Raw genomic sequence first — 61,114 nt, forward strand, 5'->3', positions numbered from 1 at the left:
TTTTTCCCAAAAAAAATTTGTTTCGTCTTTACTGAATTTATTCCATACTTTAGGCGCGTACTGTATATTTAACTATATTTTCAAGTCTAACAAATGAATTTTTAAATTTATAAAGCGACTTTCTATATCGAATAAAGTTTCAAATACAGTAGTTTATCTAATTTAGACTGAATTTTGATTGTCCACAAAGAGATTTTCTTTATTTTAGATGCAAATTCATATTTTTTACTGATCTTTCGAATCTACTAAATACGAAACAGGATTAAATATCACCCCATAAACATTTCCTTCAGAGTGATGAATGACGGTTGGCAGAACTGCTTATACGAAATAGATTATCGGTGTAACTGCAGAGCTGTCTTAATCCAGATTTATTTCGCAGATCACATAATCCGGTCTTGAATATGACGCGATTACAGGCACGATCTTAAAGCATCTATCATGTAGCAAATTGCAACGTTCTGCGATATTTCGAGAAACAAAAACTTTATCTGGGATTATTAATTGCCGCTCAAGTGTCTGTCTGCGAAGTTCCAACTGCAATCCATCTACATCTAGGTGTAAGGGGGATAATCCGTCTCTATTCTCTGCCGATTTAAATATATAAATACTTTTATCCTGCTTCTCTTGGAAAAAGGAAAATTAGATCAACAGTGCCGTTCCAACACTTAGTCTTCATCACTGCCTTTTCGATCTATTCAGCATTTGAAAATTCTCCCACTTCTCTTCTTGAATAAATATTTCCACGTCAGTTTTAAATAGTACTTCAGTTTATTTTTACTATTTAATATAACTGTGGAAGTTCAACGTAAGGCATCATCAAGCGACCCACTGACTTTTGACAATATTTCTTATGCACTTAACATACTTCCACAAACAAAATATTTTTACCTGGGTTGCTACTCGGGTTGTACTCGGGTTGCCGGTTATGACAGTATTTTTTTTGCAGCTACCAACCTAATTTGTTTAACAATCGGCCGCAAATTTGACAGCCTATAACTCCCTTGTTTTTCAACGAATCTTGACGATTTTTTTTTAACTTAAAGCTCTTTTCATAAGCTTTCCGAATATGTAATAATATACAGGGTGTTAAAAAAAGAGTGTAAAATAGTTAAGGAGGTAATAGTATGAACCAAAATAAGCAGAAAAGTATCAATAAACATGGGTCCGCAAAGTAACGGTTGCGGAGATATGGAATGTTTTATGTTTTTTAGCCCCTTTTTTTATTTTGCAAAAACGTTGTGTATTTTCTTATAATAGTTGGTTGACGTTTAGTGAAATAAACAGCACGTATTTGACAGTTGTTCTCAGTGCACAAGTTTTCTTTCGCTATGGCTGGTTACTCTAACGCAGAATTAACAGACATGCATTTCATGTATGGTCATGCTAATGGGAACACCACCGAAGCGCGACGTCTTTATGTTGACGCTTATCCAAATCGCCAGATTCCTTCACAACGCATGTTTGGAAGAATTCACCAAAGATTGCGTGGTACCGGTTCCTTGAGCAAACACTGCCATTTATCCGGAAGACCAAGGTCGGTATCCACTCCTAGAGCAGAAGAAATTCTAGCACTGGTAGAGCAGAATCCAGGTACGAGTGCGCGGAGAATATCAGCCGAGGTAGGAATTAGTGGTCCTCTTGTTTGGAGAATCCTTCACGAGCAACTGCTTTAATCCATACCATGTGCAACGAGTACAGGCCTTCCAATAAATAAATAAATCATCAAGCACGTTTGGTTTTTTGCCGCTGGTTTCAACGTCATGATGCTGAAAACCCTCGTTTTCTTGCAAACATTCTTTTTACTGATGAGGCCGGGTTCACAAGAAATGGAGTGTTTAATTTTCACAATACGCATATTTGGGCCGACGAAAATCCTCATGCTCTAATAGAATCTGGACATCAGGCACGTTTTTCATTAAACATTTGGATGGGTATTGTAGGTGACAGGTTTCTAGGTCCTGTTGTTTTACCAAACCGATTAATAGGCGCTGCTTACCTCAACTTTCTGCAGAACACACTGTATGAGTTTTTGGAAGACATTCCTTTGAATCAGAGGCAACAAATGTGGTTCCAGCATGATGATGCTCCAGCTCATTTTTCCATGGCCATTAGAGAGCATGTACACCAAACTTTTCCACATAGATGGGTAGGAAGGGCCGGACCTGTGTTATGGCCTCCAAGATAGCCTGATCTGAACCCTCTAGATTTCTTTGTTTGGAGATATTTGAAGACATGGTATGGTAGGCCTGCTCTGATATTAATCGATTGTTGTCGACCAGAAAACCCAAGGTAATTTGGACAATAAATATGATTTTTATAGTTGGTATGATTTACAAAGTTAAACTTGGATAGTATTTACTTGTGACACAAAATTCAGTACTTAAATTTAGCCATGTGCACTGAAGAGATTTATGTTAAACAAAACGTGGCTTTAATAGCGATGTGATATATTTTTCATTAAAATCATTGTTTCAATAACGTAATCTCCCGAATTTGATGATACATTTATATTTAAAACGAATCAAACCATATTTTTATTACTGTTACTAATAACAAATGTAATTTCCTTCAGCATTACTTTGGGTTCGGTAATACCAAAGCCGAGCGCAGGAAGAAGGCGAATATACTTAATATTTTTATGTACTTTCCATAAATGGAATTGGAAATGTAATTTCATCTTTCCTCTTTATTGAAAAGTTACGATCGGCGGAATTGGATTTTGTCAATCTTACATTCTTATTGCACGCTTCCCGAATAGGTCGGCTCAACTAACTAATGCTCATATTTTTAAGCTCATTCTAGAGAATCCGCTACCGCCAAAACGTTGTTTGTGCTCCGTATGCTTTTATTCTCAATGTGGGACGTGAGAATTTTATTTACTAGTCCGTATGTGGGGAATTATAGTTACTCGTATTTTATAAGAAAACTTTGTGTAGAATAGATAAAAAGGCTCGTTTATATTAATAAATTCATTTGAAATAATATACAGGTCAACCAAATCCTTTGAGTCCTGAGGGTAGAATGCGCAATGGCAAAGAAGTCAAGGTCACTAGAGAATAAGGTTAATAATAATAATAATAATAATAATAATAATAATAATAATAATAATAATAATACACACCACAGGTAAACAATTAAATATTTTAGGCCCTACAAAGTTTGGAGAACGAGTAGTTAAATTTATTCGTGCAAATGGTACATGAAAATTATGTTTTTGTCTGGTATTAACATTGTGATACCCGTTATTTATCAAAAATTTGCTTCTGTGTTGTGAATATGTATACACATATTTCAAAAATATAAATGCCTACAACGTGAGAATTCTATATTGTTTAAATATATTTCTACAAGAATGACTACTTGAAACACCAAACATACATCTTAAAATACGTTTCTGCGCAATAAAAACATGGGACGAGATAGTTGAATTACCCCAGAAACAAACACCATTTCTCAATTGGGATTCAACTTGGGCATAGTATAAACAAAGGAGTTGATCGGTACTTAGGACTGTTCTAATATTTCGAAATAAATAAGTTATTGAAGACAATTTTGATATTATCAAATACATGATACATTTCCAGTTAAGGTTTGTGTCCAAATTTAGACCTAAAAATTTTACTGTCACCGAATCAGTAGGTAGAGAACTACTATTAATATTCAAATTTAATGTTTCACAATTTCTATTTTGAGTAGTACAAAATCGAAGTGCTTGAGTTTTTTCAATATTAAAGTGTAATGAATTTTGGGCAAACCAGTTACTTAAGTTGTTCAATAAAATATCACATTCAAGTTTTAAGATTCGATTTGACTTATTAGATATTACCAAAGACGTATCATCAACGTACATGGTAAAATGAGTATTAGATGAGAGAGTATCGATATCATTTGTATATAGTAAAAATAACACAAGGCCTGAAACGGATCCCTGTGGTACACCCAACGTTGCCAAAGAGCATTCTGAGTTATATTTACCACAAACATTTTGATTATTATAATTTATGCTTACAAATTGCTTCCTATTTTCAACAGAAGTAATGATCTAATTTAGTGCGGGGTCCTCGAATACCGTAGTTATTTTAGATATTAAAATTTCATGATTAACACAATCGAATGCCCTGCTGAGATCTAAAAAGATCCCAACAGGGCACTGGCCGTTTTCCAAAAAGTTTAAAATTTTCTCATATAATGAGTGTACAGCTGTAGTTGTAGATTTGTCTGTACGAAATCCATGCTAATAATTGTCGGTGAGAATACGGAATTTTTTGATAAAAGTAAATATTCGCTCAAGAAAGCAATATTCAAATATTTTAGAAAATCCCTGAGGCACAGGGATCTATAGTTATCCAAAGACATCGGATTATTCTTTTTGAAAACTGGAACAATTTTTCCTAGTTTTAGAATTTCTGGAAATGCACCCGTTTCAAATAATAAATTTACAAGATTTTTAAGGGGAGAAATAATAAATCGAGTGACTCTCTTAATAAGAAACATGGGAATGTCATCAGCTCCTGACAAATTCTTACTTTTTAACTTATCTGCCAATAAGAGCAACAATCTGTCTGTTGCAAAGGGAGTTAAAAATAAGGAGTTTATTTGTGATGCCGATTTGCCCATGGAAGGTAAATTACTGACTGTTTGTATCTGATTAACTATACTTAAAGAAATTTAACAAAATAATCGTTAAATAAAGATGCTACAGTATGAGGATTCTCATGTAAAATACCGTCTTTGTTGATTAAAATATATTATTATTTTTGGTTTCCTACAAACTACTGATTCCCTTCACGCCACTTCCGCCACGAAATAATGAGTGACGTCATTGGTATTATAAATCGAATAGCGTCAACGTCAGTCATTATTATTGATAGCTAATAAATTTACTATATTTATATTTCCTGGGTCATAGGAGTTATTGTTCTTCGGTTTTTTATTGTTGGATTGATCTTTAGATCCTATCAAATACTTTTATCTAAAACTATGTCGGGTTATAATTCTGTAAGTACAATTTGTAATACAGATACTTGTAAAGTGTGAAAAAAAAACTGGTAAATCCATTAGTATCCACAGGATTTCAAAAGGTCCTCAGTTAAGAAAGAGAGCATTGGAAGGTGCTATTGAAAATATGTTTTTACTCCTGGCAACAAAAGCAATTTGCAGTAAGCATTTTTATAAAAAGATGTCGAAAATGTATGCTGTGCGAGGATAATGAACTAGTTGCAAGTGAATTAAAATCAACAGGTATAACATTTTTGTTATGATCTATACAGGGTTTTAAATTTATTCAAATATCGTTTAAAAGTAACACAAAAATTAAACGAATAAACGAATTACTTACCAATAGACGATATGTTCTACAAAATTTACTCAAAGTTGTTTCTATGTGCTAATAAACACGCTTCCAAACAACGGCCAAAATTAGTCCGCATACGTGCAAATATTCCCGGCATTTGTAGAATTTAATTAGCTGCAACAAAAATACGCTGTTGAAGATCTGCAGCATCGACAATAGGCGTTCGGCTATTCTCCTCCTAGACTCCAAACAAAAAAGTCCACAGGGTTCATATCCGGACTTCGTGCTGGCCAACGTACAGGACCATTTTGTTGTATCCACCTTTCCGGTATGTAAAAATAAATAAAAATAAAAAATGTATGCCGTCTCAGATTTGCTTGATTGTAAAATTCACGTGGAACATCAGCCAATTAGAGATGCGCTTCACGCATGTAGCGAGTCCGAAGCATTCTGGTCGTGCACGTGCACAAGATGCTCAGGGTTGGCTTGCATTTATGGATAATTTTCTTAATTAATTTTCTCAAAAACAGAATTAATAAAAGTTGCTCAATTTCATGCCCTCGCCCTGTATACACTTATTAAACCAGGGCAACGAAGAGCAGAATTATTAACAGTGGCTTCATGAATAAAATTCAATAATAGTCGTTATCTTTTATTCAATTAAATTAATTCAAAATACAGACTAGTTAAAATATTACAAACGTTATTAATATTTAATAGGTAATTTCGTCCCACATCTTGCATACCATAACTGACAACCAAATCATGTGGTTAAGGGTGACAGCAGATAATGCTGTCAGAAGGATTTTAGATACACTAATTTTTATTAACCTCAACCTGGTAACTATGATAATGTATGTTGTAATCACTTAAATAATGTTTCGATACTAGAAAATTTAAACGGGTCTAATGCTTAACAATACGGATTTTTCATTTTATGGTATACAAAATATATTTACAAATCGTTATTGCTATTCTTATTCAAATAATCCGTAAGATGTAAATATAAAGGACTGTCATTTTTGCTAATTTTGAAACAAAAGGGAAGAAATAACTAATTTGACGTGTTTTGTAATATTATTGCCAAATTTTGGTAACAGATCCAACAGCAAACTTATAATTATTGACTTCTTGTCATGAAAACCATAGAGTGGATATTGGATATTGCAAACAAAGGCTGAATTTATGATGAACAATCGTGTATAAATTAGATATCAAAGACCTTTTGTAAATGGTTGAAGTATTTCACAATAGACCTTACCTGAAGCCAATAGAAATATCTTCACCGTCAGCAATTAATTGACAATTATTTATATTCACCTTTTATTACTGTGAGTCATACAATACTTCTGCAGAATTTTTTTGATTCATTCAAAATTATAGAATAAAATCATTTGATGTAGAGATGTATGATGGCACTAGAAGAATAAGCAATTATAACAAGAAGAAAAGAAATCCAAGAATACAAATTTTGATAAAATCTTTCCTACTTAGATATGTTGCCTTGCATTATGTGTTTAAGTTGTCTTTTAAATGGTGTAAGATCAACTTAGGTCGATTTTTGAAGGAAGGTAATGACGTCGTGATCTTGCTAACCTTTTTTTTGCCACCGTGTATGTCAACCTTTCTGCAGAAGCGTCTGAGACTCAGACCTAACAGTGATGTCAAACTAACAGGAATGTGCAAGGTGGCAACGTGTTATAAGGTAATAAATAACTAACGAAGCTTAGATAGAGTCGTAAAAGGACGCGTCCAAGTAGAGAAACTTAAAATATACAGCTGGATTTGAAGCATTTGACACCACTATGCATCTCGTTAAATTAATGGCCTTTTAGTTAATGTAAGCTGGCATTATTTTATTATAGTTTTATTAGTTTCTATTTGCAGTAGGTCGTCTTTTTGGCTTTACATAAATTTCGTGCTATTTACATCTTCACTGCCTTCAACAGCACCAAATTTAGGCAAGTAGAGGAGAGTTGGTATTACATAATCGGTGATTTCCTAAATATCAGTGATGCAAATTTTATTCGGAGCAAATATCCTTTAGGTTACGTCAGAATTTGTAATTCAATATGTAAGAGAAATATTTGCTCTGAAGTTTGATACAAGGATATCAAGGAATAATTAACTTCGATATTTTTGTTGGAATACTGCCTGGAGCATACCAAAAATTCACCAATCCATGCAATACCCGGTTGAGGAAGAATTTACAGAAAGGGATTGTGCAGAACCACCTAAAGAATTATATGACATCGACTTTTTGTAATGTATCGTAAATCTTATTATCACAGACGTATTTACAGTATTATTCGTAGTATAAAATTAAAAAATTTTGAGCCTGCACACAATGTAGCCTAACTATTTACAAAAATAAATTGATTACAGTTAACAGAACCGTAAATCCTACAATACATGTTGTCGAGGAACTCTCGGCGGCAAAGATTGACGTGTATTGTTTCTCTTCGGTCAGTTCGAGAACCTCCTTTGGGCGGTCAGTCCTATAGAACGTTTTATCTGCAAATAAAATGAAATACATCTAAATTCAATAGAAATAATAGAAACAGGCATTCAATTATTACACAGCCACACACAAAAAAAGAAAAGTAGTCTGTACTTTTCATGCGACATATGTTATCTGCAGTATTTTTACCTCCTGATCACGAATCCGGTGTTAGAATTGAGCTATCACATCACAACAATTTCCTAACCTCAAAAAACAGGTCAAAAATAGCAAAAATTCATGAAAAATTACTAGGAAACATACACAATTATTTTTTCTATATTCAAATGTTTATTTATATAGTTAAGACGTCGCCCAATGTGAATCCGGGGTCAGCATTAATGGTTCTTTTTCTAACCTCAAAAAAACGGGTCAATTAAAATCAGGTATCACGAATGTTCATACAATAACAGATTCGCGCCAAATTTGGTACACGAGGGTTTTTTGAGTCGCTGATTACGGATCTGAGGTCAATTTTGCAAAATTCAAGATGGCGGATCCAAGATGGCCGATCAAATTTTCAAAAAATAACAGAATCGCAGCAAATTTGGTATACGGGGGTATTCGAGGTCGTTGACTACGGATCCGAGATCAATTTTGCAAAATTCAAAATGGCGGATCCAAAATGGCCGACCAAATTTTCAAATAATAACAAAATCGCAGCAAATTTGGTATACGGGGCTTTTAGGGGTCGCTGATTACGTATTCGAGGTCAGAATTGCGAAACTCATTTTGTAATATTTTACTTTATAACCTGAGTACCCTATCATGTGTTAATCTACTTTTTTTCGGCTATATCTTGTTATTTTTTTTGTAAAAGATCTATTCACGGGTTGAATTTTGCAAATCTGATCTCGGATTTGTGATCACTGACCTCGAAAACCCTCGTAGACCAAATTTGGCGCGAATGTGTTAGTTTTTTAAAATTTTGTAGGCCGCCATCTTAAATTTTGCAAAATTGACCTCGAATTCGTGATCAGCGACCCCGAAACCCCCCTTATACCAAATTTGATGCGAATCTGTTATTTTTTGAAAATTTGGTCGGCCATCTTGGATCCGCCATCTTGAATTTTGCAAAATTGACCTCGGATCCGTGATCAGCGACCACGAAAACCCCCGTATACCAAATTTGGCGCGAATTTGTTATTTTTTGAAAATTCGTGATCTCTGACCTTAATTGACCCGTTTTTGAAATCGTGATCAGAAGGCAAAAATACTACTGATAACATATGTCGCATGAAAAGTACTACTAAGTACTACTTTTTTTTGTGTAACTGTGTTATTATTACACTGTAAAAAAAATCGGTTTGAGTGAAAGCAATAAAGGTTCGAAGTGAATCTATTGAGTGAAATAGTACATTTTCACACAATATTGGGCACTTTAATCATTTTACTCATTTGTGATTACATTTAAGTTAAAACTGAGTATTTTCACTCAAATATAGGTACTCCTTGAATAAATTCTTCATGTAAGCAGTAACTTGTATTTGAGTAGAACTCATTCATTTCTGGTGGAATAGTTTCACTAAATTGTACTCATACTAATATAGTGAAAATTTGACTCAATCGGGTGTGGACAGAAATTAATACATTATAGAGTAAAATTAAGTGAAATTTAAGAGAAATTTTTTGTTGTTGGTACCCGTTAAATAACTTCTCCAGATAAACTCATATTTGGTACACTTGTCCTAAATCGGAGTAAATGTCCTCGTTATTGAGTGACCCCATCCCAATATATGGTTGTTGTGCGTTGTCTTTGTATATTATCGTCGTCCCCATTAGGTGGTGTACTCGTATGGCGTGTAGTGCTGGATGTTTATCCGGTTATTTTGGTGACAATTGTGTGCAGTGGTTTGATTATAATAATAAAAAACAATAATATATTGAGTCTCGATTAACATTTGGTTAAATAAACGGATAGTTAAATTCTTACCTATACTTACTTACGTATCTGTAACGTACAGTATAGGTTAGGGTAATCTATTCTTCCGATCAGTTAATCAATTCATTTAACCGGGTCCTAAAATATATAATAATTTAAAGAGAATACAGGAAAAAATTAGGCAATAATAGTTCAATTTAGAGAAAAAGTCAACTCTTAATTGATTTTAAATACTCAGAATACAGTTAGTCACTTGATTGTTAGCAGAAACTCGGATGTGAGTAAAATTCACTCACTTCCTATGCAATAGTTTCACTCATAAAATTTTAGTTGTCCTCATACTAATAAGAGTGGAAATTTCATTCATTCGGGCGAGGACAGAAATTGATACATTATTGAGTCAAAATGTGTGAAATTGAGTGAATTGTTTTTACAGTGTAAGTAACATTTAAAACTGACATTATGGAAACAGTCAAAAACGTCGTGCATCTCTCTCACCTTTAAGATCGGTCATCTGGTTTCCAACTATCAACTTATTGTCGTAAATTTTTTCCTCCTCCTTGAATACTTCTTCAGTGCCGTCAGCGCCAACTTTGATGAAAGACGTGATTGTTATTTCGAATATCCTGTTGGGATCCGCAGGGAGAGTGGGGATGGAACGCCTTCGTCGTCCGTATCCGATTTGTCCGTCGCTGCACTCCACCTGCAATTTTTTTTTGTTTATAAACTCATCATCGATATTTCTACGACAAGAAATCTTAGATTTTAAGCCTTCTGGCTTAAGAAAAATTACACAGGGTTGTCAAAATATAGAAGTATAGTGTTAAACATGTTTACTCTTTAATAAATTAATATTAAAACAAATACAGGGTGTTTCTGAATAAGTGCATTCCTTGAAAAGGAACTAAATGCTTCTGTTTTCGAGAAAATTAATTAAGAAAATTAACCATAAATGTAATCCGACCCTGTGCATCTTGTGCACGTGCGTTGTGTGTTGCAGTATTACTTAGTCGGCGTATAAAATGTTTTCTGATCAAGAACAAGCAGATATAGCGTTAATGTACAATTTGTATGTAGTATGTAAGTCGGGAGCCATTCCAGAGGTTCTCAATAAGTTTTAACTGTGTTTTGATTATATTAATTTTTAGTACTGTTTTGCAGTTCCATCAGTTATGATTATTGAAAATATGTATTATTAATGCATTCTCAGTATTAAAAACCGCCTTAAATAAGTTTTTAAACGCTCTGTTGAACAAAATTCAAATTTGTTGGTAAATCTTTCTGAATAATACGGTTCTATGAATTTAAATATTTACAATATAGTATTATTGAAACAAATATCACGCAATTAAAAAAAAAATCCGTATCTCTTGTTTTTACAGATACCTACAGCAGTTGTAAAGTTATGTTTTGTGTATAAATGCGGTTAACTTGATTTTTTTCATTTACTTATCAAGGACTTCCTATTTATTCATGGTTCAGCAATCAAATTATATCAGGTTATTTGCGTTCCTATTTATAAAGTAAATAAATCATCCGTATAGTGCTACAAATATAAAAAAATTGAAAATCTTTTCAGCTGACGTAACTTGGCATCATTATATGTATGTTGGTCTCGGCCAATACATGTTTATTTCTAGATTTATATCATAACATCAGGATGTTGTTTTTGGATTACACAGGGCCACAAAATAAAATTGAAACTTACCTTCTCTCAAACCAGTTGACCTTTATGTTTTTGAGGTCGCTGATCACGATCCCGGAATTCGTATAACCCCAGCACGTCTGGATCAAGGTTAAATGAAAGTCAAATTTCGCTTTTTGAATGATATAACTTTTTTGATCTCGAAATCCGAAACAACGAGAAATTTTACATCCAAATATGCGTAGACCTATTCGTGAAAGTCACTTCTGGAGATTGTCTGGAGGTCATCAGGATTATCAGGTTGAATCTGAGATTTGAATCTACCGGCTGAAATTTCTGCTTCGAAACGAGACGTCGGATCTCGGGCCAGTTGACCTGCGTTTTTTGGGATGCTGATCACGAATCCAATGTCCACGTGACCCCAGCACGTCTAGATCAAGGTCAAATAAACGTCAAATTCCGTTTTTCAAATGATATAACTTCTTTGATCTGGAATGCGAAACAGCGAGAAATTTTACGTCCAAATACGTGTTGACCTGTTAGTAAAAGTGACCTCTGGTGGCCATTTGAAGGTCAACCACAATTTATACGGTTATACGGATACCGGTATCGTGATCAGTGATCTCAAAAACATAGATCTCAACTGGTCGGATAGAAGGTAAGTCTCAATTTCGTTTTGTGGTCCTGTTATTATAGAAAAAAAAATTGAAATTGAAGGAAAAAATATCACATTTATTGAAATGAAAATGAAAATAAAATATTATAAAGAAACCGTATTGCAGCTGCTTTTTATACCAGCGTGTTTATAATTGAGTTATCTTATTAGTGTAGTACTTTATATACAGGGTGTTTGGAAAAGTTGGTACAAAATTTAAGGAGGTGAAAGTAGAGCCAAAAGTAGTAAAAAAAGTTCCTTCCCATAGACATTGGTCCTCCGGAGCACCGTTACCGAGATATGACCCTCCAAAGGAGTCTTATCATCTGGATATTTTTTAAAATAACTTTCTTTTTTATTAAAATAATGGAATGAAAATTGTAGGTAATAATCATACCATAAGGGTCTTTAACTATCATAAATTTCATCAAAATCGGTTATAAATAAGGATAGGTTTCTAACTTTTAACAGAACCTTAACAGAAATTTTTCGAATATTTTTTATTCCTTTGAATTATGAATCAAATCATATTATTTTTTAATGAATTAGACTTTTTTGAAGAAAAAGTGTCCCTACTTTTTTTTAATTCTGCGTAATTCAGTCAGAAATAATTATTTTTTAAATAATGTATGGCTCAGAACAGTAACTTATTTTAAACAGTTTCACATAGTAGGTAGGACTTTTCATGGTGACAGTTTCGTTGTAATAATACTAATGATTGTCACTTTCGCGTTCTATCATTTAAATTCTTACGTTTCTTCGTTGTAATCTTTGTGCTTGACTGTGCACTTGATTCGATTTTTTTTACAATCATGAACCATCATGCTTTTACTAACCGTGAATATGCCGATTGCCGGTATGCATTTTATTTATGGTTTCTGTAATGGAAATAGTCTGGCGGCTCAAAAGGAGTATGGGCAACGTTTCTCTGATAGAAGGCAACCTTCTGCAAAATTGTTTGAAAAAATTCATGCAAGAACGATGGAATCAGGAGCCCTAACTCCAAGATATCATGAATTTGGTCGTCCAAGGAGGCATATACATGATTTAGACGAAGTAATTTTAGGATTTTTTAACGTAATCCTACAGCAAGTGTAAGAAGAGCAGCTGCTCATGATGGTTCATGATTGTAAAAAAATCGAGTGAAATGCAAAGTCAAGAACAAAAATCACAACTAATATATTATTTAAAAAATAATTATTTCTGACTAAACTACGCAGAATTCGAAAAAAAAGTAGGGACATTTTTTCTTCGTTAAAAAATAATATTATCACCATAATTCAAAGGAATAAAAAATATTCGAAAAATTTTTATTAACGGTAGTTAGAAAACTATCCTTATCATAACCGATTTTGATAAAACTTATGATAGTTAAAGACCCTTATGGTATGATTATTGCCTACAATTTTCATTCCATTATTATAATCAGAAAGAAAGTTACTTTAAAAAATATCCAAATAATAAGACTCCTTTGGAGGGCCATATCTCCGTAACGGTGCTCCGGAGGAACAATGTTTATAGGAACTTTTTTCACTACTTTTGGCTCTACTTTCACCTCCTTAAATTTTGTAACAACTGTCCAAACACCTTATGGGTGAGTCAGTTTTTTGTAGACAAACTTTAACAGGAGATAGAACACATGTATTTAAAAAGAAAAGTTCCTATAAACACATGTCACAAGGCTTCGTTTCCGAGATACGGGGTGTTGAATATAATTTTTTTCTCTCGAATATTCATTATAACTTATAAACAAATGCTTAGATTTTTTTCATGTTTGGTAGATAATGCCTATTAATTAAGGGGCATAAAACAAGCGATAAAAATGTTCAAAAACTTGCACAGTGGCAGAGTGGAGGGGGGGCTCAACCCCTTTCTTAAACAGAACTTCTACGCCAATGACTATTTTTTAAAAAAACTGTTATTTTTATTATCTACATATAGTTTAACAAAAATAATGTCCATTCTTCTGTGCATTTCCGAGTTATTTTGATTTTTATTGTTTGATGTGGTACGAAATTGATTTATTTATTATCAATTATTGGCTAAATATTTAATTCTTTTAACGAAACCTACCGAAATATGGTTTGTTAAGAATTCTAAAAGCCAAAATCTCTTAATCTTTATCTCTTTCCAATGTAGTCAAAATAAATGTTTGTTATATCAAGCCATACTCAAACACAAGACTTTTATAAGTGGAAATCTATTTCGTACACTAATTTTAAAAATCTTTATTTATTATGTGCTGCGGAAATACTAATGTACTGCAACTAAATTACAAAAAAAAACATGAATGAACATTGATGTTAATGTTTATGGAGAAATTTTTTGAATTTATAACAATATTTAATTAACAACTTCTTAAAACTTTTTGGCAACTGCACAATAATGTATTGTATGTATGTAATGTAACAGATTTCAACTTATAAAAGTCTTGTATTTGAGTATAGCTTGATATAAAAATATTTATTTTGACTACATTGGAAAGAGATAAAGAATAAGAGATTTCGGCTTTTTAAAATCCCTAACAAACCATATTTAGGTAGGTTTCGTTGAAAGAATGAAATATTTAGCCGATAATTGATAATAAATAAATTACTTAATTTAGTACCACAACAAACACTAAAAATCAAAATAACTCGGAAACGCACAGGAATTTCGAAACAGAAGAAGGGACATTATTTTTGTTAAACTGTATGTAGATAATGAAAATAACAGTTTTTTTAAAAAATAGTCATTGGCGTAGAAGTTCTGTTTAAGAAAGAGGTTGAGCACCCCCTCCACTGTGCAAGTTTTTGAACATTTGTATCGCTTGTTTTATGCCCCTTAATTAATAGGCATTATCCCCCAAACATGAAAAAAATCTAAGCATTCGTTTATAAGTTATAAAGAATATTTGAGAAAAAAAAATTATATTCAACACCCCGTATCTTCTAGCCGAAGCCTTCTACGACATATGTTTATAGGAACTTTTTTTACTACTTTTGGCTCTACTTTCACCTTCTAAAATTTTGTAAAAACTTTTCCTAACACCCTGTATATATTTACCTTATACATATTTTAATATTCTGAAAATAGCGAGGGAAATTTCAAGGCACGCGGTAAATTGTTACAATAGTTACGATAACGGAACTTTATTGGCTTATTATTTAGCATACGTTCCAATTCAGTGAATTTTCGCCTTTAATTAGATGCCCAAACTATTAGCCTTAAGTTATATGTTATATCTCGCTTTTTGCTTTAAAATGATTCAAAGAAGAATCTCGCAGTTATGACATGTTTTTAAAAAATAAACACCCTGTACATAGTTAACAAATGACGTTGAAAGTAAAATACGACGGTAGCCCTGCAAAATTATGTCCCCAACGCTATAACTCAATTCAGTCTTGTTTACGGTCCAAACCATGATGAAGAGGACAAATTGAATTCAAGCAAGGCTTTCACATCTATCGAGAGAAAGGCGTTAATCCAGAATATTTCAATAAACCTTTAGCACTCCGGCATAACCGAAATATCACGGAAAATAAAGCTCAAACGCGGACCCTGGCGCAAACTTCCCATTTAAATATTAAAGGACTAACGCGCGATCAAAAGGGCGCCAGGTGATAAAAGCTTCGAGGTGCAATTTTCCGAGAGGTTCGACCTCTAACTATGTATTTGCTAACGAAAAGCTCACCCCTTTGCATTTGTCCAGGCACACATTCACGGTCCCTTTGAACTGGACGTACGTGGACTCGGGAAATTTGAATGCGCGGAATTTCGCTGCCAAAAAGTCTCCGTCCACCGTGTTGAAATTCTCGAACAGGTAGGGGTCCACAGAGCACCTGAAAAGAAAACATTAATAATAATGCAATGTGACTGTGGTGAAGCTTTTTACAGTGAGATACAGAGTTGTGTAGAATTCCAAATCATCAACATACAGCAAAAAGTGAACATTAAAATTATTCGCGATATCATTGATAAAAATATTAAAAAACAGCGGCCTAAATATTGAACCTTGAGGCAAGCCTGATCTTTAATTGACTACATCAGATTTGTAACCATGGTACTCTGTACGTATTTCCGAAACTATAAAAAAGATTTACTGATACCAAAATATTCAAGCTTGCATAATAGTATACCGTGATCCTTTGAACAAATCTGTGTAGATCACTTCCACCTGACCTTTTTGATTCAAAGGTTTAGCAATTAATAAAAAATATTTAATACAACGAATTATTTCAATTTTCTGAATTCTGCCATATAACCCTAGTCGTTTTTTATGTCGTTATTGACAACACTTGTAAAAATTGTATGATTGATTGAGTACACAAGACTAAATAATGGAGCATTATTCCTGTAACGAATATGTTGACATGCATCTAATTTACGGACAAGTACTCGGTAATTGTGTTAAGGCAAGAAGAATTTATTCTGATACATTTACAAATCAACGTTTACCACACCGAACAATTTCTGGAAGGGTTGATAGTAACTTACGAGAAAGAGGTAAAAAGTCAAGTGAAAGAAACTAATGCTAAAAGTAGCTAATCTTTTGCTAATACATTTTTAAGAAGTTTTTCCCGGATCGTGGTAGAGAAGGGTCTCCAAAAAGAGCAAGGAACCTTCAATTAGAGGAGAAAATTCTGGACGAGATTGTTGAAAATCCCTCCAATAGTGTAAGAAAGCTGTCGGTCCAAGTTCATGCGACAAAGTTCATGAAACCCTTCCAGAACAACTGCTACATCCTTATAACGTCCAAAAGGTACATGCCGTGTATCCCGCTGATTATCCTTCAAGAGTCAATTACGCAAATTGGTTTTGCAACGATGTAGGCAAAATACAAATTTTATTAGTATTGTTTTGTTCACGGACAAAGCCAGTTTCAATCGAGACGGAGTAATGAATTGCCATAATTTGCATATCTGAAGAAAATCCCCATGCAATAGTACATACAAAGCACTAACAAAGGCTCTTGGTCAACATATGGGCGGGGATTATTGGGAATCATCTTATTGGATCGTTCTCTTTTGAAGACATTAAATAGTGCCATGTATTCGCAATTCTTGCAACAAAGCTTAAATGATTTATTAGAAAATGTGCCCATAGAAATTAGAAATCAGACGTAGTTTATGCATGACGTGCATCGCCCCATTTTAGCAATTTAGTTCAGTCAGCACTTATCAAATACTTTTGGTTATCAATAGATAGGTCGAGGTGAGCCTATTTTATGGCCACCGAAGTCCCCGACATGACTCCATTGGATTTCTTTTTATGGGGTAATTTAAAGAGGCTTGTGTATTCGACGCCAGCTCATACCAGGAAAAACCTGATCCCCGTTGCAACGAAATTCGAGACAATTTTGGAATGTTGTTTCCAGTACAACGAGAAAACATCTGTCGGATAAGGAAATGTAAAAAAGGCGACCCTTTTGAAAAGCTGCTGAAGTAAACAAGAGGAAACAAAGCTTTCGAATTTTTAATAGCCTTGCATTTAAGTGATTTGGAAATTGTAAAATATAATTTACGCTATTTGAAAAAGTTCAATAAGCAAAAATAATGGCTTCAAAAAAAGTTTTGACTTTTTTTTTTTTTAATTTGTCTCCCAACGGGAGAAACCCAATTACAGGATGAATATTGCAGCTACAATAAATACACATTAACACAAGAAACATAAATAATTTAAAAAGTATAAATAAAAATTACAAACCTTAATCAGAAACAATGGTCAGTCAATCAATAAAAAAATAGCATAACGGTAAAGTCACATGGGAATTAATATATCTAAAATCATTACCAACAACAGAAACAACAACATAAGTAGGTAATGCAAAAAACTAACAAGAAATTAAAAATCCGATAACTCAATTGTGAGAATAGAAAATTCTTTTAATATGTGCTAAAGAAGTATTGAAAATGTCCAGGCTATTCTCCATATTATGATAATTAAAAAGCATTTGATGTAAAGGAGACCACCGCAACATGTTAGTGCGCGAAGAAGGAAGATTAAACAAACTATTTGATCTGGCATTTATTCTAGGAACACGGTAATTTATTTGTGTTGTAAGCTCAATGCAATCAATATCGTTGACAATTTTGTACAAGAACATTATCGAGTACATAACCCTCCTCTTAATTAAACTATGCATTTCAAACCTATCCAATAACAACTCCTGAGGATATCCCAGAGGTGGATAGACTCCATCTAAGATAAAACTGGCCGATTTAAGAAACCTCCTCTGCACTTTTTCTAATGATGTTATGTAACTATTATAATAGGGAGACCAAACCACAGAGGCATACTCCAACTTGGGTCTAACAAAGCACGTATATAAGGTACGTAATGTAGACATATTCTTAAAGTCCTTACTATTTCGGAGAATAAAACCCAAATTTTTGTAAGCACCTGTGACAGATTCAGCAATATGTGCAGAGAAGGTTAATTTTGGGTCAAAGATGACCCCTAAGTCCTTAATATGCTCAGGTCTAACCAGTACCTGATCACGTAGGCTGTAATTAAATAGAGTAGAATTAGTTTTACGGGAGAAAGACATTACATTGCACTTCGAAGCGTTTAAGGGGAGCCGATTATTATCACACCAAATGGTAAGCAAATTCAAGCTGTGCTGAAGCCTATTACAATCAGATACAGAGTTGACATTAGTATAAATTTTCAAATCGTCAGCATACATTAAAAAATTTACCTTAAAGTTTCGCGCTATATCATTGATAAAAATAATAAAAAATAGTGGTCCTAGTACTGACCCTTGAGGAACGCCTGATGTTTGACTAAATATGTCTGATTTGTAACCACGATATTGCACAAACTGAATACGATGTGATAAATAAGATTTAAACATAAGTAAAAGAGAATTATTGATACCAAAATTGTGTAATTTACGAAGTAATATACCATGATCTAATTTGTCGAAGGCTTTAGTGAAATCAGTATATATAACGTCCACCTGACCTCTCATATCCAAAGTCTCGGCAATAAATTGAGTAGCACACACAAGATTGGACAAATGTGTTCGCGAATAATTATTTCAAATAATTTAGAAAAGTTGCATAAAACAGCAATAGGTCTGTAGTTTTCAACATCCTCCTTGTTACCCTTTTTATAAACCGGACACACACGAGACTGTTTCCATAAATCAGGGAAGGTGTTAGATTTAAGGATTTGATTAAAGATCGTGCATAACGGTTTGGAAAATAAGCAAGCACAATCCTTGATAATAAAGGCCGGCAAGTTGTCTGGACCCATTGTCATATTTGCTTTCAGTTTCTTTATAGAATTTGAGCAATTAGAACATTTAAATGGTTCACAATTAGTTCAACAACTTTGTAGATAATTAAAGAAACAATTTGTAGTATGAAAGAAAGCTGCCACAATTTATTTTTCCATATGGAGAGGGGTACGTTTTTGTCCGGTCTCTCTCAATTGTCCCGGGATCAAAGAAATGCAAATGGAGGATATTCAGAGACGAGAAAATCCTCAGCTGACACGCAGAGATGTCCGAATTAATACGATTCGGGGGCAACATCTAGAATAAAATAATCCAGTGAGCAATTGTGTAAAAAGTCGGCGTGGAACAATGATTAATTGATAAAGTTGGATCATTTTACCGGCTAAACGTGACGTCGGGAAAATAATAAATGAGTTGTACAGATATGCAGGCTGCGCCCAGTGATATGCTAGGAAAAATACGAAAAAACCCGCACGGTTTTTATGGTTTGCTTAGTTTCGCTTTATTAACTAATGCTAGATAACATGGTTTAATGGTGTCGTGTATAATTTTTCTTCTCTGTAACAGAAAATCCGCGCTACAAGGTGAATCGCTTTTAACGCGAAATGTATTTTTCCTGTCAGTAAGATCATTTTCACCGAGAGAAACTGAATCATTATCATTGATAAATAAAATAACGCTTGAATACTCTATTAAACTATTAAACGTCAACTGCTCCACTTACCCGTTATAAATAATGGTTTCCTCCTGTGCCTTCGTATCGGTAACTTGCATGTGCGTCACCAGGAGTCCGTAGATAGGCGCCGAGACCTTGTCTAGGAAGATTTCCATCTGGAGAGGCGTCCCTGGCGACACGTTCAGTTCACCTGTCACCAATTTCCCGTCCTGTCGCACGCCTACCCCGAGGATTGGTTCCGGGGCCCTTCCGGTAGTCGAGTTAGTGATCATGATTTCTATCTCTCTGAAAAATAGATAGTCTGCGTGAGGTTTATCATACGTGAATATGAAATATACACAGAGAATACGATATCCTGTTCTTATAATATACATTTTAAGTCACCGCTGTATTCTATTCATCTGTGGCAGATATCTGCTACCGTGGGATTCAAATCAAACCTAGAACTATTCATTCTAATACTTCAATCGCACTTTAGACACCTCGATTATCACAGCTCCTATTACTGAGTTACATTTATATAGATTACACAGCCCCAGGGGCCAAAAATGGCCTCTATATAATAAACTTTTCAAGCACAGTCAGAGTTCCAGAATTTAAAAGTACATAAAAAATACCACTGTTGCGATTGCGACGTCCGAAACACGATTTTCAGGCCCCTAAGGGGTCATTTTCCCGGTCCCAAACGGGGAATTTCAGTTGGCCATAAACTTTTCGACCACAAATCCAGCTTTGGCTTTAGAATGCACCTTCGACCTTGCCTCATCCCGGAATCCATCTTTCAGTCCCTATAGAGGCCATTTTTGGCCCCTGGGGCCAATTCCAGACATGGAGGGCCATTTCTGAGCTCGAAATCGGATTCAGCGTCGAAAAATACATGGGAATACATATGTCCGACCCACAAGTCCGAACACTTTTTTTTTGTGGGGCTGTGTTGCGATTGCGACGTCCGAAACACGATTTTCCGGCCCCTAAGGGGTCATTTTCCCGGTCCCAAACGGGAGATTCCAGTTGGCCATAAACTTTTCAAGCACAGTCAGAGTTCCAGAATTTAAAAGTACATAAAAATACCACTGTTGCGATTGCGACGTCCGAAACACGATTTTCCGGCCCCTAAGGGGTCATTTTCCCGGTCCCAAACGGGGAATTTCAGTTGGCCATAAACTTTTCGACCACAAATCCGGGTTTGGCTTTAAAATGCACCTTCGACCTCACCATATTCCGGAATCCATCTTTCAGGCCCTATATAGGCCATTTTTGGCCCCTGGGGCCAATTCCAGACGTGGAGGGCCATTTCTGAGCTCGGGATCGGATTCAGCGTCGAAAAATACATGGGAATATATATGTCCGACCCACAAGTCCGAACACTTTTTTGTTTTTGTGGGGCTGTGTTATTGCTGGCAGAATTGATAGATTGTTATTACGCTACAACAAAGTTTTCAATATGGGTTAAATTTATATAAAATTGCAATATAAACCATATTACTGAAACCAGAATAATAATATACATCCATTATAAGTAAACAAACAACAACTGACTGATGATCTAAAGCCACTGGTTTCAGAGATACGGGGTGTTGAGGTCTAAAAACGCCACATTTATTCAAATAACCTTTGAATTCATTTAATATAGATTGATGAAAGTTAGGCCATCGATATAATTAATTAAATTTAAAAAATCATTGAATTGACACATAACATAAATCTGTAAGGTACATCCGCTAAGCGTTCAAAAATTTTTACGCCACTGAGTACATTTATGTATTGGATGTTGCTATTTTTAAGAAAAACATTTTTGATTTACTATTGCCGCAAGATACGTATCGAACAAATTGATCGATGCGATGCTTCAGATCAGAGGCAGACATATACATGTTATTTATTGTACCATGACGCGGATAGTGACGTTATGTCACCATTAATAAAAATAGCATCTATTAAAAACTATTTTAGACATACGCCTGTGTCCTCGGTAAATGTTGAACGGTCTTTTTCGATTTTCAAATGGGTACACTTAGGGGCAACTGTTAATTATTTTCTACAATCGTTGTTCTTACGAGTAAGAAATTATTATTTTGTTAACTTTTGCTGGTACCTATTATTACCTATATAGGGTGTTTGTAAATAAGTGCGAAATATTTTAGGGGTGGTTGAAGAAGTTATTTTGTGAATAAAAGTTCATATAAACGTAGGTCGAAATATGCTTCGTTTCCGAGATACAGGGTGTTTAAATTTTAATTTTTTATTTTGTTTATTAATTATTTCTAAGAGTTTTAAAGACATTTAATGCAGTGTCTAATGCAGTGTGTGTGTGTTTAGGGCAATCTGTTTAATGCGATGAAATAAGGAAAATTATTTTTAACACTGTTTTCATTGTATTTGTACCTTCATTTAATGCAGTGTGTCTGTGTTTAGGGCAATGTGTTTAATGCAGTGAAATAAAGGAAATAATATTTAACTCTGTTTTCATTATATTTGTACCTTCATTTAATGCAGTGTGTCTGTGTTTAGGGCAATGTGTTTAATGCAGTGAAATAGCAAATAATATTTAACTCTGTTTTCATTGTATTTGTACCTTCATTTAATGCAGTGTGTCTGTGTTTAGGGCAATGTGTTTAATGCAGTGAAATAGCAAATAATATTTAACTCTGTTTTCATTGTATTTGTACCTTCATTTAATGCAGTGTGTCTGTGTTTAGGGCAATGTGTTTAATGCAGTGAAATAGCAAATAATATTTAACACTGTTTTCATTGTATTTGTACCTTCATTTAATGCAGTGTGTCTGTGTTTAGGGCAATGTGTTTAATGCAGTGAAATAAAGGAAATAATATTTAACTCTGTTTTCATTATATTTGTACCTTCATTTAATGCAGTGTGTCTGTGTTTAGGGCAATGTGTTTAATGCAGTGAAATAGCAAATAATATTTAACTCTGTTTTCGTTGTATTTGTACCTTCATTTAATGCAGTGTGTCTGTGTTTAGGGCAATGTGTTTAATGCAGTGGAATAGCAAATAATATTTAACTCTGTTTTCGTTGTATTTGTACTTTCATTGAATGCAGTGTCTAATGCAGTGCGTCTGTGTTTAGGGCAGTGTGTTTAATGCAATATGTCTTAAGGCAGTGTGAATAAGTTAATCCTCTCATTTTGGCCTCAAAAATATATTATTGAACACGAATTATTGAGACACTATGTATATGAAACAATTATCAAAATATTTCCAAATAGTAATACACCACAATAATTATGGTTCGCGTTTAATGTTTCGCTTCACTTCGTTACGTTTCCAAAATACTTCTGCCCTCTCATCCATCTCAAGGGTCACCAGACTAGGGTTAGTGTATATTAATTATTGGAACTATAGGTGCGTAATTCAAGCTCTGTTAATAATGCTGATGAATTTCGACAGGTTGATTACAAATTGCCAGACGAATGGATCCGAGGGGATAGAAACTCTAACATTCACTAATTACTGCAGATGATGTACACAACAACTTTGAGCCCTACTTCCGTTCGTTAGCGCAGGCAAAGCAAATTAAAATGTTATGGGTTCGTCGAAAGTTTTCGGTGTTGACGTTCGTAAAAGCGCAAAAAAGCCGCGCTCATTCCAAACTCTTATAAAATGCCATGTGCGTGTCGCTTCATTTTTAACTGAATCCTAGTTTATTCAATGATTCAGGAGAAAGTGCTTAGTAAGAAACATGTTGAAAATGGACTCCCTTTTAAAAATCAGTCCACTTTGCTCTATAAATTTTTGTCACGGATACGTTTCGATATACAAGACCTAAAAATTTAAAAAAAAAGTGGATATCGTTTGCTGTACCTTACTAAAACAACTACTCTGCGGAGTAAAGCTCCGTCAAACATTGACACCTGCAGTGTCTAGCAGACATGTTAGCTCATACCTATTAATTAATAATTATCTAAATAATAAAAATAATTGTCACATTTTTGTGCTATTTCAAAATTTCACTTTTTTCTACAGTTTAATATCCATAAATATGCAGATATTAATTCCAATCGTTAAAAGGCATGTTCTTTATAAGCTGTAGACAATACAGGGTGTTAAAAAAGAGTGTAAAATATTTCAGGAGGTAATAGTATGAACCAAAATAAGCAGAAAAGTCTTAATAAACATGGGTCCGCAAAGTAACGGTTGCGGAGATATGGACCACTATTCGTTTTTCAAACATTTTATTTTATTAGGAATAAACCGACAAAGGAAGCTTTTAACAAACAAAAAACAAAGTTACNAAATTAGCCAACCTTTCTGGTGTTCCAAATCCAAGCCTGTTTACCTCAACAAGACTTCGAAAACAGATAGCAACTGTTCTGCAAGTCATGAACGTTAGCGAAACTGAGATGGAGCAGTTTGCTAATTTTATGGGCCACACAAAAAAAACCCATGAAGAATACTATAGGTAGGTACCAATCTGGGATTTAGAAATACTTCTGAAATATGATACTGATAAAATAACAGCAAACATAACTAATCCATCTCGCAGACTTTTTAAATCATTACTAGGTACATAAGTATGTGTCCTTTATTGTATTTTTCTTTAAATACTATCCCTCATGTACTATTTATTTTTTATTATTTATTTATTTACCTTTACATAACACAATAACTGGAAAAAATTATTAAGCCAATTATAAGATGACAAAAAAGACAAATTAAAAAATATATCCATATTTTACCTTCGAGCTAGTACAACAATGTAAAGCTTCATTGAAGAAAAATCTAAATTGATCATATTTTACGAGAGATGATACGTTAGAAAAAACATTCTGGCGACACCCCGTAATAAATATTAAATTAACAATGGGAAGTCTACATATATCTGTTATTAAACAACTTACTTGATCAAAAGTTTTTCAATTATCTGAGCTAGCGGAAATATTATGTGTAAAATAAATCATTTAGGTATATATTATTTAATAGTAAAAGCACACACAGTACAATCAACCATTTAAGCATTATTATAATTTAGGTTACCTCAGGATCTCTTTCAAACAGCCAAGGTATCAAAAATACTTATTGCTATTAATAAAGGCAAAGGTGCCAAATATAAAGGAAAATCGCTCGATGAGATTAATCTTAGTGACATAGAGTCAGATGATTCAGACAATGAATTTGAAGAGAATCCTAATATTGAACATGAGGTAATGCCACTTAAAGTTAAACATGGTTTAAACAATGACTTACCAAGCTGTAGCACAAAACCAAATCCGGTAAAGAAAAAAAAGCCATATAAAAAAATAGAGAGTGAAGAAGACTCAGATTCTTGCAGCTCTAGTGAAGGTATTAAACATTTTTTTAAAGTTTAGATTTCTTAGTTGATATTTTTTTTATACAACATTTGTCCACTTTTGATTACCAAATATGAAACTTTTATTTTTGAATTTGCAAGAATTTGTTCATGACACAAAATTTTCCTTATTGTAAAAGTAAGACTGGCATTGAAAAACATTGAAAAAATAATATACAGTGTCCCATTAGCCCTAACCTATAATGATTATTTGTAATTAGATTTATCCTGAGACCCAAAATGAAATAATATTCCAATAATACAATAATATAAAGCTTTGCTCTAATAGGCCAACCTGCATATTGTTTTTTCAATGTTCTTTCAATGTCGGTCTTTTACAAAAAGCAAAACTTTTTATCAAGAATAACTTTCCAATTGGTAGCCAAATCTAGGCAGACGCTGTATATTTTATAACAAAAATGTGTCACCAATAAACCTATTCTGTTAAACTATTTCATGAATAAAAAAATCAAAGTGTTTTTGGCAAACAAGCCAAAATTCAACTCACGATGTGGCGTGAAAGTACATTATTTAATTTTATTTTAGATTCAATCAATCAATCAATCAATCTTTATTCATCCAGTTGATCATACAATGATATAGGATATGTCAAAAAAAAATTTTACAAACATTTCTTTAAAAGAAAATACAATAAAACTACACACAAAAAAAAAATATGTACAAAACAACACACTAAAACTCCAAATACTCCCTAACCGAATAGAAGCTGTTTTCTAAAAGATAATTCTTTACAGCACACATATATCTACTAAAACTTGTTAGTGATTTTATCCTAGTTTCTAATTTATTATAAAGAACAGCACCAATATAATATGGATCAGCTCTATACAATTCCAAACGATGGGCATCATATTGCAAATCAAGACCGTATCGCGTAAAATAGGTGTAATCGGCATGATGTAGATCTGTTAAACTAAATTAACAATTGATTTCGTCTTGAGTTTAATAAATCGTTTTGGTATGAAATGACGTAAAGAACAACCTCTTGAAATTATGATAAAGACTTAGGAAACATCCTGTTATGCTTTTTTGTCTTTGTAATTGAAGTAATTATATTTTAAAAAATAACTCCACCCTCCACTTCTAATCAAATATTCCTATTTTTTCAAACTTACCTTGTAGTTTCAGTGCTATTTTCAAGATCTCGTGTAATTAATTATTTTATTAATCATTTTCATATTTTCAATAAGAATTTGATTTGTTTGGTAATAGTCCAAGCATTATAGCGAAATGCTTACAGAAATTATTACCTGGACAAAAAAAATATGACCGTATAGAAAATTAAATTTTAAATTGAGTTTCTTGTTCTTTAAATTCGATCCAATATGGCGAACATGGTTAAAAAAAATCACAAAGTTGAAAAAAACGGTTTTTCTCAAATAACTAAAAAAATATAGCACGGATTGAAAAATTTTAAATGCGAAAGTTGTAGGTTTTAAAAAGATCTATCGACGGATTTTTTGAAAGTATCGATTGCTTTGTTACTTTTCGAGATATATCGAAAAAACCGTTAAAAATCTTCTCTAGCATTATAAAGTTATCCTGGTTCCTTGTTTTCCGTCGGTACAAGGAAAACCTGCTGGCTTTAGTATAATTTTCCCACAGGGTATGCAAATGTCAGGAGCATATTCCCCGCGTAATGTGCAAGATATGTACAACATTTTCTAAAAGTATCATACCCGGAGGTGGAGGGGGGGCGAGCATGCAGTCGGCTGCAAAGCCATCTTCACATTACGGCGTATTATTAGAACATCAAAGGAGGTAACGCAACCTTTGCCCTAATGAACTAAACGATGTTAACAGGGAGCAGGCAGAGAGCTGTTCTACAATGGAGCTATTAAAGCGATAGCATCAGGACCACGGTTTACGTGGAATAATTGCCTAAGTGTGCATGGGAAGAATCTCTTGGAAATCTGTTGATTAATAATTGAGAGAACGCTAAAAGTTTACGCCCGTCAAATTCTCGTTGAGATCTGGCAGCTGGTGTAACGCGGATAGGAACTCGGTAGCGATTCTGTACTTTAATTCAAACTTGTTGTTGAGATTTCTAACGTTCAGCGTCATCGAGTATGACGTCACAGTTATTAAGGCATTACCACATCACTACATATTATAAAACAAAGTCCTCCGCCGCGTCTGTCTGTCTGTCTGTTCGTGATAAACTCAAAAACTACTGCATCGATTTTCATGCTGTTTTCACCAATGGATAGAGTGGTTCTCGAGGAAGGTTTTAGTATATAATTTGTTAAGTTTTTGTATACATTAACGATATTTGTTGGAGGTGTCGGAAAAAAATAAGCCGTCTGGGAGCTTTCAACGAAAACGCTGCCTAAACCCTTTGAGATATAACAAAATAATGTATGGTGGAATTGTGTATCTTATATAGGTCTACAGAAAAGTCCGCGATGGCATATGTCTATCTCTTAAGGATAACATACTATATCCATTTTAATACTTAAATAAATTGGCAATTATAAAGCGGTAATTGGAAAGTTATTTACACAAATACGGTATTAATCCTTAGCATTTTAAATACGTTAGTTGGCTTGAGCATTTCATGAAGATTATTTTTTCCCTTTACACCATGCAAATTAAATGAATACCTTAGGAGATATAGCAAAATCAAAATAATGCGCAACGAAATTAATTTCGTGTCGCCGTGATTCGACAGGACCGGTGACCCCGCGCCTCGCGTCCGAGCCGAAGGGGGGGTCCGAAAGTTTATGTAGTGTATCAATGTATGGTGGAATTGTGTATCTTATATATGCCTACAGAAAAGTCCGCGATGGCATATGTCTATATGTTAAAGATAACATACTACCTATATCCATTTTAATACTTTAAAAAATTGACAATTATAAAGCGGTAATGTAAAAGCTATTTACACAAATACGGTATTAATCATTATCATTTTAAATAAGTTAGAGGCTTTAAGCATTTCATGCACATTATTTTACTCTTTTACACCATATAATTTAAATGAATAAGGAGTAATCCTAAAAAAATTACGGACGCGAGAATAAAATTCAAGCGCCTCGTTTCGCTTGATGCGATCGCCGACCCTCCCCCCGCACCGTCTTGCCTACTGTTTAGCTAATAAACCGAACGATAACGCGCGCGTGATCCTTTAATAAACTGACTTGGAGCGAATGAAGGTGACGACTGACGACTGTGTTTTCTTTCTGGGTGTTGTTGGAAAGTTATAATTGCGTTCGATATTTTAAGGTCACATTTTTGTTTTGTATTTGTTGTCTTTAGGTAGTCGGAACATACATAGATACTTGCAAACATACTTTTATTTCATTTGAGTTTTAATAATTTGTTTGTTTTTTTCTTATTGTGAATCATTTAAAACTTCATAGTCGCATTTTTGTTTCGTATTTGTTTTCTTTAGGTAGTTAGATACCTAACTACTTACTTATTAATTAAAATTGATAGTCCTGAACATAGATACTTCAATTTAATTCGTTTTGTTTTCACATTGTTGGTAGTTACCTATATTGTTTTAAATTTAAAGGTTTTGCATTTTTAGTTTTGAGTTCGTTTGTTGTCTTTAGGTATATAGATATTATATTGTGAATTATTTTAAAATTAATTTAGGGTCGCATTAGATGAAAGATGATTGATTTTTGTTACGATTTAACTCAAAAACTACTCAACCAATTTTACCGAAAGCTACATCTCCTCGAAGTAACATAGGCTATTTTATATTTGCCCGTGCGAAGCCGGGGCGGGTTGCTAGTCATAATATAAATCAGCACGATGATAGAACGATGATTGTGAATATTTTTTTTTTGTATTCGTCCTCAATTTACTTTCATAGAACTTGACCGTGTTTGTTTTGCATCTAAACAGAGTGTATTTTTCAATAGGGGTCATATTTATACAAACCTTTGACCTTTAGAAACAAATGTAACAAACCCGTTTATCATCCTGTCATATCTACCAGGTGTGAAGACAATTTGCACTTGCTGCCTCTCAAAGGCGATATGGCATTTCAGAAGCACAGCTGTGACTAACCTCCGTTCTCTTCGGAAGCTTTCGAAACATGATGGGATTCTGCTTAAAACCTATTTATAAAAAAGTGTATGTCCTTATTGGCTTTTAGTATATTGTTGCATTATCACCTATAATATGGCTGAGACCTTCACATCTTATGCGGCATTGTTTAATGATGCCATAATCAGAAGTTAGGTTTTAATGGCAGATAACACAAGTCAGTGAGCGCATTGTTAACGTAATTTAATAATTTCCGCAACAGTTATTGTCTTTCCGAAGTCAGTTGAACATGTATTCAAATGACATGAGTGTCAAACAACAAAATAAGTTTTCATTTTTTTTTTCGTTATTAATTCCTCGTTCTCTTTCTAAAGGTGTAACAATTTTTTTAAATGTAAGTGACGCAACCTATTGAATTTAATTAGATTGTAACATTAAAAATTTGCTGTCTTCTAGACATATACGATGATCGACTTGGTTATAAAATATAAAAAAAAAATATTTTTAAATTCCTACATTGTCACAGAGGAATAGCCCCCATCATAATTAGAATTTGAACTAACTTATTGATTTAATTAGTTTGTCTATTAGCAGATACGTCTATACACTGCCCAAAGACCTAAATTATGTCCTTGAAGATATACCTACTACTTATACTGCCAGATTTAATGTTAATGGAAAATTAATCACATAAATACATAGCTAAAACCACCTACCACATACAACCTAAAATGTACATAGTAAAAACATTACAGGTAAATAATTGACGAAGTGTTTCAGAAATCGTCCTTCACAGTTCATAAAACGTCGTTCAATATCGTACGAGGTAGGCAACTGTTCTTCTAAAATTTTCAGTGGATACTTAAAAATTTGGATGTACAGAAAGAAAGAAAGTTATTTCCTTTTTCTCTTTAATAATAAAGGCTTGTTCCAGATGTTAGCAGTCTGTTATAAAATTATATAAGGGTACTAAATTCAAATCATGATTTCAAATATTTTCATGCCCTCAAATAATGCGTTTCTCTATAAACTATAATAATTATTAATGTATCATATATGTATACAGGGTGTCTCATAATTAGCTGCCAACCCTGAACAGGCCGATTCTATTATCAAAACTAAGTAAAAAAGTTCATATGAACATGGGTCCGGAAATGCTTCCTAAGGGCACAGGGACCCATTGAAGAGGGAGGAATGGAAATCATTTTTTTGCAATATCTCTCAATCGCGTTGTGATAAATGAATGAAATTTGGTATACACAGCTAAATTTTGATGAGCAATTTGATGGACTAATCCATTTATTTCCACAAGGTCCATTGGGGTGGGTACGGGGGGGCCCTTGGTACTTTGCGTGTGTAACTTTTTCATCTTTGACTTTTTAACAAATTGGACAGCAAATTCCGTTTTCCCGAACTGTTTTACGTTAAAAAGGTACTCTTGTTTCAAATCGTTATCTTTAACGGTTTCTGAGAAAATCGCTCTTGAATTAATCCCACTTTGGTCAATTTCATAGTAATTTAAACAAAAAATAATAATAATAATTTTATTTTCCTCTCTTTTCCATTTAAAGAATTAATTTTTATTTAATTTAATTTTTTATTATTATTTTTTTATTAAAATTAGATTAAATTTAAACAAAAAAATTTTTTTGTTTAAATTACTATGAAATTGACCAAAGTGGGATTAATTCAAGAGCGATTTTCTCAGAAACCGTTAAAGATAACGATTTGAAACAAGAGTACCTTTTTAACGTAAAACAGTTCGGGAAAACGGAATTTGCTGTCCAATTTGTTAAAAAGTCAAAGATGAAAAAGTTACACACGCAAAGTACCAAGGGCCCCCCCGTACCCACCCCAATGGACCTTGTGGAAATAAATGGATTAGTCCATCAAATTGCTCATCAAAATTTAGCTGTGTATACCAAATTTCATTCATTTATCACAACGCGATTGAGAGATATTGCAAAAAAATGATTTCCATTCCTCCCTCTTCAATGGGTCCCTGTGCCCTTAGGAAGCATTTCCGGACGTATGTTAATATGAACTTTTTTACTTAGTTTTGATCATAGAATCGGCCTGTTCAGGGTTGGCAGCTAATTATGAGACACCCTGTATAGACATCGGAAAATTTGTGGCGATAATCAAATAAATAAACAATAGTAATCTGTATTATGCTAGTAAGCGACAATTCGCGTTGCAGTAGCAGAAATAGGCTAAATCTATGGTCGAGCCGTGTGCCGCTCTATGCTGACAATACACAATGCTACTAACTGTTATAAAAACACGTGCCATACGACAATGAAATGCACGGCCAACGTCCCAAAGCAAAAGACCTGGATTGTTCGTCGTAGTAGATACGTATCGAATAAATTGATCGATGCGAGGCTTCATTTGAGAGGTAGATAGGTACAAATGCGAAAATATACATCTAATATTACTAAGAATCCTAATGATTTTTTTATTAAAGAGATATCAGCGCACATTGCGCTTTTAATGATGGGACACTGGCTGTTCAGATTAATATTTCAGTTAAGAAAGATAACTTGGGAGTTTAGCTTTCCAAATTGAAAAAAATCTAAGTTAGTATGTCAATAAACATAAAAAGAATTATCCTTTTTTCTGGAGAAATATGGTCAAAAAAGCCAAAAAATGGATGGCCTGTTTTAATTGCCCTAACTTTTTTAGACTTTATAATGCAATAACTCAGTCAGTACGTCAAAAAACATAAAAGACGCTAGTTTTAGACAGAAAATGGTCTAAAAACCAAAAAAAAATGGTCAAAAATATCTGTTACTTATTCTCCTACCACGTTTGGACTTTAAAAATATGAAATTCGGATTCAGCATGTCCAAAATCGTAAAACGTACTATTAGATTGGGGTATTTTCCATGGATAGATGATTTTAAGCTAGTTACTAAACTATTTTTTTTTTAATTTCTAATTATAGTCGCCATTTTGTGGCCGCCATTTTAAATTTTGAAATTTTTCCAAAAATGGCCATCGTTTATTCGAAAACTCTTGAATATACGAACACTTTGAGACCTTAAACGTACTTTTTTCGTAATATTTTTGGAGGAAACAGTGTCCCGGTTGATATGGAACGTCCCCTATATATTTTATGGTAAGTTTCATGTGAAGCATTTAGTGTAGAAAAATAGACACAGCTCCTTTTTCTTTCATACTATTATGCAAATACTTACATTCTTGTAATGTAAAAAGTGCAGTTATAATAAGGCACCGGTTGTGTCACATTTTGTTTGAACAAAATTACATAAAAGAGAGCCCGGCAACCCTGTATCACATTGGAGCCGCCCTAAAATTTCCGGTATCTAATCACATAGAACTGTGTAGATGAGGCTTCATAAAATTTATACATAAATTGTAAATTTATGGTCGCAAACCCATATATTATAACTACTACGGTGGTGTATTGTTAAACAATAAATTTGGATAATATACGACCTCCCAGTCAATCAAGATCATTAATTATTTCGCACAACACAAAGATAGTAAATAATATTAGAACTGTTTGGGTGTAATAGATTTCCAGTGAGCGAATAGATTTATTTATCAAAATTTATCTGCTAGTTCGACAACTACCACTGTATAGATAATATCACACACAGAGTTTGTTAAATTAAATAATATTTGCACAATTTGGAAACAAATCGTAGTATATCGATTTTTTTCCGTGTAGAATTATTAATATTAATTTGTCGTACTTTTTAATTTCACCTTCTACTACAAAGCAAGGATCTGTATGTAGTATCCTATCATAATTTTTTGGGTTAAATTCATCTGAAGTATTTATCACAACAAAACAACTGTCCTGTATAATTTCTAGAGAGTATTAAATGTTTACAACAATTTGGTATTTTAGAAGTGACCATTTCTTTCAAGATTCTTAGCAGGTTTGGTAACGGAAATGAAACAATTGACACACTAAACGCGTTCAAATGAAGTTATATCTGTAACCTTTATCACAGAAAAATTAGTTTCAAGAACTAATCCCTGTGTGTAGGATTTTATTGTTGACTACAATTTATAGAAGGAATATAGTTGTCATGCTGGATAGTATTTAAGTAAATCATCCTTACATAAACTTCTCTATAAATAACGCACAATGTAACCGACACCAAAACACGTCTTACCTATAATTTCAAGCAACTACTGCCTTACGACAAAAGCTAATGGTTCAAATTATTTAAATACAGTATTCTGCAATATTATTACAGTAACAGGTGGATAATTGTTGTCGATATTAACGTTAAATGGTCACAATCACGCTATGCCACGCCAAATACCAGTTACCATTTTTGTAAACAAACTAAGGATCGCCTCTAGTTTGGAGTCCGACGCTTCTAATTGTAAGGTAGAGATATTCTCTCAAACAACAGCTACTTACTCTGGTTCGCGAAATCCAGCCGGCAAAACATTTCTCTTACTAATTGTGTGATTCTTTACGGACAGCATGGAACATTTGACGTGCAGGGTCTCACGAACCTCGTGTTTCGTTGGGCTTCCTTCGGTTTCCTCTAAGTGGTCTATTACCAGCGTTTGGTAGAATATTTGCTTGCCCTGGAACAACATGCCCTTTTAGTGGACCTTACGTCAGCGCAAATGATGTATTATGATTTATGCCACTGTAGTGTAAGAAAAGAAAAATATGTGTTCTATCTGCAGAGTGGCTGATTTTGCTTTAAATCGAAACGAATGACAAAAACTACATTTATAATCAGACATTTTTGCAAGAATTACCTATGATAGATTAGTTGGTATATTGGCAAACAAGAAGAACAAAAATTTGATACAAAAAATAATTCAATTGAAATTAAATGTGTAAATACCTGACGTGAAAATATACCTTCACAAATACAGGGTGTTATGTGTAAATGATAGTAAAAACAAAAAGTACTCCCAAAATATAAGAAAAAAGTTGACTGGAGCTTATATCCAAAACTCTTCGTTTCCGAGATACAGTGTTATAGTTCTCGTCAAAAATATATTTTTGTTTACTTACATCTTCCAAGATAATTCAATCAAGGAGATTCAGGCGTATCGTAATCTTTTCTTGGGCAATACTTCTACTACATCGCCCAAATTTTCGCAAAAATGATACCATTTTCGAAGAGAGTGGGGTAAATTAATAAAAAGGCATTTTCAGTGGCGTAAAGTACAGGGTGTAGCTTTTTCTATAAAACTTTTATTAGAAAAATTTTTCTATATCATTTCCCGTTTAAAAGTTATAAGCAATATCGTCCTAAAGAGTCTCAAAAGAAATACCACCTAAAAATCACATTAGCGGTGGAAGGATCAAGTAGTCGTTGGAAAATAATTGAATGTTCCTTGTTTAAACTGCATAAATATCACAAAATACTTGTCATTACTCAATACAAACGTCAAACGTATAACTTTTGTGCTTACAAAATGTTTTCTCATTCAGAATAAATTGATATGTTCCTAATTTACGGCGAGTCACTAAAAAATTCAAGAAGACTTGCAGAGTTATATCGAGAAAAGTATCGAGAGCGCCTCATTCCTGAACCTTTACAAGTAGACCAGGCAATCAAGAACGATTTACCCCAAAATATCTAGGTTTTCGCGGCCCGGTCCGATTTTAATTCGGTTTTTTGCATTTTATTCAGAAAGACCGTCGGAAAAGGTCCCGCCTTTATATTATCCGGAAGTGGCGGAAATGCATCGCGGGTGCATAAAGTGCATCTAGAAGTGCATCGCATCCGAGAAACTTGCCAAAGTGCACGAAATATCGCAAAAATTGGTACTCGGGGGTTTTGGGGGGCGCAGAATTCGATTATGCATATATCCAGTTCACCCGACCCCCCGGAGGCGACTTCCGGCCGCCTGGGGGGCCCGGGGGTCACTTGGATTGCAAGGTTCTCCGAATGACTGGAAAAATGGATCTCGGAGGTTTTCGCGAGTGCTGATTCCGAATTCGAGGGTGAAAAATATCCCCTGTGCTCGTGGAGGGGGCGGTGGGGGAAGATAATTTTGATTGGTATTTATAGTTGTTTATTATAGTTGTTTGATAAATGAGCCCGTGTAACAATTAATACAGAAGGAATGTGCATTGAATATATTTTAAGACAATATATATTTTAAAACAATAAATATACTTTTATACTTTAGAACAATAAATATATTTAAAAAAATTATCAGGCTTACCCTTTCTTTTTCCAACCGAACTTTTTAGATTGAATTTCGTCCCATGATTTTCCATTAATTTATATTCATCCCTCTTAGAAGATTAACGCCCTTTCCCAAAATAATCAGAAATAGTCATCGGACGCATTTGGCAGGGTCAGGGCACCGGCAAAAACCCCCGAGACCCATTTTTCCAGTCATTTCGGGAACTTTAGATTTCATACCCCACCGCCCCCTCCACGAGCACAGGGCATATTTTTCACCCTCAGATTCGGAATCACCCGCGAAAACCCCCGAGAAACATTTTCCCAGTCATTTCGAGAACTTTAGATGTCATCTTTCGGATGCGATGCACTTCTAGATGTACTTTATGCACCCGTGATACATTTCCGCCACTTCCGGGTAATAAAAAAGGCGGGACTTTTTTCCGACGGTCTTTCTGAACAAAATGCAAAAAACCGCATTAAAATCGGACCGGGCCGCGAAAATCTAGATATTTTTCTCTTTATTGCCTGTAGACCAGTGCTTAAGCCTTCAAAAATGGTAAAAAGTGAAAAAAAATTATAGTAGGATGAAACACACTGGAAAAGGAAGAGAATATAACAGAAATGAAAAGAAAAATAATTTACGGACGATCTGAAGTCGGGAAGGGGAAGGGGGTGAGTTTTTAAGGGTAAAAACGGTTTATCTTGATTTCCGGAAAAACTACAAGTCTTATGGAAAAAAGTTAAATGGCAAAGTTGTAGGTAATAAAAAGATCTACAACTTTTGTATTTACACTTTTTTCACATAACCTCAAAATTTATGTGAAAAATTCAAATAATCAAGTTTTTGGTTTTTTATTTCTTTTACAAAAAAAATTTTTTTTTCACGAAATTTGGTGAAAACTTACCTATTTATGTCCCAAACACGCTGTAATTTTTTTATTTGAAATATTTATTTTTTCACCTTATTTTTACTTAATATCGAAAAAGCACTAATTTTAAATCGAAAATTCTCACTTTCTTAATGACAGTTATGCATTTTAAACAACCAACATTCAGTTATTTTCCAACGACTACTTGGTCTATCCACCGGTAATGTGATTTTTAGATGGTATTTCTTTTGAGACTCTTTAGGGCGATATTGCTTATAACTTTTAAACGGTAAGAATACAAAAATATTTCTCTAATAAAAGTTTATTTGAAAAATGAAAACTTTTTAACAGGAAAAAAAATTATTTAGTCTGTATTAATAAATCTACAATCTTTTCTTTGGTTGGGTGGAAAGATCCATCTTACAGAGTTCAAAATTAAATTTAGTAAAAAAAATATAAAACCTTCACAATAAATCTGCAATCTTTTCTTTGGTGGAACTCTCCTTCTGTAGAGAGAGAACCTATTTTTTTTCTGTGAGAAAGCTTTGTTTAAGATTGGAAGTTATTTCTCGTATTTATGAATTCAATTTTTTTAATTTTAACGACAAATTTAAACATTTCGGGCACTAAAAAAAAATTGCAGTGCTTTGAAACTATCAGGATTTCTTTGGGACACTTTGAGGTTGAAAAGTTACAGTCAATTTCCTTAGTTTATCCATTATTTGCAAAGTTATGCCAAATTATTCAAATATTCCTAATTATACTTTTTTTTACCTTTTTTCCAATCAATATGTTCATTTTAAATTTTTATCAAAAACCACAAATTTCGACTTGTAGAGAATACTTCGTAGTTTTCAAAACCCTACTTGGATCATCGTACAGAGCTCCGGAACCGCTCAAATTGAAGGGAATTAAATTATCAAAAAGAGCTTTATGTTGAATTTACCAAAAAAAATATTTGTATTGAAGCCCATAGCCCATGTTTAAATACAAGCAAAAACGTGGAAAAAAAATTTCCTTCTTATCATTATTCAAAAACCGCTGACGCTAAAAAATATTAACTTCCAGATCCGAAAACTAGAAACTTGAAGCTTCAATTTCCTTTTTTTTATTCTCTCTACGACCATTTCCCTCCAAGTTACAGCTCTGTGAAAATCACCCAAAAATTTGGGATTTTTTAATATCCCTAAATTTTTGCAACTAGTATAATAATAGAATGCGTTTTTTTAAGTAATCTCTTCATCATACCGTTTGCTTGTTGACCACCCTGGTGACGCCACATCTATAGACATCCGTCAGATCGAGCTCCAGCACAGCCAACTTTCCCGTGGGATCGGTGTGCGGCCTGCAAGCAGGGTCGGGGTAGTCCCTGAGGCCCGCGATGTACACCCCCTTGGTGGTGGGCGAGATGGGCACTTCCACGCGCATCTCCGTCGGCGTGCATTTCACCTTCGGCGCCACTGGAAAAATAGAAATTGCCGTTAGAATGTCAGGAAGAGACGTAATAATCGATAAGTGTATACAGGCTGGTTTATATCAAGTGTATACACGGCTTGAGGCGTCAGTTTCAAAATAATGCTTTAATATACTCGAACATGCTTTCATAGTACCTACAGATTAGCAGGTTGCTCTCTGACAGTAGGTACAAAGCAATAGATTGTAGTCGCAATAATATTTAAAATATGACATATACTTTATAGGTTATATCACACATACACTCAAACCATGTCGGTAGATAGACATTTAAATAACTAAATCGTTCCTAAGTCGTCTAATCTATAGCGTTCTGATGAAAACTATGTTGTTCGAAACCAGTTTTATGGTTTTCCTGACGAATGATCTTAGCTGCTTACAAGATATTGAGTGCTGATCATTAGTTACAAAGAATATAAATTATTCGCTGTTATTCCGCTTGGTAATACATTCACCGACTTTGGAGCAACTTGATTTTGAGAAATATAAGTTGGTTTTTAGTAGAAAGGGGGAGGGTCAATTAGGCCGGTTTTCAGCCCCCTTCATTTTTGGTAAAAAAAAAAATTATTTGACTATTTATATCCGACCCCAAACGGGACCCCCCTACTTCCTAGTCAGGATGAAGGTCAATTAGAGGTCAGATTGAGAAAAAGTGCGTTAAATCAAAGGATCTCGGAATATAGGTTTATTAGGTCGCTGAGCCCGAATCGGAGATTAGTTTGTCTGTATCAGGCCATTTTAAGGTTGTTTCAAGGTCAATTCAAGGTCAAATTGAGAAAAAGCCGAGCAATCAAGTCCGACTACATGTTATATAGGATTTTTGGATCGCCGAGTTCAAATCCGAGGTCAGTTTGTCTGTATCAGGTTATTTGAGGGTCGTCTCAAGATCATGTTGAGAAAATCCAAGCAATTAAGTCTAACCGCCTGTTATATACGTATTTGGAGTTGCCGAGTTCAAACCTGAGGTCAGTTTGTTTGTGTCAGGTCATTTGAAGGCAATTTTAAGGTCATTTGAAGGTTAATTTATGGATTAAACCCTGGAATCAATTACCGTTATTATATGTATAGTCGCTGACTCCGAATTCGAGGTCCATTTATATGTATTAATAAAGGTTCAAGGTTATTTCAAGGTTGATTTGAGAAAAAGGACTTCTGGTAGGGTCAGTGAGAGACGACTTCAGACCCGTCTGTTTTCGACCGAAGCTAAAATTATTATTATACAAGCCAGTATGGATTACTAAGGGTAAGAGGCTATATGGGTCGAAATAGATTAGAATAAGGTTTTTACGGCGCAACATAGATTAGTAAAACGTAATATGGATTTTTACAGAGTAATATGGATTGGGATAACCAAGGGGTGAGATGGGTATGGGGCAATATAGGCTAGTATGAGGTAATAAGGGTTTTTATATTGGTGATGGAGTAGAATAAGCCGGGTATGGGTTATGATGGTTAGGCATAAGGGTATATTGGTTCATACGGAGTAATATGCATGTATATTGAAATGTGCGTGTTTATGGTAAAATGGTTATGGGGTAGAATGGGTTAGTATGAGATAGTACAGCATTTTATGAAGGAATATGGGTGGATTCGAGGTAATACGGGTTGGTATAAGAAAATGTGAGTTTTTGTGAAGTACGGTCAGTTCAGTCTTTAGTTTCCAACAAGATTCGGTAAAATGCCAGAAAACGTCTTATTTCTCAAATCAACCAAATGACCTTGATACATATAAACGGACCTTGGATTCAAACTCACAGACTTCAAAAACGGTAATCGATTTCTCGGTTTTTTCTTGGTTTGACCTTTAAATGACCTTGAAATAACCCTCAAATGATCCGATGCAGAGAAACTAACCACTGATTCTAACTCAGCGACCTCAAAAAATCCTGTATAACAGGTGGTTGGACTTGATTGCTCGGCTTTTTCACAATTTGACATTGAAATGACCTTGAAATAACCTTAAAATGACCTGATACAGACAAACTAATCTCCGATTCGGATTCAGTGACCCAAAAAATCTAAACTCCGAGATTTTTTGATATTTTTCATTCCTCGCTCATTACTTTTAAAAGATTTTTAAAGGGAACTATTATTGTAAATTAACATTTTCTATTATAATAATCTTTTCTGTACTTTTATATTCAATTAGCTTTAAATAATTTGTGGACATTGTTTTAGGCTATAAAGCCTGTGTTTGTCCCTTCTCCTTAAATAAATAAATAAATAATGCACTTTTTCTCAATCTGACCTCTAATTGACCTTAATCCTGACTAGGAAGGGGGGAGAAGGTCCCGTTTGGGGTGGAATCGAACAGTTATTGGATATAAATAGTAAACAAAAAATATTTTTTTTTTTGCCAAAAATGAAGGGGAGCAAAAACCGGCCTAATTGACCCACCCCCTTTGAGATGCAAATGTCAATTAGTAAAGAAGCTTATTGATACAGGTACCTCTACTCTACTTTTAAATATCAGTAATTTAATACATATTCTAGAATAACAAGGAACAAAAAGAAGAAATTCGAGATGTTCTGCTCAAAGAACCGCATTTAGATTGCTTATTGCTTATGTCTTTCTTGAAAATATAACTAGGAAAACCATCACGTCATTTCCATTCCTTATTGCTTTCGAAATCAGCAGGAATTATTTATGTTTTTTTTCGGATGTATGACAGCGGTATAACATGATGAAAGATAAAGCATGAAGATCTAGCAAAACAATGTGGCTGTTATTTAGCCTGTACCTCAAATTATCTGCCTGATGTCTTATTTACAGAAATCATTTTTGGCGAGAGATACCGTAGCAAAAGTAAAAACTGGTATTAGGAAGCAAGTGGGCAAAACCAGTTATTAAGTTCGGAGAAACCCGAAACGTATATGGATGGGGCTACGCGAATTAGCAGCAATTTGTGTATAAAAGGCACTGCATGATATTATACGACGGGCAGAGTTCGTGGAGGTCCACGAAAAATTAAGATTAAATGTAGAAGAAATAATAAGTTCATTAAATAAAATAATGTTACAGGAAATGAGATTGAAACAGATACTTCGATTTTGTCAATAAGCAAATTTTATTTGTGAAACACATAAAAGTATTTACCGTTTTAGAATAAACACAGTTTAAAGATTTTCGTGGATTTAGCATTTTTTCCATTAACGTGGTTCCAATAAAAGTTAAAATAGCAAGTTCAGCTTAAAAAAATGGAGTTGCTGAGATAGCTTAATTTATTTTTCTGATGGAGTTATTATACATATATTTTATATTTCATATTCCGCGGAAAGCCTGTATTGTTGATCTCCATATTCTATGAATTTTAAAACGCATTTTCCTTGGAGGAAATACAGTAATCAGTAAAAGTATTCAATTTTTATTTGTGGATGTAGGCAACAAATATAAACACTATTATACCGATCATTTGTTCAACATTTCCTTCACTTTATTATACATCAACATGAATACATTAAATGCACGAAGTTAAAAATTTCGTTTAGGTTATAATTAACGGATTTTTCATTAGTAAGCTGGCAAAAAAGTTGTTAAATTTCGAGATATCCTATATAAATCATTGTAAAAGGTTAATTCTTATATCACGTTATTCGTTACTTTGGTAATGTCGGACCACCTAGGTGGGCAACTTTGCTACATCATTTTCACGGTTTGTTATTAAAGTACTTAATTTACGAGTATGAATTTACATTTACTTGTATAGTGGCAGCAGTGTCCTTTAGGCATTTTAATGTAGTGAGCAAGGTCTCTTGAGATATTGTGCTACTATTAACAATTCCATTCCAAGACACTGGAAGAAAAAAGTTTTCAGATTATTTGTTTAATATGTGATATTTGTTCAAAAAATAAATCAAATGAGCTATGAACATAATTAGATGGATTTATGAAATGAATGCAATACAATATCTAAAGTTAAAGTTAAAAAAAATGTCTAACATCAAGAACCAACCAATAAACCTCGAACTTATGTTATTCTTCGAAAATAGTCCACACTTAGGTCACCAGCAACAACACGTGATCACGTGTTAGCTACAATAATAGAAAGTATTCTGTTCAGTCAATATGTATTAATACCTGTGAAAATACCAAGCGCAATTGGTAGATACTTTGATTTGCCCAATCCACAGAAGTATACACGCTCAACTACATTACCAGTTGCAAATATAGATGTTTTAAGGCTGATAAGTAGGCTTAGTGCACATGCAGAGTCTAACAGAGTCGGCGCGAGGTCGGTGGCCTTCACAGCTGACTCGGGTTTTGAACTGTTTAGTTATTTACGGAACCTTGTAGTAGTTGGTGTCGCGTGGATACCTTTCTTTTTTACGTCTGCTGTAAATTGTATTCGCAGTGTGTATTTAAATAATTATTCATAAATAGTAAAATAATTTACATTAACAACCATTAATTGGAGGGAAAAGCGCAGTAAAATGCCAAAAGAGAAAAGAAATAGACGGGAATTGTTTCAAATGTGGTTTGACTGTGATCAAGGTTACAGGGATATACGTATTAAAGGGAATGACCTGTTTTGTACTGTGTGTGAACGCATTATAAATTATTGTTACAAAACTAAAGTTACAAGACATTTGAAGAGCGATGCCTCGTCTAGCGCTGAAGACTCTAATTTTCTATGAACTTACAGATGCCTTTCTTTCAAGCAGTATTCCATTAAACAAACTAGAGAACCTCAAGTTCCGTAATTCCGTAAATTGGAATCAAATGAACAATTTGATATAATAATGTACAAAAAAATGTATACGATGCCAAAGGGTGTTGGAAAAAAATCCAGAATTCACCATTTTGGAAAAGATATGTAAAGTTTTATCTGGTACAAATCAGGATTTACCAGCAAATATACATTTTATTCATGCCTCAACAATTCTTATACTGTCCCTTGTCAACAGTAGACGTTGAACGGTCATTTTCCCTACACAAGTTAATATTGCGTGATAAACGTCACCGTTTCACTAAAGAAACCTTAGAGAAGCACGTAGTAATATGTTTTAACTCCTTCCAATATGCCACGGAAGCCTTGTCTCAAAACTAAGGTTTATCGGGTAAGTGGTTTCATTTAAAATATAGGTATTTTATCCTTCACTTAGCCTTGCTCTTTGGTAATAGTACTATGTTGCGACATATTTTATGTAAACAAATTAATATTTTCATTCGTAATCTGACTACGGTCCTGTTAATCTCCGCTCCGCACTAAGCCTACTGATAAGGTATGGAGCTGGAAAAATCAATTCAAAACAAAATTGTGATCAAATCAAGTTTTGTGCAGAGAATACATTTCGAAGGTTGTTAAAGCCAATTTTTATTTTAGAAGTAAGTAAAAACTTCTGATACCTTTTTTTAACATTCAAACGACAGCTGTTTGTTAGAGATATTTTTGATGCCAGTAATGAAATTTCCAGTAACTCAAGCCCTGTAACAATTTTTTGCGATTTTTAACGTTTGATAAAGACAAAACAAATACGGCAAAAAAACCTATAAACTGGGACAAATTTTTATTATTTGACTTGTTGTTCATGATCATGACCAACTTGACAGTGATTTCAATTCGTGTGTAGCTCTGGTAACTCTTCAACTAACTGTCAGACAACAACTCCATTCACCGAGACAAAGGTAACAGTTAAGTCTGAGGTAAATTTTAAGATCGTGCAGAACTACTGGAACAGATAATCACACTGTTTCCCCAGAAGTGGGTCAAATATTGAAATACAACCTTGCAGAGTGTTCTATTGCCGTCTAAACGCTCTCTTTGCGTCTGCACTTTCGCCTTCTCCGGGCTTGACATCGTTTACTGTTTTTCGCCTTGTTTGTAAACAACATTAGACCGTCATACGTGCTAATGACGATTCCTGCTACACATAAATATGTCTTTCACCGCATTGTCGGTTAATAGAACTCCCTGCTACGAGATGGGTAACATTTAATAGCGCAAGATTTCATCCTCTTGCTTCCACATTTTTTTTTAACTTCAAGTACCCCAGTAAGAGAAATATTCATTATGACGAGAAAGTAACCACCTTTGTGACCAGTGAGCTATTATAAATATTATATATCGTTTGTTGGAAATAAAAAGATCATTCACGTACTCGGGTTGACGTTCGATCACACTCCGGGCTAGATGCACAAGGGTTCTGCACTGGTATCTGCATTGAATTTGAGTATTTAGCTTCCTTGAAAAACGCCCATCTCGGAATGGTGATCGTCTCCGAGGACTTATCAAACTGAAATTGATTTTGGTAAATGGTGACTGTAAGGCCTTGCTATAGTCCGAATACTACAATTCTTCGTTGAAGAAGCGGTAAATGAAGTTATCAAAAACACTAATGCATCAGTTAGAAAAGTTCCAACGAAATTGAATACGAATTATTTATAGAACAACTGAAAACTGATAAGACATCCAAAATTGATTATAATCCACACAGTAAAGTAATCAAAAAGGAACAGAAAACAACAATTAGTAGACTTGACTTATCCCATACGAAAGCTGTAATGCTCTAGTTGGAGTAATAAATATATCTATCTATCTATATCTACATCTATTAGTTGAATATCACGAATATCATGTGAAAAACTACTTTATTTATCATGTACATAAGGGAGGGAGTAATTATTTGGCTTATTTCATGACTAAAAATTAATATAAACATAGGTCCGCAAACGCTTCGTTACCGATTTACAGGGTGTTGAAATTTTAAGACGTTTTTAGTTTTTTCTCTATAGTTCCTACAGTTTTTGAGATACTTAGCTCAAATTTGGAATATAGGTTATGCTGTAGGGCTTACATCATTGGGCAAACGCTTCGTTACCGATCTACTGGGTGTTGAAATTTCAAATTTTTTTTTAGTTTTTTCTCTATGGCTCCTACACTCTTTGAGATATTTAGCTCAAATTTGAAATATAGGTTACCTTGTAGGGCTTACATCAATGGGCATGTCAAATGGTCGTGATATTCTGCAGAATGATATTTTTCGGGGGTCATGCCCTCTTTTTTCCCTTAAACTTTTATGTCTAAAATAAAAATTGAATTTTATGCTTTGTTGAGGAACTGTTTGATCTCTTTGGTCAAAATTAATAGAACCAAGAGATTATGCAAATAAATCCAGAGTCTACTAGATAATTTTAAGAATTTCTATTTCATCTAACGAATTACACAAAATCGCTATTTATTTTTTTTCTCGATAACGGTTGCAGATATGAAAATATCATAAGAGATGCTTCTCAACAAAGCATAAAATTCAATTTCGATTTTAGAATTTACCAGCGGCGCACCGCACAAAAGTTCCGGGGAAGAAAATGGGCATGCCCCCCGAAAAAATATCACCCAGAGTATCACGACCATTTGGTAATAGTTTAAATATCTAGATGGATTTCACAGGGTCTAATAACACTTACAGTTTACGATAATCCAATAATTAAAGAAATCTAAACAAAAAATTTAGACAAATTTGGAACGAATACACTGAAGATGAATTTTTCGAGACAAAACGTCTGAATCTGGTTCGCTGAGGCAGTACAGTTTGGGGGTCATGAAGGCTTGCAAAAAATGTAATAAAATATCCAGGGTCGTATTTAAAAAAATGAAGTTGATGATTGTCCTGGAGAGACGAAACGTTACATATAAAAATTGAGATGCCATTCGATAGAGGGCAAAAAGTGGCCATAAGAAAGTGTTCTTCTTTTTTCAGTATCACCTCAAATAAGGTTGAAATGAAACAAAAACGGATTTCCAAAATTTCGGTTTTTTCCAATTATTTCGAAAACTAATCATGTTAGCCTTGATGTTTTAGAGGCATAATGTTGGTCTCCTGATTACGCAACTGCCCCCTTCTTCGTCCCTCTTACCGTTTCCAAGATCCCTGTAGTGAGAAACGAATTTGTAACAGTCTGTAATTAATTAAAGTGTTATAAAAAGTCTTTGTATCAAACACTATCAATAACCAGTGGCGGAGGTAAACACACTTGTACGGTTAATTTCGAAAAAAGTTGTATCACCCTGTACAATATTAAAATGGATGTCGTTTCTAAACGTATATTTTAATTTCAAACAGAAACTGACAAATTTGACTTTTTCTACTTACTGCACTGTTCCTGTCAAAAAAAAACAGTTCTAATAATAATTTCTCCGGGTTAAAAAACCAATAACAACGGAGTTAAGGGATTGTGGATAAACTGCAATATCAGTTATTATGCATTCCGAAGAAACAAGAAAAATGGTGGACATTCGCTTGTTAATTTGTAATTATTCATAACTGACAAAGTATTCTCGAATTGTCTGTTCCATACGAGTATTTTCGTGGATTACAGTATCCTGATGAATATATTGACATGCATTTTATTTACATCTTCTGCAATGGAAATGCGTAAGCGGAATATCATTCTCTACCGGAAGAACTTCAGAATATTAAGTTTTTAATCAAACCCAAAGAATCAATTTTGGAAGTTTCTATCTTATTTTCATACAAGTGATTTTTATTTCCCAACGAATTCAACGAACTGGATTTTACAAATTGACTTTCACATGTTTTCTATAACACAATTTTTAAATCAGTACACTCCAAATCGACGTAATCTATCGAAATAATATAAGACCGTTTTCTAATGTTTCGCTGAAACTGTTGAAATGTTAGTATATGAAAAAGAATCAAGGAACATTATTTATTCGCTTATGATTTAAAGAATTTCCCTTAAACCTCGTACATCCTTGATTCATTTCAATACATCTAAATTCTACATAAAACCTCCAAAAAGTCCAAGTATTATCTAAAATAAGACTATACATGGGCATTAACCAAAACATTCACAAAATCAACATATTGGTCACCGATTACGTGGTATTTGAGTCACTTTAGCGGATGCAAGTCCATTCCTACCAATCAACCGCATTTCGTTACTAAATTTGTCGGTACATTCAATTTAAGTGCCCTCGAACTGTCGACGGTAATTGAACGAAGTGCATGTAACGAAGAAATTGATATTGATTTATAGATTTCTAATTTTCGACGCTAGAAAGCAAGGCGTCCACTATTACTGCAACCAAGCGTTAAATCCGTCGGAAAATGTAGCTTATGTAAGAGTGCCGACGTCAGTTCGTAAAACGCTTTTACATTTAACCTCAAAAAAAATGAGTAGATAGAATTCAGCAACCTATGAAAATTCTTAATAAGAGTTTTTTCCCAGTACTTCAGAATTCCGTTCTCTTTGTACTAAACCACTGAACGTGTCAATCAATTACAGAATGAAAGCAGGAGAAAAACCTAAAAATTAAAGCAACACAAACAAGAAAATTTTATGTGTCGCAAAACACACCGTGTATAATCATAATCAATACAACGTAATAAGGCCCACGTTAAGTTCCAACTGTACTTTTTCTTATATCCCTGATAATTCCCCCGTCTCTTTATTTGTTGGAAGTGGAACGACGATGTCAGATTGATGTAATTTTTTAGAATTATTACTCTAACAATATTAATTTAAAAATACTTGGACGCTATTCGCCCTGAAAAAGATGTAATGCCAAATTAAAAACTTTTGAAAGGTACTTCCGTTACATTCTTTTGTTAAAGCTTACTTAGCAGGTTATGAGGAGCCAAAAGAAAAAGCTCGTTATAATCAATACAGTTTTTCTGGTGTCGTATACAATAAGTGATTGACGTAATTATTATAACAAATAATTTATGTGTTACAAATCTCCAGTTTTTTGAATCACTAAATTATATTTGTCAGAAAAACGCGTTATAAAATTTTGACAGAAGGCCATTATTTTATGGAACAAAATGTACATAGTTAAACACCTTCTTTGAAATTATCATTTCTTTAAAAAAACGTATAAATGCAACAAGTTGTGATAAAATAAAAGTATTACTAGGTATAGTTATTAGATTGTCTGGATCTTAGTGAACAAGAAAAATGTATATGCAGGGAATCTTACATAATAAACTGGAAAGGTACGCTTTCTTACGGAATCAATTTTATCCCGGGTTTTCTTTTATTAGAGACAGCGAATTTTATATTTTCCCTTCATTTGAGAGGAGGGGGAAATTATTTTTATACGAACGAAAGGCATATCTTTCCGCTTTTCTTAATTTGCTGTATTTGCTGTACATTTATTTATACAGTAGGTAATTCTTCAAGGGCGTTTTAATAAGTTTACTTGAGAAAAACTCTGAACTGGATACATTTAAATGATGAGAATTTAGAACTCTCCGAGAAAATCGAATTTTCTTTCTTGCAAAGTTTTAATAACACCTATTTTGATACTAATATGGATATACGGTTTAAAATTTAAGTTTGTATAATTCGATTCTCTAAGGAAATTTAATTCTTTGAGGAACTTCTGCAAGACTCTAATAAAATGAGATTGTTTGAACTAAGGTACAAAAGTATTTTACATTTAAGATTGCTACCAACAATAAGGTCAGCTGTCATACCATACCATAAAAATTTTATGTAAAATTACACACTACATCCTTGATCGCTTTGAGCCATAGGCATTATTACTTTGTAATATTTTTAGAAATAATATGCTTGTTTACATACTTAAATGTTTTTCCAAGGTGACATTTTACAACGTACTTAAATGAAGAGAAAATAACATTAGATTAAAAGAAAAGGTTTATTAATGCAGTAAATGACACATATTAATTAATTAAATAACATTCTTAAAGTAATATGTAGTGCAATTAAAAACTTGACATAGCAGATGATTTAAATTGACAAAGTCAGTAAAACATAGAACTATAAATAAAAAATTTAATGGACAAAATACGCAAACAGTCGGATCCCAAAATAATAGGCAGTGATTTTATGTTTAATCCGGTTCACCATTTTTTAGCAGTCAACCCAAAGAGAAGTATGAGCCACTTGTAAATTCTTAGTATAAAATTGTGTGTGCCGCATCCTTCCAGAGCAGTCGATATTGCACAGTTTTAGAATATTCTTCTGCTGCGTTTGGTGTTCATTGGTGTTCAAAATATAAAAGTATAACGTAATAAGAAAATATACACTCGTATTCCGCACAATGTATCGTGCATGTTTAGTCCGTTTACAATTTTGTGTATAAAAATAATAATAAATCTGCTCTGATGAAGGCATTTGTGTGTTCCCACACTGTCTGTCACATTGGTTTCGTTAAACTTTCCCACAAAATTAAATGAATACGAAACTAGTATTTTTAACTTCCCTGTATAAAGAACTGCCTGTATAAAATAAATTATTTATATTGTAAAGCAATTAAACTTATACTACCTACTATCATGTATAATTTTACGGTAATACCTAATGATGCTCATTGCAATCTCACTAAAATAAAACATGAAATGTGCAGTTACAGCCGCACCTATCACCATTATATTAGTTAATATGTTAGTGTGCCTAGGTCTCCGTTCCCGGTTGATTAATTAAAAACTGAGATTGCAATCATACCGGTACTTGATGGCAGTGGGAACAGCGAGAAGCAAGAAGTAGAAGAAACGGTTTATAAAGTAGAAGTAGTTTTCGTTTACGATCGCGCCTTCTATTGTCATGTGCTGAATTTGGACAATAGGGACGTTTGTCAACATATATTTTTATGCAAAGAAAGTGCTTTATTTCGAATATATAGTTTAAGGAAGCTCGCACATTGCACAGATACATAAATGAAGATGTTTGTCCCTCTGATGACACCCGTGCTACTATACGTTATGTAGGTACTTAGAAAGAACCTCAGAAACTAGTTGCCATGAGAAATGCTCTATCACCTTACAGTTTTTTAAATTATCAAAAACCACCTCTAAAATCAAAAAAGAAATCAAAGCTCTGCCCTCAGTAAGTTCTTTCTTGACATCATTGCTTTCATTCACGCAAGTTATCGCTTAACTTACTGAGTGCATGCTGTTGGATGTGAGTGTTTTCCTCAAATTATTTCCCCAATGTTTTTTATGCGTTTTTGAGATTCCTCCATTGTCCCTTCAGTCTTATTCAGTTAACTTTTCACTGCGACCACACAGGTAAAGTAAATAAGTAAAGGACCCCGCAATAATCTTATGGAAATTGGGTTTCTGTCAAATTGTCTGAATTTTTGATATGTTGTAGATTTTGTCATCCTGAACAAAAGTCTCCATGGGCACAAAGTGCCAAAATGAACATTTTGGCAGCTACGGAGCTGCCAAAGCTCCCCTGACCCGTTGCAAAACTATTCATTTTCAATACTATTTACAGATGTCAAAAGCATATTTTAATTATTCTAATATATAGGGTAATATGTTTTTGGAGGTCACTGGATTCAACCCTCATGTCAGATTGGACAAATTGACCGTTGACAGCTGTCAATACGCTGTCAACGAAGAATAGAAAAGTAAATATTCTCTTTTCACATTGAGAGTTTGGGCTTTTGAGGGAGCTGAATTCAATTCTCATGCCAGATTGGCAAAATTGACAGCTGTCAACTGTCAATTTTTCCAATCTGGCATGAGAATTGAATTCAGCGACCTCAAGAACCCAAACTCTCAATGTCAACAGAGAATATTTACTTTTATATTCCTCGTTGACAGTCAATTGACAGCTGTCAACTGTCAATTTTGCCAATCTGGCATGAGAATTGAATTCAGCTCCCTCAAAAGCCCAAACTCGCAATGTGAAAAGAGAATATTTACTTTTCTATTCTTCGTTGACAGAGTATTGACAGCTGTCAACAGTCAATTTGTCCAATCTGACATGAGGGTTGAATCCAGTGACCTCAAAAACATTACCCTATATATTAGAATAATTAAAATATGCTTTTGACATCTGTAAATAGTATTGAAAATGAATAGTTTTGCAACGGGTCAGGGGAGCTTTGACAGCTCCGTAGCTGCCAAAATGTTCATTTTGGCACTTTGTGCCCATGGAGACTTTTGTTCAGGATGACAAAATCTACAACATATCAAAAATTCAGACAATTTGACAGAAACCCAATTTCCATAAGATTATTGTGGGGTCCTTTACCGATGGTTATAACCAGAGATTTTATATAGATCAAGTACATGACAATAAAAACGACAATTTTAAAAGATAAAGATAACGTATGCTTACAATTAACTTTTTCAATATGTAAGAAATTCATCAGAAAAGTAATCTGCTCCGTTCAACAGAATTTTTCTTTTATTTTCAAACGAAAAATATTGCCAAGTAAAATTTTAATATAATCTGGCGATTTATCATAAAATTTTTGTTTATTATGTCATTATATTCTCAATATTCTCAAAACATGTATTTAAACTTGTGATTACAATACAAGGTGATTCACAATTTATTAAAAAAAAATTGGGAATATATGCGACATGAGAAATGCAGTCAACATCGTAAAAAATTTTTTGTAAAATCCTTATAGTTTCCAAGAAAAAAATTATTGAAGTTGTAGTACTTTCATAGCTGGACAACTGTAGTCTCTAGCGTCATTCGTAATACGCGTGGAGAGCCACGTGGTTTTAGCGACTCCGAATACTGAAATCCGATTTTACAGTCATCGTTGACATAGTGTTTACAATAGTTTTTTAGTAGTTAGTGTCAAAAATGGCTTGCGTGTATAGCAACTCGGAGTTGATGGATATCGTTTTAATTTATGGCGAAGCAAGAAAACATTTGTATTATGGTGAAGCAGTATTTGTGTTATGGTGAAACAAGACAGTAAGATGGACCCAAATGTATTTACACGTCGGCGGAAAAAATTTTGAACAGTTATAACATCAGGTATGCCAAATTATTTTATTATTTTTTAAAACCACAAATTGCGAAATTCTTTCAAGTTTTTGTCCGTTTTTATCACTGCCGCCGTGACGGCCGCATTGTGCCAGGTTATGTTTTATAGTGGGCCAGTTTCCAGTGCCGTGCGGAAGTGTATTTTTAAATCATTTTCGAACTCCCCTTTTTGATTTTTTCTTTACAAAATTGTATTTGTTTGAGTCCCCTGTACATTCAGATTTTTTTTTTTTTGGATAAGTTCTGAATCACCCTGTATATATGAGTAGAATGTCCACAAATTAATATTGCATCTGTAAATAAATAAGCTCTGGAAAAATATAAAATAAAAAAATATGTGTTGTTCAAGTGGAAGTTAGACATTAAGTGTCTAACCAGAAAACAATCTTTTGATCATTTACCTGCTGTAATCAACATGTTGATCCCAAAAACACTTAAAATTTCACACTTTTAGGATTATCCAAGCCATCATATGTTTAGTTGAAAAAATGGCATGTTGTGTTTATAATTAATGTAAATTATTACTTGCAAACCAATCCGAAGATCTCGATTCAGCATTCTGCATACCATTTTTTAGTTTATCCAGATTATTATTTACATTTAGTACTATTATACTATCTGTAGATAATTTAGTTAAAGCTTTGTTGATATAAATTGGAGAATTATTCACATAAATTAGAAATAATAATGGCCCGAGAACTTGACCCTGTGGGCCTCCTAGAGAAGTTTGAAAGCGATATCGAGCCCCTTGAACAACACAATCAAGCCTACAAGCTGTGTTATAAAATTGCAAAGGAAAACGCTCCACAGACAATGGGATGCTATAGCATACACTCCCCGTGTACTATTTATATTAATTAGTTCATAATTACTGTAAATATGGTCCATTTTCTATACCGATGAAGTGTATTGTTTAAAACCCAAATCCGTTTTTATGAACCTCATGTTCAAATAAACGTAGTTCGAAAAATTTACTTTGTAGCGTTAAAAGAAAAAGTCTAACATAAAAAATAGAGACGATTTTATTATTTTCGTAAGGCTGAGTTTTACGTAATTTTTTAACTTAAAAATGGAACCTTCCTTCTTATTGTTATTTATTTCAAGTAACCATTCACGCGTCTTCCTATACATTAAACTCAAACCTTCCGAGTAACATGAAAAATACGAGCCGATAAACAGAAGGGGGCACAGCGTAAAGTTAATAAGGAAAAAATTAAAACCGAAATTATTAGCCGCTACGATAAAATAAGATTAGGTTGATTTATCGGTCGACGTTTATTTTAATAACCCGGCCGACATTGTTGCCTCAACTTCAAGAAATAAAATTAGATAAATTAGGAAGTTTGCCCGGTGGTAATTTATTAAACGAAGTTTTAAGCTAAACGAATTTTATCTATCTTGTCTCATCCGACGACGAACTGGCACGTATTGATTTTCTTGAAAAATATTGTGAGCTGTTTTGGGGAAATGGAGCCACTTGAACTAATAACGATAATAGAGAGGAAAAACAAAAATAAATCATTTAGCAGTTAAATTGTTCAAGGTTCTTACTAGTCTCCTGAATGCCGCTGTTTAGGTGAAATTTGACAAAAAAAAGGCACAGTGAACGAATGGAATTGGGATTAAGAATGAGAAATTAAAAAAATAATGAGCTAATAGTTTCTTTCTTATTATAATTCTGTTATTTATAGCTATGTGTTTCAGGATTGATTACCAGCAATAAGCGTATATTTTTGTTTATTAACCTTGATCACCAATTTCCTTATTTTTTTGCCAATTTGTGGATCATGTTTCTTGGGCTACATGGGCTGTTTTCTCTCCCATATTAAGAAAAAATAAATAATTTTCCGGAAAAAAATATACTGCACCATTGAAAATCACGAAGAACAAAACATACGTAACAAATATTTTTTACAATTCACATAATTCATTGAAAATGTCATATGCATTTATACAGTCAAGAACAAATAAATGAGGTCAAAACAATATTAATTCTTCATATAAATTTTTACCTTAGAGGGCCCGTAACTTGTTAACGAAGACCCGTATGAAAAAAAACTGAAGAACTGATATTATTTTGACCTCATCTATGTGTACTCGAATTTTTTGTATCAAGTACCGGGACACCCCGTATAATTACACGTTTATATGCCCGATCGACTTTCCTTAAGTATTACAATGCACCCAAAGTAAAAGGCGGCAATTTTGTCTAACCATTACAAATGAGAAAGTTAATGTGACCTACACACCATGACTTAACCGAGATGTAATAAGGATGTGCTTTGAATAAAAATGTATTATTCAACCAATCTTTTTTAGGTTATTGTGTAGGTGTCAAAGGTTGGATATACAATATACTACCTCCATGCACAATTTTTCACAGAATTTTATATACTGGTCAATATTTGAAAGTAGCAGCTCATATTTTGATCAAAAGTATGTTAGATATAGAAGTATGTACCTTCATCTATTATAAAATGCACTAGAGATCTGTTTCCACTGGATACAGACAGATGCTCAATATTGCATAGTGAAAAACACAATGCAATTTCCTTCACGTAAAGAATTGTTTCACGTGGTAGCGAACCTGATATCTAGAGGGTGTTTACAGTCCTCAAAAAAGCAATACAGATCATAAATATACTATTTCATGTATTACATACGCTGTAATTTATTTAACATAGGAATTTGTTTGGACGGGTATGGTTTTAAAAAGTATACAATGAGTCAACTGAGACTTAAAATACACATTAACTATAAATATGAACTAAATATTTCAAACATACTTTTGTATCAACGACCTTGTCGATAGTTGTGTCTTAAGATTTTTAATTAGTGAAAACATTTCTAAACACACCAAGAATTTTACTGTATTGTACAACTACTTGTTTTTAGTACAGGTGAAACTGTTAAATTTTTAGTTTTTGCCACGGTAAAATAGGTACATGTATTTCAGCAGTTCCAAAACAGTTTTAAACATATTTTTAATTAGCTTTTCTCTCTATGACCTTAAACAGCCGATACAAGTTTATGACATCAATTAACTCAGTTTTTGCTCCTTTTTCACCTCTTTAAATTTTGACATAAGTTCATTAACACCCTGTATAGTCCTTCCTACATTCCTAAGAATTACCTATATTAATAAAAATTTGTGCATCAGTAAATTCCTTGTATAAATGTTTCGATTTCCACTTTCGTCAAAATCTTAAGGCTTATTTAACATTCAATGTACTCTTTGATATACAGGGTGTTCCGTTTAAAACTCCCCAGCTGGATATCTCGAAAACGGAAAAAGATAAATGATTTCTGAAAAATCCACTGTATAGTTTCAATAAATGGCTTTACTTGTGAGTACAAATCCATATCCTCTCATTGCAGGTGCATGGTGTGGATTAGTTTCAACCTTACCTAATACCACGGCAGTGTTTCTATCATTTGTAACAGTGTTACAAATGAGCATCCTACGATGCTTCTTTTTGTTAAAAGAACCACAATGAAGCAAATTCGTCGATAAAGATAAAAAGGTTTTATGATCGGGATGTCGACGGTTTGGGTAACGTAAAGTCTTTCTGCTTCTCTGGAATTTCTACGGCATTCACCGAATATTAAAATTATGTCGAGCTTTTCTTCATTCGTGTACTGGACCATACTGAATAAATGTCAAACGTGTCAAAGTTGAAGGTGTAGACTTGTAGTTATGGTAATAGTAATATGTAATTAACTTTTGACACTTCAAGAAAACAAAAGAAGGTTCAAGAAAACGACCAGTTTTTGAATAACATTATATGGACTGGCTATGGATATTATTTGTAATTTTTGTTAATTTTGCATCAGTTTTTGTTAAATAAATATTACTTTATTTAATCGGAAAGACTATGGTTTGCGTAAACAAGATTAAATGAAGTAATTTCCTGTGATATCCAGTAGTTAAATAAAATTAATTCATCACTGTTTTATTCAAAGCAATCTAATACGACGAAAATCTGCAGTAGTTATGCCTGAAAACTTAACTTTAAAAAATCTTCCTCCTGGAAAAAAAATTACCTCAAATCCAAGTATCTCGGAAACTAGTGGCTTTTCGAAAATTGTTTATATCACAAAAGTTGCTTATAATTTAGAGATCTTTCATGTGCGCCACTTTTCAAAACTGCTGTCAACAAAATATGTTTTCGGGTTGCAGCGACAGATTTGTACTCGCAAGTAAAGCCATTTATTGAAACTATACAGTGGATTTTTCAGAAATTTATCTTTTTCCGTTTTAGAGATATCCAGCTATTCACACCTTGTATTCAAAATAAACGAGTAAGATAATTTCTTAATTTTCTTTTCGCTACATCCATCATTTTTAAAGTCATTATAAGATTTAATATTGTTTTGCAGATTTTTGAGGCATAAGTTGATACACGAAATTTTCTTTGCATTATCTAATAATTTACTTGCAGGCTGAATGCAAAAGCAACTTAGAATCAAAAATAACTATTTACATCCTCTAAAACGACTCCGTACAAGTGTCTATTTTTTGTTACCGCTGCTGACCGCTCCACAAAAACCAGTTCCCGTGAACACCATATGCCCTGTATTTGGCAACGTCAATGTACACACATTCGAACACTTCTCCCAGAGGTGAGGAAGAAATTGGCTGTCGGTCCCATCTATGTTATACGGCACGAGGCGAAGAGTCACGAACGTATACCTGAATTTCCCTTATAAATTTTAACACATGTGACTGTGCAGTCCACGACAAATGTTAAATCATATTAAATAACCCAGCAAACACTTCTTGACGCCTCCATTCGGCTGCATATTCGAGCGAGCAGTAAAACTGGATGTGCCATCTGGGTGTCTGGAGGGTAGCACTTACCTTTTCATGCGACAGTGTCGCGAGAAGAGTAACAGGCAATAAGATTCCTGTTTTAATTTCATTTTCCTCCTTATATGGAGTCTTATGAAGACGTTACAGTGGATAAATATATAGAGCCAGCGCAAGCTAGATTGTAACTAAAGATTCTAAAAAGAGGAACAATTCTGCTGCATTCCAAAATTCAGCTCATATTAAATGAAAACTGTTTTAAATAATTTGAAGACGATCTGCATTTTTAACATTTTATGTTAAATTGTTATAAAAGTAAAATTGTTGGACTATTAGAAAAGGATACTGAATAACAAAACTAGTAGCAAGGAATAGAGGCTATGATCAATTCATAATATGAGAACTGGGAATGAAACCATTCTTGAATATAAAAATAATTCTGAAATAGACATTGCAGTATTTTCAAATTTTATGTCAGATCTTAGGAAGAAATTTGCAGCAAGATTCGCAGAGATTGAGATGTTGTCGCTATTCTTAAAATCGCCTTTTGTAATTTCTCCAGCGACAGAGTGGACTGATGTGGCTGCGAAGTTGTTTCGCCTTTACTGCAAAGGGAAATAGTAGACTTGCAAGAAGACAAAAAACTTGCAAACGTACAAAAGTAAATACGCCGAAGAATTTTGCAGTAAACACGTTTCAAGAAAAATATGGAAATTGCAAAAAATTAGCCTTTTACCTGGCTAATATGTTTGGCTCCACATATTTTATGAAACTTCGTTTTCAAAAAGGATTTTTTTTTAATGAACCAATATCGCTCAAGATTAACGGCCGTCCACCTTGAAGACTCTCTTCGCATAAGCTTCTCCCCGCGTGAATCTAACTTTAAAAAAGTGGGGCAAGACCGCAAATATAATTTCTCCCATTGATTTTGGAATACAAATAAGTTTATTTATTGTATTTCAAGGAATATATTTTTTCTGGTCTCGTCAAAAATTTTCAAAAGTATCCGGACCTATTAATGTATTTTAATACTTCTAAATTATATTACAGTATCCAGTAATCTCTATTAGCCCTACACTCATTATTAGCTCGAACTAATGTAGCTTCCATCTCGAGTAAATGGGTTACTGAGGAATCGTCCAACAACGCACGAAACTCATTGTGAACTGGGAACTAATTGGAATCTCTTGCTGTCCGACCTCTTTCCATTGTAACACACCTAAAGTTACTTGCCGACCCTGTTCTAAGGTGTTGCCTGTTAATGTATTTTAATACTTCTAAATGATATTGCAGTATCCAGTCATCTCTATTAGCCCTACTCTCATTATTAGCTCGAACTAATGTAGCTTCCATCTCGAGGAGCTGGGTTACTGAGAAATCGTCCAACAACGCACGATTAGGCACTCATTGTGAACTAGGAACTAATTGGAATCTCTTGCTATCTGACATCCTTCCATTGTAACTCAATCTGGACCTAATGTTCTAATGTTGCTTGCTGTATTGCTGCCTGTAACTTGTAATACACTCTCAATGGTACTTTGCATTGATGGTTTCAACTGAGCTTTGTCTCACAGTTTTGTTTTTTAGTACTTTTTTGTACTGTTCGTGTCTTTACTGACTTAAGAGCACATTGTTTTAGCACCTTTGCATCGTCTAATGACCACAGATCCGAATTCATCCCGAGCGATTTGGTATAATCTAGATCTGAGCTTGAGCTAGCAACGCTGTTTTTGGTGACATGTGCTTCTGGTATTGGATTCGAAACATGGGCGATTTTCGAAGGCGATGGTAGTATCTCACACGACAATCTATAGATCTAAATCAAATGTAACTTAATTTGCAACCGCATAGAGTATAATCAACTACGAATTTTATAATCGCAAATCGTTTCCTTAATGCCCTAGTATACTTCGATAGGTGTAACACTTACATTTTTTTAATTTAATTACACCCAGTTTAGTCATTGCCTTGCTGCTTGTCCAACAAGAAATATCTAGGTAACATTCACTCATGACCCTGAATAAATGCTTCAATGTTTTATAAATAACAAACTTTTATATCCAGTAATTTTTTCTCCAAGGAATGAAAAAAATATACTTTAAAAATAATTGCAGATAATGCTAATGCGAACAGAATGTCCATAATTATTTCATTCGATTCTTTCTCATTTCGACATTTTTCTAAACTTAAAAGTACCAAATTTAAAATCGACGGATTCTGTTACAAAAGAAAATAAATCTTCTCTCGTTCATATTAAGTATTTAGCTCACATTCATTTCTATCAACTTATCTGTATCTCCAACCGTCATTCTTCCCAGCTGTACCTTGTCACAAACAATTATAAAGTCGTCTTAGTCAATGTACGCTATTAAAATCTTTCTTTTTTGACCCAGATAACACTTAATATACCCACCTCGCCGTCTGAGACACATCAGACCATTTATAAACTGAAAGACCAGATGCCAAGGTCTATCCGAGCCACGAGTATGATACGAGCTATCAGCGGCGATGATTGATTACCATCAAAAGGAAATATATATTGCATATTATGGTACACATCGAGCTGAATAGGATGTCTGAACGTCGCCAGAATTCTTATCCTTATTTCTTTACCAGATGCATGGTCTCCTGGATTTTAATTCGGATTGTGTTCAAGGATACGTCATTCTTGCGCGGATAATGGGCTACTTTTCATGTTCTTGTTAGAGATAGATAGTTCGAATTCACAGCAGGGTGTCGTAAAAAAATAAAGTAACTAGTGGATTCTATAAGAATAATACAAGCTAAGGTAGAGTGTTAAATTCTAAGTTTTATAAAGTGCTTACAGACTTGGAGAGGTTTTTTTGATGCTAAGTAGAATGGATTGATAATAATCATTTTCAATAATGAAAACCATTGAAAAAAAGGTTCTACTTTAGATTTCACTATTCAAATGTGCGTTTTTGATGGTTTAAGATTAAAGCAAAATTATTAGTGGACAAACAAATGTTCAAGAGAAGCCATTAATTTTTCTGGATTCTTACTTTTAACTGTATTTTCTTTTTGCAAAACAACTAAATTGACCAATCGGTACAGTAACAATAAATTAATGGGCACTTTTAAACAACTAAGCTGTCGGTAGATTCAGCGGCTATAAAACTATTTCTTCGTATCATGGTGGTAAGTCAGTAGGTATTAAAACAAATATTTAGTTTGCCATAAATATTTCTACCAATCGAGTTTTCGTACCTAGACTTATTTACTCTTCTAATATCTTATTCTTATAGTTTTGAGTGTTCTGATTCCAAAAATAATATTAAAAACGCCATATCACCATCATTCGTTCACATTTTGACGTATGAAAAAACGCTATCAAGGACGCTGGACCAACATGATGGGAGATTACTGTTGGTCACTTCACCGAGAGAGTCAGCAAACAGTGCATAAGAAAAAAGTCACATCTGGAGCTTTAAAGAAAGGAGGGAAAGAAAATATAAACCAATGAAACCTTTGTAGAATCTAGCATTAAGATTATAAATGTACTTCTATGTTTAAATAAAGTTTTGTGTGGACGTTAAAAGTTGATTACTTTTCATTTTTATTGCATATTTAGAATACTTTGTCATATCTAACTAGATTGAATTGTGACTAAACTGAGGGTGACTCAAATTAACAGAGTTCAAAATCGGATTTACCACCCCAAAAACTAAAAAAATCAGCTATAAAGATTTAAAAAGCTTTTTTGAAGTGTTTTTTTGCACACCTGTGTAATTTCAAACTCTAATTCGACTGGAGTATTCAAAGTAAGTTAGATTCCGTTGTGATGATTATTTTAACATTAACAAAAGATATTTCTTCCCAAGGTTCATCAAACTTACCAATTTTACTAGATTGAAGATATTTTAATATCAAACTAAAATTCTGAAGAAAATACAAATATGAAAATCAATTTTTGCACCGAAAGTGACATATGCAATATATTCTAATAGAATTTAATGGTCATGGTTGATTGTTACCAATTTCTCGGAAAATATTATTCTTACTAAAGTGATTCAAAAGTACGTATACGAGTACATGTCAGGCTTCAACAGTGGTGTAGTAATAAATTACCATAACTATTTCAGGATATGGTAGTTGGTAATAATTTACCAATTTGCGTTTGGAAAATTCCCATCAACAATTACGAAAACTTTAATAAGACCTTTTTCGTTTCATTATAGTCATCAATCATCATATGAATTGCAAATCAGCTTCATCTACTTGCTGCCTTCCATTCGATGTGGTTTTATTTGCTTTTTTATTTCCTTCTTGTTATGTTATACCCGAACCATCTCAATCACTGTTTTGGAGAAGCTAATTTCTCTAAAATTGTTGAAGACTTTTACTTTTTTCCTTTTATTCCATATCTTCCACTATTCTTTGATGGGCAATTTCCGTGCTTTGTTATTTCAGAATCTGGTAATTGAAAATAATACATCTAAATCTCTGGTTGACTCTATTCCATGAATTTTTTATTCCAGAATATTTTTTCCTTTCCTAATAGTCCACAGTACAGGCCCTCCCTGGAAAGTTGATTACCACATACTTTATAATTCCTGAGGAGCATCCTTTTGACGAGTCTACCACATTTTTCCTACGCGACTTTTCTCGATTCCTCCGCTTTTCCACTCGGAAAAGTCCAAAAACAAGGCAATTTCCCGGGGTCTTGAAAACTCAAGACCACATCTTTTATTTTTAGCTTAAATAACTGGAAATTTTGTTGCAAATGCCGATTTAAATTTGTCCGACAGAAATTCCTCCGACATTGACGTGTCTACCGGTCGAAACATGCCAAAATAACAGGGTATTGAAAATCAATTACCACATAGGTAATTTTTTTTCAATACCCTGTTATATAATTAAT

At 33.7% G+C, this 61,114-nt stretch overlaps 2 protein-coding genes across 2 annotated transcripts; one reads left to right on the top strand and one right to left on the bottom strand.

The window, feature by feature from the left end:
• Window positions 1-6,661: 6,661 nt before the first annotated feature.
• On the bottom strand, window positions 6,662-37,697 carry LOC108907852. Its single transcript, XM_018711678.1, has 6 exons — window positions 37,472-37,697; window positions 33,611-33,783; window positions 19,925-20,161; window positions 15,652-15,799; window positions 10,177-10,381; window positions 6,662-7,810 (listed from the first exon to the last, which is right to left on the bottom strand). Exons 1-6 carry the CDS (start codon window positions 37,649-37,651, stop codon window positions 7,659-7,661), a joined length of 1,095 nt encoding a protein of 364 aa, XP_018567194.1. The 5' UTR covers window positions 37,652-37,697; the 3' UTR covers window positions 6,662-7,658.
• Window positions 24,126-25,693, top strand: LOC111691367. The gene is made up of 2 exons (XM_023454062.1): window positions 24,126-24,297; window positions 24,868-25,693. The coding sequence occupies exons 1-2, from the start codon at window positions 24,218-24,220 to the stop codon at window positions 25,202-25,204; spliced, it is 417 nt and encodes a 138-aa protein (XP_023309830.1). The 5' UTR covers window positions 24,126-24,217; the 3' UTR covers window positions 25,205-25,693.
• Window positions 37,698-61,114: the final 23,417 nt, after the last annotated feature.

The sequence above is a fragment of the Anoplophora glabripennis genome, unplaced genomic scaffold, assembly GCF_000390285.2.
Source record: "Anoplophora glabripennis isolate ALB-LARVAE unplaced genomic scaffold, Agla_2.0 scaffold224, whole genome shotgun sequence".
NCBI classification, from domain to species: domain Eukaryota; kingdom Metazoa; phylum Arthropoda; class Insecta; order Coleoptera; family Cerambycidae; genus Anoplophora; species Anoplophora glabripennis.

Bases quoted from the DNA above. Each gene is read 5' to 3' on its own strand.
- LOC108907852 (XM_018711678.1), bottom strand. From the start codon at position 37,651: ATGCGCGTGGAAGTGCCCATCTCGCCCACCACCAAGGGGGTGTACATC. The intron at 33,784-37,471 runs GTATGATGAAGA...ATGTTGTTCCAG, and splicing joins GGGTGGTCAACAAGCAAACG to GGCAAGCAAATATTCTACCA. The intron at 10,382-15,651 runs GTGAGCTTTTCG...AAAAAATTGCAG, and splicing joins GCCTGGACAAATGCAAAGGG to GTGGAGTGCAGCGACGGACA.
- LOC111691367 (XM_023454062.1), top strand. From the start codon at position 24,218: ATGAACGTTAGCGAAACTGAGATGGAGCAGTTTGCTAATTTTATGGGC. The intron at 24,298-24,867 runs GTAGGTACCAAT...ATTATAATTTAG, and splicing joins ACCCATGAAGAATACTATAG to GTTACCTCAGGATCTCTTTC.